The 60,948-nt window shown below is 26.5% G+C and overlaps 5 protein-coding genes across 6 annotated transcripts; 3 read left to right on the forward strand and 2 right to left on the reverse strand.

Moving 5' to 3' along the window:
* Positions 1-16,954: 16,954 nt before the first annotated feature.
* On the reverse strand, positions 16,955-24,557 carry LOC123265644 (THO complex subunit 6 homolog). Of its 2 annotated transcripts, none has more exons than XM_044729471.1 (5): positions 24,364-24,557; positions 23,322-23,546; positions 19,007-19,174; positions 17,404-17,566; positions 16,955-17,314 (listed from the first exon to the last, which is right to left on the reverse strand). In XM_044729471.1, the coding sequence occupies exons 1-5, from the start codon at positions 24,477-24,479 to the stop codon at positions 16,994-16,996; spliced, it is 993 nt and encodes a 330-aa protein (XP_044585406.1). In that variant the 5' UTR covers positions 24,480-24,557; the 3' UTR covers positions 16,955-16,993. The 2 variants fall into 2 exon arrangements, with proteins under 2 accessions (XP_044585406.1, XP_044585407.1); XM_044729472.1 differs by lacking the exon at positions 24,364-24,557 and adding an exon at positions 24,080-24,111.
* On the forward strand, positions 24,550-27,019 carry LOC123265650 (histone H3-like centromeric protein cnp1). Its single transcript, XM_044729479.1, has 4 exons — positions 24,550-24,871; positions 25,072-25,117; positions 25,376-25,539; positions 26,728-27,019. Exons 1-4 carry the CDS (start codon positions 24,843-24,845, stop codon positions 26,897-26,899), a joined length of 411 nt encoding a protein of 136 aa, XP_044585414.1. The 5' UTR covers positions 24,550-24,842; the 3' UTR covers positions 26,900-27,019.
* A 4,330-nt stretch (positions 27,020-31,349) lies between these two features.
* LOC123266144 (zinc finger protein 665-like) lies at positions 31,350-40,505 on the forward strand. The gene is made up of 9 exons (XM_044730173.1): positions 31,350-31,558; positions 31,690-31,810; positions 33,685-34,800; positions 36,021-36,060; positions 36,505-36,580; positions 37,005-37,110; positions 37,211-37,287; positions 37,595-37,715; positions 39,509-40,505. The coding sequence occupies exons 1-9, from the start codon at positions 31,505-31,507 to the stop codon at positions 40,237-40,239; spliced, it is 2,442 nt and encodes an 813-aa protein (XP_044586108.1). The 5' UTR covers positions 31,350-31,504; the 3' UTR covers positions 40,240-40,505.
* A 1,395-nt stretch (positions 40,506-41,900) lies between these two features.
* Positions 41,901-46,577, forward strand: LOC123265642 (gastrula zinc finger protein XlCGF8.2DB-like). The gene is made up of 3 exons (XM_044729468.1): positions 41,901-42,228; positions 42,895-43,039; positions 45,500-46,577. The coding sequence occupies exons 1-3, from the start codon at positions 42,166-42,168 to the stop codon at positions 46,405-46,407; spliced, it is 1,116 nt and encodes a 371-aa protein (XP_044585403.1). The 5' UTR covers positions 41,901-42,165; the 3' UTR covers positions 46,408-46,577.
* A 2,550-nt stretch (positions 46,578-49,127) lies between these two features.
* On the reverse strand, positions 49,128-50,468 carry LOC123266146 (putative ankyrin repeat protein RF_0381). Its single transcript, XM_044730174.1, has 2 exons — positions 49,484-50,468; positions 49,128-49,384 (listed from the first exon to the last, which is right to left on the reverse strand). The coding sequence occupies exons 1-2, from the start codon at positions 50,466-50,468 to the stop codon at positions 49,128-49,130; spliced, it is 1,242 nt and encodes a 413-aa protein (XP_044586109.1).
* Positions 50,469-60,948: the final 10,480 nt, after the last annotated feature.

Consider the following 60,948-nt stretch of genomic DNA (forward strand, 5'->3'; position numbering starts at 1 on the left):
GAACTATTGACATTTTTAACCATATAAGCTCACCCCGACTTTACACGAATCCCGGAAAAAATAGACCTGGAAAAAATTTTAAAGTCATGAAAAATTCATATTATTTCAGATTTATTAAATTATTTATATTATTATAATTTTCATTTTATAATAAATTTAATGAAATAATATGAATTTTTCATAATTTTTTAATTTTTTTCGGGTCTATTTTTTCGAGTCTATTTTTTCCGATTACCACTTTACACTCATCGAGACCTTTCATTTGAGTACCCACATCAATTTTTCATATATTTCATATATTTATATATATTATATTTATGTATATATGAAAAATATATTAAAAATGCATGTGGGTACTCAAATGGAAGCTCTTGATGAGTGTAATGTCAGGATGAGCTTATATCTTTAAAAAAGTCAACAGTTAAGAAAGTACAGTGCAGTTTAACAAAAGTCATTATTTAATAAAACAAAATTTTTTTATTTATAGTTCAAAAATCACAGCAGTCATATAGTCATTACAAGGTTTCTAGTTATGTTTGTAAGTCTTGTTGATAAATCTGGACGTAAAAAATTAATAATAATAAATTATTAACATTAATACGCTTAATTGAATAAAATTAATTACTTAAATTAACTTTTATACAGTAATTTTTAAGGATTCTGAAGCAAATAAATTATTATACAGAGAATTTATAAAAAAACATTTTTTAAATATTGATGCAATTTTTTTTAAATATTCAAAATTTTTTTGTCAAACTAAAAAAAATGTTTTATTAATTTTAATATCTTTAAATATTTATTTTGTAAGTTTTAAATAATTTTTTTTATTTAAAAAAGAGATTAAATCTATTAAAAAACATCCGCAAATTTTTTACAGTGTTACTATTTTTTTATTGGATTATCATTAATAATATTTATCTTTTCAGGAAGCTTGACATCTGGGAAGTAAAATGTTCCCAAGTGATTATGATGCGTACTGAGATTTATGAGAGCGATCCATCAGAATCCATAGAAGAGAAGATAGAGCTTATTATGTGAATTTATGTCAAACGATTTACAAATGACCAGGCACGCCTAGAATTCTATCGCCGGTGACATCTTTACCTGGACTGGGAATCCTGCAACAGAACAATGGAGGACATTTGTATCAAGTATTTGTGTTTTTAATGGTCAGATCTAATATATAGTGCCCTTAGCTTCATACTTACAGAAGTTTTATGTGTACGAGTTATGATCATGAGATGTGCAATTCGTGGAACACAGAATAGATACCGAGAAGTCGACGCACCCGCGGTCGTTCAAGTCGAGAGAGAGCTCGACGCTTGGAGAGGATGTGTACTCAACACGATGTAAAACCTACGATCCACACACATAAAACCTCTTCGTTAATTTCTACGGCAAAAATGAATAAATAAATAAAAACCGGACGATTAAAGCCCAGGTTTCCGAGGATTAACATACACCGTTTTATTTTAGATTTTATATTAATAAAAATTGTTGTGGTCAAGTATTTAGTAGTTGGACTGGATGAGTTGATAATTAAGATAATTTCAATGCGTCGAGGAAAGGAAATTAATAAGGATGATTGTTTACTGTCAATTATACACTGATAGTTTCAATGATTATTTTACTATGAGAAAATATTCATGAAAATTAGTTTTGTTTTATTAAAGTATTTAAAATTTATCCTTACATATTTATAAATATACTGGGATGTTTTTCCCGATAATTAGAACAAATAATAATTTAAAAAATATGGTTTAATAAAAAATCAAAATAAAAAAAGGCCATTTGACAGCCGAAATGGAAGTACATTTTATAGTAAAAATTGTTGAATCAAACCGGATTGTCGGTGAAAATTGATGCGGCTACGAAAAAAAAAAAAAAAATACTTTGAAAGAGCCAAATTCACGCAACATAAGTAAGTAAAAAAAATTAGAGGAATTTAATCAATTAAAAGTTAAAAAAATTTCAGTAATATTGAGAAAAAAAAACCATTCACTGATAGAAGGATTTGTTTATAGTTAAAAATATTTATTAATATTTAACAAATTATTTATTAAAAACCACTTTTTAGTCCTTAACAAATATTTCTTAGTATTTAAAAAGATTTATTAATATTTAATAAATTAATATCAGATTTATTAAATACAAACAAATCATTTTAAATACTAAGAAATATTTGTTTAATACTAAAAAGTGGTCTCTGATAAATGATTTGTTATAATTATTAACAAATATTTTTTAATACAAATAAATCCTTCTATCAGTGTTGCAACAGCAAGTTTCATAAAAAAATAGCAGAATTGAATTTAATTTTCATTTAATATGTACAACAGAATATGACAAAAAGCTTTCAGGTACATTTTACAGAAATTCAATAGAGTGTCACATTCAAATGTTATTCGACAGATAGACTGCAAAAAAGTGTATTTTTAGAATTTTGAAAATTTAAAAACGACCGATTAAGCTCATATTTGAACTTGAACTTTGTATTCATCAGTAAAATAAATATATTGAATTTTTTAAAGATCCGTTGCGAATTGTATTAGACACTACCGTCGTAAAAAGATGCGTTCTATCCCATAGCAAAATTTTCTGAAAATTGTGACACGAGGACCAATACAATAGTTAGATTTCTATGAAATCTACTAAAAATAGTAAACAATTATGATTTTTAAATCAGCAGATATTTTAGCAGTATTTTTTATTTTTATTAAAAATTAATTATAAAAAAAAATATTCTTAAAAAATTTGCACTTATAATTTTTTAGTCGTAGAATTTTTAACTTCCCACTAAGAAAATCTCAGATTTTCAAAAATCGGGAAGTTATTGGTTTTACCCCGTTTTACAAAAATCGAGTTTTCATCAGATCTCGACGTTCAAGGATCACAGGAAGCTTCCCTGACTATCCCCGTGAGGGTGTCACTATGTCTGTGTGTGTGTGTGTGTGTGTGTGTGTGTGTGTGTGTGTGTGTGTGTGTGTGTGTGTGTGTGTGTGTGTGTGTGTGTGTAAGTATGTAAACCTCTCGTAACTTTTGAATGGCTTGACCGATTCGATCGCGGTTGGCACCATTCGAAAAAGCTTATCCAAACTTAGATTTTGGATACAGTTTGGATCAATTCGGACCGATAGATTTCGAAAAATCTAAAAAAAACTTGTAAAAAAATTTTTTTCGAAAGTGGTTTTTTTTAGAATAACTTTCGAACGGCTTTATCGATCAACTCCAAAAACTAATCAGCTCTTAGCATCAAAAAACTACGTCGATTGCCGCTAATCTGGTCAAAATCGGTTGATTCGTTTGAGAGATATCGTGCAGGAAAGAAAACCCAAAAAAGTGTTTTTTCGGAATTACTCCGAAATTTCTAGTTTGACCAATTGAAACTTAAAAATTCTTTATGAGGCTTAAAAAACTGCGTAGAATGCCGCCAACCGCGTAAAAATCAACTCCAAAAACTAATCAGCTCTTAACCTTAAAAAAACCACGTCGATCGCCACCAGTCCGGTTAAAATCGGTTGATTCGTTCGAGAGATATCGTGAACGAAAGAAAACCGAAAAAAGTGTTTTTTTCGGAATAACTCAAAAATTTCTAGCGCGATTAATTCAAAATTTGAGATTCTTTATGAGGCTTGAAATACTGCGTCGAATGCTTCTAACCGCGTAAAAATCGGTTTATTCATTCAAAAGTTATTGCGGTTTGAAAATTCAAAAAATAGTGTCTTATCAAATCTCTATCAAACTTTTGAGCTCGAAGAGCTTTAAAGCATAGGAAAGCAATCTCTTTGAGCTCGGAGAGCTCAAAATAACCCATAAATTGTATTTTTGAGCTCGAAGAGCTCAAAAACGTCATTGGTGCAATTTTAAGCGCCTAAGTATGGAATTAGCGGGAAGTTGCAGGGATGGCCTTCAGGGTAAACCGTTTTCCTAATTTTTTTTCATAATATATATTTTTTTTTTAGTTATAAAACGTACAAAACTTTCTAGTTAATCTTAATTAATATGCTTGTCTCAAAGATTAACTTAAGGATGTCTTTGTATACATGTAAGTACTTAGCGCAACACACTACCGTATCTTCGGATATAAAAAACCACAAATCCTAAAAATTCTAATGAAAATATTAGGAAAAACTTATTAAATTTTTTTATATTATCATTTGTCCTTAATAAGTGTGCGAATTTCAATTTAATCTTACAAAGCATGATAAAAATAATTAGAAAAAAATTACAATGTTAATTCTTCATAAAAAAAGAAATTCAAAGTTTTTTTATAAAAGAAGAAATTTAAGTATTCTAAAATGTAAAGTACAATAATTGTAATTGCATTATTATGTAAAATATATCTCATTACTGCTGTTCGAAGATCGTGTAAATTTATCCGCCCTTGTGCCACCAGTAATAAGATACATTAATATTTTTTATAATTTTTATTCCTAGAAAAAGTAGCTTATTTTTTGGCCCACGCGTAAGGTGTATACAATTCATAATTTATGACTTTAGAATCAGAATTAATCACGTTGATCAAGACTATTGCATAACTGGGTTTTTTTATCTGATGTAATGGTACAAGTTATTGATTTAAAAAAGAAACTTAAAATTTAATAAAAGTGGTTTCATTATCAAGTGCATTGACTAGCTTTTAAAGATGTGGGTTCAAATCCCACGCAGATTATTTACTTAGATTTTTAATGTAACTTTATTGCCGTTGATATTCAATCGTAAAACTATTAATGGTCTGTAATATTTATCTTTAAATTAATAATTATAAATTCTAACTTTTATTATTATTATTTAATATTTTTTTATTTTTTAAAGTCTACCGGAAACCGCAAATTTAACGAAATAATTCTATATAAAAGTACTTGATAACTTTTACTATTCCAAAGGAGTTTTAAGATAATTGCAATTTACAAATAATCACAGTAATTTATTGAATCATCGTTATTTATATATATATATATTTAATAGAAATTAGCAGTCATTGTTTACTTAATAATCACCTTTTTATAAATTACATAATTCAAGGCTACTTTTATTCCATCCATAAAATCGGTATCATTTTCCGATATCCGATGCCGCATTGAAATATTACTACTTATTAGTTATTAATATTACAATAATAACTTATTTAAAAAAAAAAATATACAGTTACACAACCAATAATTAATAAGCTATGTATGCGTAATGTACAGCTTAAATCAGTGTAAGAACAGTAAATAACAAATGTACTTGAATTATAATTCATCCATTACATAATTATCCGGATTGGTGTGAGTACTTAAAGCTTTTACAGTTAAATATAAACAATTGCATGAATAAATATATATTTATACGTTCATAGGATGAGAAAATAAATATTTATATTTTACATTGCAGATATGGAAGCCGAGACCGGGTATTAAAATAATGAGGCCACTTTTCAATTATTTTAGCGGCAATCAACACATGAAATCCGTATTACACCGTTCCCGGTCAATTTTAGCGAGAAGTAATTATCGAGAATTATCTATATTATTACGAGAATAAGAAAAATTTTGTGGCCAGTATATTTATATGATAAAATAGGTTTTTATCGTTAAATTTAGTATCACGTTGGAAAAGTCTTAACTTGAATTTGTGCCTTTTCAAGGTTTTATAGCATTCTCATCAATAGTCAATATATAATGATAAGTATTTAGGTTGCATTTGAAAATTCTGTCTCTAGATACATAATTGAGAAATGACCTTGTATCTTGTGAACTATTAACATTTTTTAAGATATAAGCTCATCCCGATGTTAGACTCCTCAAGACCTTTCATTTGAGTACCCACATCAATTTTTCATATATTTATATATTTTAAGTATATGTATATATGAAAAATATATCAAAATACATATTGGTACTCAAATGAAAGCTCCTGATGAGTGTAACATCGGGATGAGCTTATATCTTTAAAAACGTCAATAGTTAAAAAAGTACAGTGCAATTTAACATAATTACACAGTAAAAATTTTGCGTCATTGCATCAAAAATTTTGTGTTAAAAATTTTTATGTTAAAAATTTAACACTTTTTATGTTAATTTAACATTTTTCTATATTAATTTAACACAATTAATGTTAAATTTACACATAAAAGTTAAATATTTAACACAAAAATTTTTAACACAAAATTTTTGACGCAATGACGTAAAATTTTTACTGTGTAGGAAATTACCTTGTATCTTGTGAACTATTGAGATTTTTAAAGATATAAGCTCATACCGACATTACACTCATCAAGACCTTTCATTTGAGTACCCACATCAATTTTTCATATATTTATATATTTTATATATATGTATATATGAAAAATATATCAAAATGCATGTGAGTACCCAAATGAAAGCTCTTGATGAGTGTAACATCGGGAAGAGCTTATATCTTTAAAAATGTCAATGGTTAAGAAAGTACAGTGCAATTTAATATAATTAAGAAATTACCTTGTATCTTGTGAACTATTGACATTTTTGAAGATACAAGCTCACCTTGACATTACACTCTTCAAGACCTTTCATTTGAGTACCCACATCAATTTTTCATATATTTATATATTTTAAGTATATGTATATATGAAAAATATATCAAAATACATATTGGTACTCAAATGAAAGCTCCTGATGAGTGTAACATCGGGATGAGCTTATATCTTTAAAAACGTCAATAGTTAAAAAAGTACAGTGCAATTTTTAATAATTAAAGTTATGGCGGTATAAAAAGTGTCAAAGTTTAATTTTTATACTCACTTTTTATTCAAGAGTCTGGACAAATTTTTATTAAAAATTAATATTTATTGAAAGTTAACAAATATTCATTAAATATAAATATTTAATAGCAGTTGCAATAAATTATCTTTAATAACCGATTTGTTAACTGTTAATAAATTTTTATTTTATTTAATAAATATTTATTAAAATAATTAATAAACATTTAATAAATCTTATTAACTATTAAAAAATCATGCTATTGTAAAAGAAGAAATACAGAATAAGAAGATGGATCGAATATTTAATTTAAGTAAGTAACGTTATCAAAACAATTCCATTAAATTCCCACGACACTTGACTTGAGCGCAATTAAATAAACTCACGAAACTGCTATACTATTTTTTTTTTTTTTTTTTTTTTAATTTTAACGCTGTTATTATAATTTTTTTTAGGTATTCTAATCGTCCTTCGTTGGAGCCGGTGACCCTGAGTAGAGGAGTTGCCGAGCAAGTGGCTGCCATCCGGCATGGTACCGCGTCGGCGGATGACGCATCGACGAAAAGAATACCAAATAAACGTGAGTGCGAACCGAAGAAACTAATATAACATTCTCCGTTATATACATTACATATACAGTACACAATATATGTAATACTGTGGTCGTGATGATGATAATAACAATAATGATGATGATGATGATGATGATGATGGTGGTGGATGGATAGTCTCAGTACACTGGCCACAAGTCAGCAGAAACAAAAAATATGAGGGTGTTATAGCGAGCACGAGCCAGCACTCTTGATTTCTTCTTTGTCTACTTGTCTTCCATCATCCTCTTAAACTCTCCACTCTTTTACTTAAAACTGATACTTATATATTTATATTTGTACGAAGTAGTTAAACTTACACCGCTGCAAGGTGTATTCAGAATCTCTCAGGTCTATATATAGTTCTCGAGTGTTTGAACTCCTGCTGTGGACCATTGCGGATAGTCCTGAATAGGCTTGGAAGATATCTCCAATTTAATCGTTCTTAAAGCTGCTAAGTCCGACCATCCACCTTTTTATAATTCTCAACATTAGCATTCCTTTCATCATTTTTTTTATCAGGATTTACAAGCTAAATCGCAAAAAGATCATCTAGATTTATTTAAGGGCGTTTCTGTAGGTGTATTTTTAAAAATTCACTTATAGTCTGCACTGAAAGAGAAAGATTAATTTATTTAAAAATTTGAATAATTTTATTTCTTAGCTGGAGAAATAAAAATTTTTTTCTTCAACTGTTTTGTTGAAAAAAAAAAAAAAAAAAAAACAGTGTTGGATCAAAATTAACAAGTTGTTTATAAATTTATTGGATGTTAATTGATTATGATATTTTATATAATTAATTATTAATAATAAAAAATTAATCGTTAATTTTTTAATTTTACAGATAATCTATATTATTAATAAATAGTACATTAAACCCCTAGGGAAGTGAAGTAATAAATGTCTCAGATTACATGTAATTGTTGGCCGAGGCGAAGCAGATATTTATTAAATTTTAATAATTTTTTAGATGAAAAAAAAAATTTACATGTAGAAATTTAAAAAAAAAATAAAAGTTTAATTTTTTTTAAATTGTTTTCGGGAAGAAATTTCTTTGAAAGAAAAAAATTAAAAAATTATTAAGTGACTGCTAACTTTAATGTCATATATTAGTAAGAGAATAAGAAAAAAGAAAATCGGTTTTGTTAGTGAAATTTAGAATAATTGCAAAAATCTTGATTTGAAATTGTGTCTTTTCAAGATTTCATATCATTCTCAGCAATAGTCAATTTATGATGATAAGTATTTAGGCTGCATTCGAAAATTTTCTATCTCTAGATACATAATTAAGAAATGACCTTGTATCTTGAGAACTATTCAGATTTTTAAAGATATAAGCTCATTCCGTTGTTACACTCATTAAGACCTTTTATTTGAGTACCCACATCAATGTTTTCATATATTTTATATATTTATATATATATATATATATATATATATATATATATATATATATATATATATATATATATATATATATATATATGTATATATGAAAAATATATCAAAAATGCAAGTGGGTATTTGAATGAAAGCTCTTGATGAGTGTAACATCGGGATGAGCTTATATATTTAAAAATGTCAATAGTTAAGAAAGTGCAGTACAATTTAATATAATTAAGAAATGACCTTATATCTTGTGAACTATTGACATTTTAAAAGATATAAGCTCATCTTGATATTACACCCATCGAGACCTTTCATTTGAGTATCCACATCAATTTTTCATATATTTCATATATTTATATATATTATATATATGTATGTATGGAAAATATATTAAAAATGCAAGTAGGTACTCAAATGAAAGCTCTTGATGAGGGTAACATCAGGATGAGCTTATATCTTTAAAAATGTCAATAGTTAAGAAAGTACAGTGCAATTTAATATAATTAAGAAATGACCTTGTATCTTGTAAACTATTGACATTTTTAAAGATATAAGCTCATCTTGACATTACGCCCATCGAGACCTTCCATTTGAGTATCCACATCAATTTTTCATATATTTCATATATTTATATATATGTGTATATGAAAAATATATTAAAATGCAAGTGGATACTCAAATGAAAGCTCTTGATGAGTGTAACATCAGGATGAGCTTATATCTTTAAAAATATCAATATTTAAAAAGTACAGTGCAATTTAATATAATTATGAAATGACCTTGTATCTTGTGAACTATTGAGATTTTTAAAGATATAAGCTCACCTAGACATTACACTCAAGAAGACCTTTCATTCGAGTACCCACATCAATTTTTCATATATTTATATATATATATATATATATATATATATATATATATATATATATATATATATATATATATATATGTATATGTATAATATGTATATATGAAAAATATATCAGAATGCATGTGGATACTCAAATGAAAGCTCTTGATGAGGGTAACATCAGGATGAGCTTATATCTTTAAAAATGTCAATAGTTAAGAAAGTACAGTGCAATTTAATATAATTAAGAAATGACCTTGTATCTTGTAAACTATTGACATTTTTAAAGATATAAGCTCATCCTGACATTACACTCATCGAGACCTTTCATTTGAGTACCCACATCAATTTTTCATATATTTCATATATTTATATATATTATATATATGTATATATGAAAAATAGATTAAAAATGCAAGTGGGTACTCAAATGAAAGCTCTTGATGAGTGTAATATCGAGATGAGTTTATATTTTTAAAAACGTCAATAGTTAAGAAAGTACAGTGTAATTTAACAAAAGTCATTATTTAATAAAGCCAAACTTTGTTTATTTATAGTTCACGACCCACCGCAGTCACATAGTGACTGCAAGGTTGCTAGTTTTCATTAATTATATAACATTTTAATAACGTTTATTGTAAAATACCAAATTTTATCACAGCTCATAATTGTCTTTTATATTTTTAAATATAAAAAACGTTAATTTATTTAGTGAATTTAATTATTATTATGTATTTCAGCGATAGGGTTACAAAAAAGGTCAAAAAAAAATTGCTCTTTTTGCTTTTTATTTTAAATAAATATTTGTTAACAGTTAACAAATATTCATTAACCATTAATAAATATTTATTAACAATTAATGAATTGTACTTAATCAATTACTTATTAACTGTTAATAAATATTTGTTAACTGTTAACAAATATTTATTTACATTTAATAAATCGTATTTAATAAATAATTTATCAACTGTTAATAAATATTTATTAAATCTAACTGTCGATTTTATTTTAACATTATTATTTATTATTTATTAATCCTTACTTTTGTTTAATAAAATATAAATCTTTTTATTTTATTCAATAATCATAATCTCAAAATTTTGATAGCTTCAGATAAAACGCGTAGGACGACTTCCGCCCACGGAGACTTTGAGAGTGAAATGAGAAAGGATTATATAGGTGTTTATTTTTAAACAAAATAAGGTTGCCATTATGTATGGAGAATGTGTAAGACACGAGAATCATTCCAAGGTTACTTGTCTCATGCTTTTAAATGTTTTCTCTCAACATTCGGTCCGGAGAAAGCATCGCCTTATTAGTACAGTACCTGGAAAAAAAAAATTTCGGCTCATCGGGTGATGAAAATTATATTTAAAAAGCCAAAAATTTATTATACTCACAAATTTTAATTGTTTGAAGACAATAGTCACATTTTCTTTGGCAGTTGGTGAAGAAAATGGTTGACGGTAGAGAAGTCAAGCCCCTGATCGTACTGATCGTGCAAACCGTACCGGGATAGCTCTTTTCTTCTTGGCGTAGGTGCTTATTAGTTTGCTGGCTGGTAATTGCACCTCGCTAGAGGTAAAAATGAAACCGTAACGGTAAAGTTACAAGCCGCAACTCGTATCATGGGTATATGAGTGCATAAGAATAAAATAGAGGGACGTAAATGCGAATCATTAAAGAGGATTTTATTTTTTATTTCATTGTGAGTATGAGTTATGTTTTAGTTTTTTAATATTAAACGTCCAAATTGATGCTGTTATTAAAGATGGTCAATGACTTTGAATTAATAGGTGTTGTAGATTGCGTGATTTATTGGATGCTAATATCTTTAATTTTTTAATTTTACGAATAATTTAAAATTTTTATAAAATTTTTTTTTTTACATTGAAAAAAAAATTTCTTCTGAAAAAAATAAAGATTTAATTTATTTAAAAATTTAAATAATTCTATTTTTCTAGCAAGTTTTTTTTCACAGTATTTTTATTTTTGGAAAAAAGTTTTTATATAAAAATTCGCGTTGTTTATTTAGAATTATTTTTCTTCCAAATTAAAAGTTTTTTTTTAAACAAGAAAGTTTCTATAAAAAAAAATTTTAAATAAAAATTAATAGTAAATTAGCAACCTTACAGTCACTATGTGACTGCCGTAACTTGTGAACTATAAATAAAATTTTGCTAATTAAATAATGATTTTTGTTAAATTGCAGTGTACTTTCTTAAATATTGACGTTTTTACAGATATAAACTCATCCCGATGTTACACTCATCAAGAGCTTTCATTTGAGTACCCACATGCATTTTTGATATATTTTTCATGTATAAGGTAAAAGCCCCAATAGATGATCATGTACCAGTATATGATCACTCCATGTATTTGTATACCTATATTTGTGAATATAAATATACAAATACATGGAGTGATCATATACTGGTACGTGATCATCTATTGGGGCTTTTACCTTACATATATATAAAATATATAAATATATGAAAAATTGATGTGGGTACTCAAATGAAAGGTCTCGATAAGTATAATATCAGAGTGAACTTGTATCTTTAAAAATGTCAATAGTTTACAAGATACAAAGCCATTTCTTAATTACATTAATTGCACTATATTTTTTTAAATATTGACGTTTTTAAAGATATAAGCTCATCGCGATGTTACACTCATCAAAAGCTTTCATTTGAGTACCCACATGCATTTTGATATATTTTTCATATATACATATATATAAAATATATAAATATATGAAAAATTGATGTGGGTACTCAAATGAAAGGTCTCGATGAATGTAATGTCGGGGTGAGCTTATATCTTTAAAAATGTCAATAGTTGACAAGATACAATGTCATTTCTCAATTATTGACATTTTTGTGATTCGGAATATATTTGAAGGACTAAAAAGTTGATTTTTGAAAGAAAATTAAATATATATACTAGCAATTTTGCAGTCACTATGTGACTGCCGTGACTTGTGAACTATAAATAAGTAAAATTTTGTTTTATTAAATAATTAATTTTGTTAAATTGCACTGTTTTTTCTTAAATATTTACGTTTTTGAAAATAAAAGTTCATCCCGATGTTAAACTCATCAAGAGCTTTCATTTGAGTACCCACATGGATTTTTGATATATTTTTCATATATACATATATATAATATATATGAATATACGAAAATTGATGTGGGTACTCAAACGAAAGGTCTTGATGAGTATAACATCGGAATGAGCTAATATCTTTAAAAATGCCAATATTTTACGAGATACAGGGTCATTTCTTAATTATGTATCTAGAGATAGAGCATTTTCGAATGCAGCATAAATACTTATCATCATAAATTGACTATTGGTGAGAATGATATGAAACCTTGAAAAGACACAAATTCGTCAAGACTTTTCCAATGATACCAAATTTAATCGTAAAAACCCATTTTATCATATAAATACACTGGCCACAAAATTTTGCTTATTTTCTTAATAATATAGATGATAACAATGTTAAAATAAAATTGACAGGTAATAATGACTCACCTGAACATTTTTGGTCACAAGAACGGATCATTGTGAGGCTGGAACCCGATACAATTGTCTCTGTCGGGTTGATCGGGTTTATTTAAACCGCTATTAACTTTATAAAAGCAATCCCTCGGATATGATACTTAAAGTTTAAGCTGAGCAATTTACTTGATTCGCTTCAAGAAATCTTGGGAATAAAAGTTTAAAGTATTTTCTAATAATTCAGTGAATTGCAAGTTTGACCTTGACTGCTGGACGGTTAAGAGGCAGTTCTTCCCCTTAGCTTCATATATATTTATATATATTGTTGTTACTCGGTCTACTCTACGGTTAAGAAAGAATGCCTTACTCCGAGCCTTTATACCTTGATGCCAGGAGAAGCAAGACGTTGAATTAGGGTGGCAATTTAGCGCTCCGGCGGCCTCTAAGGACGTCAAGTTTTTTTCAGGAAGACTATACCTACAACGAATAGGCTTCTTCAACGAGTTTTAACATCAACATCCATTCTCATTTGATGACGTAAGCATATACTAGTCGATATTTTATAGATTTATTTTTTTTTTCTTCATTTCTTCACGATGACACTTTTACTAATCTGGGTTTATGTTAATTTCATTTCTTCATAAATCTTTATAATCTATCAAGTTTAATATAATTATTCTAATTAATATCCTAAAAATAATTCATTATTTTTATTTTTTCTTTAAAAAAATTCCAGATAAAAATTTTGAAGCTTATGTTCAAGAAGAAAAAAATTATTTATAGGAATTTAATGGAAAAAATTAGATTTATTTTTTATTCATTTCTTCACTAATTTTTATAATTTATCAGGTATAATATAATTATCCTAATTAATATCCTGAAAATAATTAATTGTTTTTATTGCTTCTTTAAAAAATTTTAGATAAAAATTTTTAAGGTTATTTTAAAGAAGAAAAAAATTGTTTATCAAGTTCAATATACTATTCTAATTAATTAATATCCTGAAAATAATTAATTATGTTTATTTCTTCTTTAAAAAATTTTAGATAAAAATTTTTAAAATTAAATCAAAGAAGAAAAAATTATTTATCAAGTATAATATAATTATTCTAATTAATTAATATTCTAAAAATAATTTATTATTTTTATTTCTTCTTGAAAAAATTTCAGATAAAAATTTTAAAAGTTATATCAAAGAAAAAAATTATTTATCAAGTATAATATAATTATTCTAATTAATTTATATCCCAAAAATAATTAATTATTTTTATTTCTTCTTGAAAAAATTGTGAGGTTATTTAGAAGAAGAAAAAAATTATGTGGAGGAATTCAATGGAAAAAAATAGATTTATTTTTTATTTATTTCTTCACTAATTTTAATAATATATTTGATTTAATATAATTATTCTAATTAATTAATGTCCCAAAAATAATTAATTATTTTTATTTCTTCTTTAAAAAATTTTAGATAAAAATTTTGAAGGTTATGTTAAAGAAAAAAAAAATTTTTTTTACAGGAATTTCATGTAAAAAAATAGATTTATTTTTTATTCATTTCTTCACGATGACACTTTTCCTAATCGGAGTTTATGTTAATTTTATTTCTTCACAAATTTTTATAATCTATCAGGTATAATATAATTATTCTAATTAATATCTTAAAAGTAACTGATTATTTTCATTTCTTCTCTAAAAAATTTTAGATAAAAAATTTTAAGGTTACGTCAAAGAAGAAAAAAATTATTTATCAAGTATAATATAATTATTCTAATTAATTATAATATCTCAAAAATAATTAATTATTTTTATTTCTTCTTTAAAAAATTTTATTTAAAAATTTTGGAGGTTATGTCAAAGAAGAAAAAAATTATTTATAGGAATTTCATGGACAAAAAATGTAAGTTATTTTTAAATTATAAGAATCAAGTGTCGATAATTAAAAAATTACTATTTAAATATTTTAAATGTAATTTTTTTGTTTACAATTAAAAAGTTTCAGATTTTTAATATAAGGTTATGTCAAATTTACTCAAGAGTGCAAAACAATAAAATTATAAAAGAGCTCACGTAAGAACTGCTTTAAAATTATAAATTTAAATATTTTAAACGGCTGTAGACAATTATTTGTTGAAATATTGCACACCTCAAGCGTGAACGCTTGTAATGTGTTTTACGAGCGGTTCAAAATTTTTCACTGATTTACCGAGTTAAATCATCTCTAAACTCTTTACGGAGTACTACAATAGGATAAACGCTTACTATTATGAATATTGTTTATGAGCAATTATGTTTAAGGTTGTTTTAAGCCTAATTGCGGTTAGGCAAATTTTTAAAAGTTGTTTTGGTTGAATAACCTCAATTGAAGAAGAAATTTTGTAAGTAAGATAACTTTTAAAGAACATTTTCAATTTATCTAATTTTTTTTACAGTAAGTTGGTGTTTTGAAAAAGAAGAAATTAAAAAAAAAAATCATAATTTTAAATATTATAATTTAATAATAAATGAAAAAAGAAAGTTAAAAATGGAACGGTATATTGAGTGTTAGACATCTAAAAGGAGCAAAGAGCGACATCTAGGGTTGATTTTGCGTACTAAAATGAATTTATGATGAAATGTTAGGTAGTAATGGTATTTTTATTACAAATATTGTTACTAATTGTTTTTTTTCTTATAAAATTAAGTAATATTTTTTTTCTAATTATTAATTTCTTAAAAATTTAGTAAATTTTTCATTTATTTTTAATTTCTTAAAAAAATTAATAATTAAAATTTAAAAAAAAAATATTTTTTTGCCTAATACCAGAATCAGTAAATATTTTATAAATTACGATAAATAAATATAAAAAAAAAGCGATAAATATTTAAAAGTGGGATCAAACATTTTAATTTTCATTTTTTTCAACGAAATTTTTATTTGATTTTATTGATATATTTAAAAAAAAAAATTTATTTATTTAATTTGAATGCTAAGGCAAAAATACAAAAATAGAAGAGTATAAATATTTTCATGTAATTGGAGAAATGTAATTAGCTATTTACAATCAATAAAAATGAGATGAAATAAAAGTAAGCAAGAAATTATAAGATGAATGCCAGACTAAGTTTAGATTTAAAGCACTGCAAATCACTCCAATTTTAAAGATTTGAATCATCAAGTTCTCCTTAAGCTCAAGTTCATGGAAAAATTAGTAAGCTTTTGTCTTAAAAGTGCCAATGATAAGTGCATTGATGATGTCAGGTGGTGATTCTCTCCAGAGGCTTATCAATGAAATCAGGAATGAATGTTCTTAGTAGGAAGTTGAAAAATTGGGAATCTTAAATGTGATATTGTTCTAATATCTGGTGACTTTTCGACAAACAAGCTTCTGAGGAAATTAGGTTCACCAGATCTAAAAAGTTTGTACAAAAAACATACCAAGAAGTAGTACCGCTTCGATTTAACTGTGAGCCACTTTAAAAAGCGTCTATGAGGAGTAATATACTCATCACGCTTCAGATTGAAATGAACAATTAAAAATTAAATTAAATAAACAATTAAAAAAAAAAAAAAAGTTTATCATCACAATTTTAAGAAATTTTCAAAAAAATTTATAAATTTTTTAGAAAATTGTGATATTCAATTTTTTTTTTTTAATTGTTCGTTTTTTATGTATTTTTAAAAAAAATAAAATAGAAATTGAATCAAAAATTTTTTCCAAGTTTTGAAGGCAAAAAAGCTATCAAAATCTTCATTTTTTTCATTCACGATATTTTTTATCATAAATGCGCCGTAAAAACAAGCAGAAAAAAAAATTAAAAAATGTTAATTTTTCACCTAGATATGGCCAAAAATAAGGTGAACTTGTAAATAATTACCATATTTTTAAAATTACGATGAATAAATATAAAAAAAGCTCTTGATAATTAAAAATACAAAAGTAAAATTTTATTTACAATCAAGCGAACTTGAAAACTAATTCCCGATAATTAAAGTTAGTACAAATATCAATTTTGTTGCTAGAACCCGCAATACTAAGTACTTTGTGAGGTTTTTCCTGATAAACAATACTGTAAACAGTGTGGCTAGAAGTGGGAACTTCTGCAAAAATCTCTCCCTGGTAATTTAGATGGTAGACATGGGGCATCGTACCGCCTGCAATGACTCGTTCCTCGAAAATTTTAGCCTCATGAATTCCCTGATCCGGCAGGTCGAAAACAGTCGCTGGCTCCATGGTGCGAAGGTGCCAGAGTGAAAGGTTCGGACCGCCTCCGCAGAGCTGAAAAATAAAAGTGACTGTCAACGTATTGTTATACTCTGGGAGATTTTTATTATAATAAGTATTTTTTTTTTAATATTTTTTATTACCAGCCAGTCTTCGGTGAAGTCTACGGCGCCAATCCACTTTCCGAGCTTGGGTCTCGCGACCTTGTCGACTAAATGCGGCTTCAATATACTAGTATTCTCGTATGTTCGTAAATCCCAGAGACGTACTGATCCATCTTCACTTCCACTCGCCAATTGGTTGTTCCTGATCATTTAAATTCATCCTATTATCATTTAACTTCTACCTTTTATTCTAGTTTTTAAATTCAGCTTGAGATTTTTAGCTTTTATTGGCTAATTAAATCCTGGATAGTAAATAATTGATCTATTTTTATTCAAGCAATTAATTATTTATTTATAGAATAAAAAAATAAATAAATAGAATAAAAGCTCCAATTATTGACACTATAAGAGACAAAGTTATGATTTCATTTTTTTTAAGCAATAAAATATCAATATAATTGAATTTTGTTTGTGGTAATGTCTCAAGTAATGTTTTTACTAATCAATTTCTTTTTTTAAAATGATAATCACTGATATTTACTAATTAATTTTAAATAATTAAATAGATTATCCGGATACACCAATTATTGACAGGCTAAAGAATTGATTGATCTAATTATGGACATACCTTAGGCCCAATTATTGACACCTATACTGCGCATGCCTAGAATCATCTGCTTATTCTTATTTATCGAAACTTATTATTAAGTAATCAATTTTATTAAAGTTTATTAATAATAATTTCCATAAATGATTAATTACTATTAAAAATATAAAAATTAATTTAAAAATAATTTATTGAATCAGAAGAGTTCAAACTCTTACAGTAAATTTTTTAGATTAAAGTAAAAAAGGCGTCAAAGCGCTGTCGAATGGCTGTCAATATGAGATTTAACTTAAAAATTATCAACTAGTTATTGACACCCATTATTTAAATATTATAAAGCATAAAATTAATTTCGATTATTCAATTTTATAAATTTTTCATATATTGTTAATTGAAAAAAAAAAAGATCATATAATTAGATGAAGAAATTAATTTAAACTCGGCATTTAAAAAAATGCTTTTCTAACCAAAGTTGTTAAGAAAATAGGCGCTCGCAAGCTGGTTTGATGAACTGGTGCTTTTATTTTTTATTAATAATTAATAGTTAATATTTTGAACTGAGTAATTTTTTTTAATTTTTAATTAATTAGAATTTAATAAAAATTTATATGATAGTTATTCTTATTACAGATAATTAAATATATTTAAAAATAATTTAGGGTGTCAATATTTAGACCTCTGTCAATAATTGGGACGTTTACCTTAGTAAAAAATTTTGATTGTAAAAATTTTAAGTATTATTTATGAGTTGAAAAATTTTGGACCGTAAAAATAATTACCAATTTTTTATTTTATTTAAAACAAAATAATTAAAAAAATGAAAATAGAAAATTTTTCCAGAGAAAAAATTAACGAGTCAAAAAATAAAAAATGCTATGAATAAATAAATAATAATTTCGAATAAATTATTTCGAAATAAAAATGTTATCTATATATCTAAACTCATCAACCCGGATAAAATGTAAAATTCAAATGAAAGATATTAATTACATTAACAATTATAACTATTTGAATAAATAATAAAGATAAACTTACATGAGTGCAAGACAATGAATAAAATTCTCATGACCTTCTAAAGTCTTAACAATATTTCCATTGTCCAAATTAATAACATAAATTTTCTTGTCACCGCAGCCAGCGTACAAGTAGTGTTTATCATTTGAATAAACAATGTAATTAACATCTGACTTTTCTGAGCTGTCTCTGAAAGTAAAATCCATTAATTAATGATTTAATAATTATTATTAAGATTATCATCCGATTAGCAAACAATTTAAAGAGCAATACACAACCAGGATTTTAATTAAAATTTTATAATTTTTAATAATTTATAAATAAATTTTTTTTAATTCTATTTATAGTTTTTTCAAATTTTTTCATTTGAAAATTATTTAAAGAATTACATTTATAATTAAGGTAAAAGACCCAGTTATTGACACTTGCAATTTTATTTTAATTAAATAAAACAAATCAACTCTATAGATAAATTGATTATAATAAATTAATAAATATAATTTTTGAATTATAAATTTTAAGATAATTGGTCTTTCGAGAATATTTTATTTTTTTAATTAGAATAAAATTGCAAGGGTCAAACAACTAGGCTAGTGTCAATAACTGCGTCGTTTACCTTATTTACTTAAAAAAAAATTTTTGAATTTTTTTTAGTTTGTTTGCGTAGAATTGTTTTTTAATAAAAAAATGAATAATAAAATTCATAAAACCTGAAATATTTAATGATAAAGAATTTAAGATGCAATTAATGATAAGAATTTAAGAAGCAATGAAATATTTAATGATAAAGAATTTAAGATCAATTGATATATCGCGAGCCTAATGCCAAAAGGGCGTATAAAACAATTTTTTTTTTTCCATTCTTTTTAGAATCGCTCGAAACTAATTTTTCTACTAATTTTTCCGACCGTGATAATATAATTCTTTTTTTAACCCGTTCCTGCCTTTACGGTCATTTTTTCTGCTAGTATAAATCTAATTCAAGTGGATGGTAATATTCCATCTTCACTAACAATTTGGGACAGATCGTCCCTGGAGAGTTAGGTCGATGGGTAACCATCGAACTTGAATACTAGTTAGCTGGTGAATGCTAGTATCTGTTCGACTCAATTTTTAAGAATTTTTACGTACAGAAGTACTACAACTACCATCGTAATATAGAGTTTAAAGGGAGGGGGTAAAGTCAAGTAGTAACAGCTACTGAGAGTTCAGAGTATACTGAGAAGTAAGTGGAGAATGACCCGGTAGCTTAATGGTAAAAGCATTACCTGGGTGTTTACCTATACAATAAACTAAACTTCTACTCACACATAGACACACAAATTTCTGAATAAAAGAGTAAAAATTTTGTGTTACCAACTCTTGATTAGACCAATAATCACATATGGTTGTCCTATATGGTTTAACATCCCACCTATTGAAATGGAAAAGCTGAGAAAATTTGAAAGACAATGTCTGAGAGCTTGTCTGAACATGTGCAAGACACCTGACTCAAATTACACCAAATACTATAGTAACCTCACACTCTTAAACTTAGCTAAAATAGAGCGTATCGACAACCAATACAACCATATCATACGTCTATGCCGAAATCACTTGCTAGTGCCTCCTCCTCCACAATAAACAGCTTAATATCTGGTCCATTTTACCCACAACCAGCATATTTTCAAATAGCAATGAAGTCGGGATTCACTCCTCCCGAAATATTCACTTACTTGGACAGTCTGGGCTACATACAACACTCAAACAGTATACCCCTAATATACCACGTCAAAAGAGGTCCCAACACAAAAGCTATTACTTATGACCCAAAAGCATTATCATTCTTAGACCTGAAATACTGCACCTCAATACAACAAATACCTCAAAGATAAAACAAATAAACTTCATTCCCGCAAAGAGTATTGGTGGCTCACCTAATCACAAGTTCTTTTTCTTTAATTGTTTTGTTGTTCTCTTTTAATAGCTTCCTCTTTCTTTTTGTCTTCTTGTTCTATTCTATTATTATGTTATATTTTTTAATTTTAATTGTTGTTGATTTAATCTCTCTCATGTACTATTCTAATAACGTAAGCCTTTTTTATGAAAATCAAGTTTCTTTTTTAGGCTAACTAGTATAAATCATGTATTAACACTTTATGTATTTAACACAATAAGAATAAGAAAAATTATATATATTATTTACTTCACTATGTACAGCCCCTGAGGCTTATCAGGTATTAAGAAATATCATTTATGTTATCCTCTATGAGAGCCCGTATGGGCCAGGTAGTCAATTTATTTTAAGTAACAGGTCTTACGTTTATACCTGTGTATTATGTTTATATCTATGTATCAATGATTTAAATAAATAAACGCTTGAATAAAAAAAAAAAAAAAAAAAAAAAATGGTAAAAGCATCCTGACATGTAATCGGGGAGATCCAGGTTCGATTCCTGGCTTGGTTGATTTTTCATGGACTTTTTCAAAAAAGTTGCTCTTCATTCTCAGTGGCTTTCCATCGTTAATACTTAAAAATTGAGTCGAACAGATACTAGCATTCACCAGCTAACTAGTGTTCAAGTTCGATGGTTACCCATCGACCTAACTCTCCAGGGACGATCTGTCCCAAATTGTTAGTGAAGATGGAATATTACCATCCACTTGAATTAGATTTATACTAGCAGAAAAAATAACAGTAAAGGCAGGAAATAAAACTAAAAAGAAAATGAGGATTTTTCATAATTTCGAATAACAGTCTTTAAAATTGTCCGGAGAAAATTTGTAAAAAAAAATTTTGAAAAAGTCAACATTTTCGATAGTAGTAAATTTAAATTTTCATCATTTTGGACAGTCCAATGATTAAAGAAACATATGAATTAAAAATTTTTTCGCGTACTAAAATTTTATATTTTTTATAAATTTCCTTTTTATTCGTTGCATAAAATTGTAGTTAAAATCCATAATATGTACATATAGAATGAAAAACATCTTATTGTAAGTAAGAAATTATTAACTAATCGTTAAAAAATTTTTTGAGCTGAGTATAGCTGAATATAGAACTGATGAAAACTCTATTTTCAATAAACGGGTGAAACCAATAACTTCTCGCTTTTAGAAAATTTTGCACGACTCATGATGCGAAGCATCAGAGAGTGCTTTACGATCGAAAAATTTTTTTCGCCTCATTTTGGCGGCTATTTTTATTATTATAGCCTTGTTAGTTCACGGAATCAAGATATTTTGCATACTATTGTCGAGATAATTTAATGGAGATTAATTTCATACTTTTTAAAAATTGATTTACTGCAATAGAATTGGAAAAAAACACCAAAATAGGTCAAAAAATTTTCCTGTCCGTCATGTGTGAAACCCGAAAACACTGTAACTTGTAAAAAAATCCATTATTTGAGTTAAATTTTTTTTTTAAAAATTCTAATCAACGATTGTAGGTCACTGAATGCGAATGATTAATTAATTCAGTGTCGTTTAATTGCAATTAATAAAAAACGAAAACTACAAGACTGTATATCTATATATATCCATGTAAAATTAACATGGATGGTGATATATCTATATTTATAGATATTATGTACATTTTATTCCACCAGGGGCGCTTGTGCAGTACCTTCCTACTACAGCTGTTTTTTCGGCAATTAATTTTGAACGACTTAAGTTTTTTTTTTTTTTTTTATATTTCATAATTAAATGAACATTATGAGTCGTGCACTTTTGGATTTTCCAAACTTTTTTTTAATTTTCTTAACGGGAAGTTAAAAATTATACGTCCTTTTGGCTTTAGATCACTAAATTTTCAGTGTTCTAAAGCCAAAAGGGCGTATAATTTGAGACATACGCCCTTTTGGCTTTGGAAATTTTTTTTTTCATTTTTAGGCTTAGAACATGTTTACAAAACGATTGGCACCAAAAAAAAATTATACACCCTTTTGGTTTTGTAAAGCCAAAAGGGCGTATAACTTTTATCCGTCCTTTTGGCATTAAGCACGCGATATAATAACCCTCTGATGTTTTGTCTTTTTCACGTTCTTAATTTTTTTCTTAACTATTGTATGTAATTATTATAATTATTTAATATAAGTTACTGATTGATAAGCAAATTGTACTATCTATTAATAAATGGTCTTTTGCCGTCATTTCTTAGGGTTGTTAGCTACAAAATAAATATCGTTTATAATAAAAGTTAGTGTATCTAATTGTTCATACTATTTTGTAACTAACAATTATGTACAATAATGTAAAAATTTATAATTTATATATATGATGTAAAATTAAGTGACCTTGTTACTGGCCATTAGCCGTTAGGTCTTGTTCAAAGAAATAAATAAATAAAACCTACTTGTCAGAAGGAATCTGCACAGTCCAAGATACTTTTATCTTAGAAGCTTTACTGGAAGTAACAACATTCCAGTCCCAGCCAGAAATTTCTCCAGCTGTTCCGGTCACCAAAAAATCATCAGTACTGAGCATCGCCTGGACATGTTGACCTGGATACGCCGTGAATATATATGAAGGTCCTGGTAAGTCATTTTCGTCGCTTACTGGAGTCAATGATTTTGATAAACTGAAATTAAAAATTTTGGTGATTATTTAATCAAAAATATATCAATTGATAAACAAAAAAATTGTTTTTAAAAAAATATAAAATTGCAATTATCAAATATCTGACAAATTTTATGAAAATTAAGTTAGCCGACATTTAAAAATGTTTAGAATTTTTTTTATTGAAAAAATTATTACAAAAAAAATTCATTTGTAAAAAATTAAGAAAACTACACATGCATTTTTAAAAAATATTTTTTAGTTATAATTTAATTAATGAAAAAAAACAAAAAAAAATTAAAAATGTCGGCTAACTTTAGTATTATGCAAATTTTTGGATTTTTTATTCTGAAAAAAATTATAATGAAAATTAATTTAGCAGACATTTTATAATTTTAAGAATTTTTTTAACAAATAAATTATGTCAAAGAAAATGAGAAAAAAAATTGACATTTAGAAAATTAAAAAAATAAAAAATCTAATTTTTTAGAAATAATTTTTCGGAGCAAATTTATTTATTCAAAAAAATAAAAAAATTGTCAAGCGACTGCTAACTTTAATGTCATAAAATTATAAGAAAAATTCCACAAAATAAACAACTGTGAGTTTTATTTTTTAACAATATTTATTTGTTCTAATTTAATAAATTAATTAAATTTAAAAAAAATAGTCAGAAGTCATCAGAAGCTGATTAAAATGTCATTTTAAAACGCGCTTTATAGTTTTAAATAATTTTTGAGATTCTTCTTTCAAAATAAATTTTTATTAATTTATTTTCAACAAAAAATTATTCTAACCTAATAATAATTAATAATTAATAAAAAAATAGAAATACTTACTCAAATACTGATATGTCACCATAAATATTTCCAGCGACCAAGTGTTTTCTAGACGGCGAAAATGTCTGGCATAAAACAGTGTTATAAAACAATTTGTTGTTTAAATTTTCTGGCATATTTAACTTTTGTTTATTACTGACTTTTCAAGAAAAAAAAATAGCGTGTAACAATAACAAAATCATAACCACAAAAGCACAAAAGTAGATTACTTCGAAGTAATCGATCGTAGTGTCCGTAGAAATTTATCTTACCAATTGAGAAAATACTTTTAAAACTCGCCGCTAGGCAGCGCGCTGACTTTGAAAAATTTTTGGCGGTTGGCTTTTGTTGTTAGTGTTTATTTTTTTATTTTGGTTATGATTTCGCTTTATTTACAATTTATTTTTGTTTATAAACGACTGAAAATTTTTTTACCCGGATTCTGTTTTATATAATTTGATTATTTCTTATTGCAAGCAAGTTTTTTATCCGACTTTATTATGGTGCGTAGAAAATCCAGCCCTACAAGGTTTGTAGGTTATAAAATTATTATTATTTATTTTTCCGGTCATGGGTCTATTTTTTTGGAGCATGTCTTTTAAATTAAGTTGCAAATAATTAAAAAATATTTTTTAAGTTCATAAAAAGTGTAAAAAAATTATTATTATTATGTTTTTTTTATAAATGTACTTTTTAAAAAAATTGTAAATAAATAATTTTTTATTTTAGATCAAGACCAGCCTCGGGATCAAAAGGTGGACAAAAAACTGCCAGAGTAAGTGCAAAATATATAAAACAGATGTTTAAAAATTTTTTATATTATCTAAAAAAATTTTTATGTTAAATTAATGAAATTGACATTAATTATTTTTGGAGTTTTTTCTTACAAAAATTTTTTAAAGTAATGTAAAATTGATTAGTTTAATTATATTTATTTTTCTAAGCTAAGAATAAAAAAAAATAGCATCGGTTAAATAACTTTTTTATTTTTTTTTAATTTCATTTATTAATTAGTGTTTATTTCTTCTTACAGGGTAATGTTGCTGGAAGAAACAATCGAGCAAAACCTGGAGTAATAGCACTTCAAGAAATAAGATTTTTACGAAAGACAACGAAATTAATAATACCTAAACTCCCATTTTCAAGGCTTGTTCGTGAAATAATGCATGAACTTTTTCCAAGATCAGAAATTATGAGGTAGAATTTTAATTATTTTTAATACTTAAATAAACTATTTAATTAAATATTGATTATTATTATAACATTGAAATCAGTAGACACTTGACCATTTTTTAATTTTTTTTTTTTTAAATAAACTGTCTAAAAAATTATTTAAAAAAAATTGCATTTTTAATTTTTTAGAGCTTCTGAAAATGGAATTTTTTAAATCAATAATTTTTCTTGTTATACTTTATTTGTTAAAAAAATTGGTAATTATTTAAAAGTGGGGCCAACTCCATTTTGGGCCATAACTAAGTGAAAAATTAATATTTCCAAATTTTTTTTTATTCTGCTTATTTTTACGGCGCATTTTTGATAAAAAATGTCGTAAAAGAAAAAAATAAAGATTTCGATAGCTTTTTTGCCTTCAAAAGTTGGAAAAAATTTTGGCTCTCATGTTTTTGAATAAAATTTCTATTTTATCTTTTTTTTATATTATTGATACATTTTTTTTTGAAAAGTACACAAAAAAACGAACAATTAAAAAAAATTGAATATCATAATTTTCTAAAAAATTTATAAATTTGTTAAAATAGTGATAATAAACTTTTTTTTTTAATGTTTATTTTTATTATTTACTTTTAAAAAAAATTTATCAATAAAATCAAATAGAAATTTCGTTCAAAAAAATGAAAATTAAAATGGTTGACCCCACTTGTAAATATTTATTTATTAAATTTGTATGCCAAGGCTTAGCCGAATAACAATAATACAAAGTTTAGATATAATTGATTAATAACTAAATAGTGTAGTTAAATAATAACACAGAAACATTATAGTACAATGCAATACAACAAATTATATCAATAACATATAAATAAGTTCAAAATATTTACTAAAAAATTCTAAAAATTATCAGATATCTCAATTTAGTTTAGTTTAGTTTATTAATAATTATACCAAGGCTAATGCCAAATGGCAAAGAGAAAATATACATAAGAATTTTTACATTTTTGTGCAGTTTAAACTATATACATTAAAATATTTTACAAGAAAATATTTTAAAGATAAATAATATTGAATTGATATAAAATTATGAATGAATATAAAAAAAATTTTATTTATAAAGAATTAACTAACAACTTCACTATCATTTATTATTTATTCAATACCAAAATTTACTTTTATTACAAATTTTTTTAATTTAAAAATAATATCTTACAGAATGCAAGTATCAGCGCTTGAAGCGCTGCAAGAAGCTACAGAAATGTACCTGGTGCAATTTTTCGAAGACTCAATTCTCTTGGCATACCACAGCAAAAGAATAACATTAATGCAGCGTGATATGGTACTGATGCGAAGACTTCGAGGACGTGACGACGTTATCAATAGATAACTCAATAATAATCAACTGATATTCATCAAGAAGTTGATGCTGAATTTTGTATCAAATTTATAATTTATAATCAAAACTATACTTAAGAATTAATATATAATTTAGTAGATATTTTCTTTTTAAAAATTTTTCTTCTTTTTCAAAATTGTGAAACATATATTTACATACATACATGTTCGTCTAGATCACTAAAATCGTAATATAAAAAAAATTGATATTTAATTTTAGAAACTTAAATTGTTAATATTGAATAATTAATTTTTAAGTGTCGTTAGTTAATGAATAAAATGTACATTTTAATACTTAAAAATGTCACCGAGTATACTAATTATATAAAATTATTTATTCGCTTTCATAACCTTAATAAATATTTGTAAATTGGAGTGAATTAAAAAAAAAATTAATTATAAGTTAGGGTTTATGAAAAATATTTTTTTTTTTATAATTATATGATTTTATCACTAAATATCAGGAGATATCTATCAAAAAATGAATATTAACAATATGTTAAAAAAATTTAAGCGCAAATTTAAAGAAATTCATTAGGTAAGAATGTTATGTTTCAATAATATTTTTTTTTTAAAACAATCAAATAATAATACATGACATTGTTAATTTTTTTTAATTAATTTATTTTTTTTTTTTTTAGGACTGAAGAAGAAAAAGCAATAAGAAGGAAGAAACCGAAAAATTTGACTGTTGTTGAAGATATTCCTCAGCTGCCTGATGTGGCTTTGATTGACTCCAATAAAACAGCATCAAAAGGTATTGACCTTTATACTCTTCATTATCAATACTTTTCATTATTATCATTATTATTTATTGTTTTAAGGCCATGGAGTCGTAGCTCCTTGTAGCCCTCCAAAATACATTACAATGAATGTGAATTAACAAAAATTGAGTATTACAGACATTATTAATACAATATAATATTGAAGAAGTTTTTTTTTATAAAATTAATGATGAAAATTAATTTAGCAGATATTTAGTAATTTTAAGAATTTTTTTTAACAAATAAATTTTAACAAAAAAAATAAGAAAAAAAATTGACATGTAGAAATTCAAAAAAATTAAAAATGCAATTTTTCAAAAATTATTTTTTGGGACAAATTTATTTGTTCAAAAAATTAAAAAATAATCAAGTGACTGCGAACTTTAATTTCATAAATTAATGACACCGAATTTAAGACATATCTCACAATTTTTTAGATTTTGAATAATTAAATTACAGTGAAAAAAAATTTAGTAAAAAAATTCCACATGTAAAAATTTCAAAAAATTATTAGTGCGAATTTTTAAAAATATGTTTTGTATAATAATTAATTGGTTATAAAAATTCCACAAATTGTCAAATGTCTGCTAATTTCATTATCATTAAAATTATTCTATTGAAGCTTATCAAATCTTCAATATAAATTGTATTCTTCTAAAAATATTTATGTTTTTAATTTTAGGTGTCAAAAATGTGAAAGATTTTAATTTTATAAAGAGTAAAGTTTATAATTATGTAGTTAATCCATTTTATAAAAAAAAAAAAATTTGATGATCATCATAACTCAAATAATAATCATAATTATAAAATTAAGAATATGAATGGTGGTCATCAATTTTTACAAGAAAGTGAGATTAGAGAGAAGAAAAAGTATAATACTAGATATCAAGCATCAACAGTCAAAAAAAAGAATTTTGGGTTGATGAATTTAAAGCCAGAAGTTTTGCTTCACAGAATTGCAATGCCTGAACCTGAGCCTCCAGCAGCAGCAATTGAGTCTTTTGAGAAAATTTTTAATAGGACTAAGATTGAAAGTATTCGAGATTTGTTGATAGGTATTAATAAATTAATATAGAAAAAATTCATTTTTTCTGAATCCCGGAAAAATAGACCCGGATTTTTTTTTTTTTTTTTTTTTTTTTTTTTTTTTTACAAAAAATGGAGCGATCATTCTGGGGGCGCTTGGTTTTCAGGAAAATTGTGGGTGTGATATTTTATAAGAATTAAGTAATGAAATTTTATAAGAATTAAATAATGATATTTTATAATAATTAAGTAATGAAATAATATGAATTTTTTATAACTTTAAAATTTTTTCCGGTTTTATTTTTTCCGATTACCAGAAAAAATATTATTCTTGTCAAATGTAATTAATCTTAATTATTTTTTTTTAGATTTGGAGGAAAATAGAAGAAAACCTACGAAAATTCGCTGGGAAAATAACTATTACGTGTGCAATATTTGTTCCTGTAAATTTGGTTCTAGAAGTGAGGTCGAATCTCACACGCATAGGCATTTGTAATTTTTATTTCTCAAGCTCAACCCGTGTAAAAAAATCGTCTTAAAATTGTCTTAAAATTATCGTTCGATTTAAGATCTTAAACATGACACAAGCTAAGACTATTTTAAGACTCTTTTAAAACGCCAAAAAAAAATTCCGAGAGCAGATTTTTGAAAATTTTGTTCTCGAATTGGTTGTGAAAATTAATTTTTAGACATTTTTTAGACGATTTACGACTTTCTAACCGCAATATTTTTGAGTAAGATGTTTTTAAATTGAATTTAAAATTGTTAAAAAATTATCTGACAATTTTAAGACTTTTTTAAGACGTTCCGTTTTAATGTTCCGGGTCTCTGTCGCTGTTAGCTCATCTTAAAATAGTCTAAATTTTTTTTTAAGAATAATTTAAGATAATTTTAAGACAATTTAAAGACGCTCCATAATAATTTTCCGGAGCTGTCATTGTGATGTCATCTGAAATTAGCCTAAAAATTTTTTAAGATTTTTTTAAGACTATTTAAAAATTATTTTAAGACATAAATCTTAAAATAGTCTTAAAAAAATCAAAATAATTATTAAAAAATTTTTAGGCTATTTTAAGATGATATCACCGTGACAGCTCCAGAAAATTATTATGGAGCGTCTTTAAATTGTCTTAAAATTATCTTAAATTATTCTTAAAAAAATCTTAAAAAAAAATTTAGACTATTTTAAGATGGGCTAACAGCGACAGAGCCCCAGAACATTAAAACGGAACGTCTTAAAATTGTCAGATAATAATTTTTTAAATTCAATTTAAAAACATCTTACTCAAAAATATTGCGGTTAAAAAGTCGTAAAATCGTCTAAAATATATCTAAAAATTAATTTTCACAACAAATTCGAGAACCAAATTCTCAAAAATCTGCTCTCGGAATTTTTTTTTTTCGCGTCGAAAAGAGTCTTAAAATAGTCTTAGTTAGTGTCACGTTTAAGATTTTAAACGAACGACAATTTTAAGACAATTTTTTTTACATGGGAAGTTATAAGCGTAATTTTAATCGACGCATGAACACTTAGGGCCAATTCTTTAATCCGAGATAAAATTTTATTTGATACCAATATATATTATATGTTTATAGATATACTGGCAATAATAATTTTATTCTGGATAAAATTTTATCTCGGATTGAAAATCTGGCCCTTATTCAGAAAAAAAAGCTCTTGCTTGTGATGCTAGTCCATCAATTTTTTTTTTTTTTTTACAAAAATAGTTTACGAAAGAAAAATACTTTAAGTAAATTTATAAATTTTACTGACCTATCAGAGATTAATGATTGCTAGTTTTCATCTTTAATCAAATAATATTTAACGTGAAATGATTTTATGATATACTAAGAGAAACTTTTTTATTTTTTTGAATACTTGAAGTATGAACTTTTTTGTACATTTTTATTTTTATTTTTTTTTTTCTTATTAAGACTAATAGGTAAAGAAACTTATTCTTTGATTTTATTTTTTTCTTGTTATAAAATAATTTTCATCAAGTTATATTTTTTATATTTAAGATAAGAAAGTATATTGTTAAATTTTAAGAAAAAAGTTATAGGTAGTACTGAAATCAGCAGACATCTAACAGTTTTTTTTTTTATTTTTATAAAAAGTTTCTGATAAAAAAAAAATATTTTTTTTTTTAATGTACAGTTTTTTTTATAGAAATTTTTTTTTTTCTAGTTTTTTGGTGGAAATTTTTTAATAAAAATTTAACTATAAAAATCCAAAAAATTGATAGATGTCTTTTAATTTCAATATACAAAATTCTATAAATACTTAAAATATATATGAAAATTAATTTAGTATATATTTAATAATTTTAAGAATTTTTGTAACAAATAAATTATATCAAAAAAATTGATATTTAGGAATTTAAAAAAATTAAAAATGTAATTTTTTTAGAACAAATTTTTTTATTAAATAAAATTAAAAAATAATCAATTGACTGCTAACTTTAATGTCGTAAAATATATTTGTAGTTTGATTATTCATGAATTGTTTAAAATTTTATTTAATTCGAAAAAATTATTTTTTATTTACCAAAAATTGGAGAGTTCCTAATTTTTAATAATTTTTTAATCACTCCAATTAGACGTTTCGAATCAAATGTGGAGCGCCACATGATCGTAATAATATTTTATATCTCAAATGTGAGCAATAACAATATGTTTACATTATTTCAACTGTCAATCGTAATTTGTGAGTAGTTTTTAAAACCATCTGGGATACTTGGAATAAGATTATTAAATTTTTTCACTACATTATAAATGTACTTGGTGAATTAATATAAATAATAAATATGGAAGTTAATGATGGCCCTTACGAGGAAAGGATTTTCAAAGTTGAAAATGAGGTGAAGGTTATGTTTTGTAAAACCGATTTTTTTTTATAAATTATGTATAGATAATTTAAATATTATTTAAAAAAAAAAATTACCAAAAAAAAAAAAAAATAGAAATTTTATCATAATTTTCATATTTTTAGGAATTTCAAATTGATGAAAATGATTGTCAAGGATCTTATTTATGTCAATCTGTAGATTTTGTGAAGGAAGAGGAACTTGAAAATAATTCAATAACTGCTGAGGAAATTACTGTTGTACCTGGTATGGTTGAAATATTTTTATTAGAAAATAATAATTAATCACGATACTAAAATTGACAACAGGATGCTTTTTTAATTTTTATAAAAATTAAATTATGAAAAAATTCTACTTTTAAAAATTAAAAAACTCTAAAAATATTTTTTTTTATTATAAATTAAATTATTATAAAAAAATTCCCAAAAATTTTCAGATGTTTCTTGATTTCAGTATTATTAATTTATTAAATATTCAATAATTTTATTGCTTAATTTTTTAGTAATTGTTTACTTTTATGGTCGACTGATTTATTTGACATAAAAAATCCAAAAATTAAATGAAAATTAATTTAGCAGATATTTGATAATTTTTATAACTTTTGTTAACAAATAAATTACGGCAAAAAAAAATAAGAAAAAAAAATTGACATGTAGAAATTTAAAAAAATTAAAAATGCAATTTTTTAAAAATAATTTTTTAGAATTAATTTAATTGTTAAATAAAATTAAAAGTTGGTCAAGTGACAGCTAACTTTAATGTCATAAAAATTAATGATACTAAAATTAGCAGACATTTTACAATTTTTGATTTTTAAAAAATCAATAAAAAATATTTTTAAAATTGCACTTAGAATTTTTCAAATTTTCTACATCTCAATTTTTTTCAATAAAATAATTATAAAATTTTCCGATATCGGCTAATTTAATTTTCATAAAAATTAGCTCTTAAAAAAATTACCAATGTTTTTATTTTTTAATCATTCAAACTTTTTTTTCTTCATTAAAAAAATTGACATTTTTAAAATTAAACTAGATAAATAAATAATATATTTATTGTTTCAAGAATACATCCCATATTCATAAAATTGGTTAGAAAATATACACAGAAACAATTAATAATCATTTAAAAATATTCTGCTAAAATTAAAAAAAAAAAACAGTCAAATTATTAGTTAAAAATAAACAGTGAGATCATTAAAAATGTATAAAATTAATTAAGGTAAAAGCCCCAATAGATGATCACGTACCAGTATATGATCACTGCATTTATTTGTATATCTATATTCACAAATATAGGTATACAAATACATGGAGTGATCATATACTGGTACATGATCATATATTGGGGCTTTTACCTTACTAAGATTTACATAGACAGAAAGCTTAAAATTAAACTAAAAAAAAAAAACATGCGTTAGAAAATTTTTTTGTATCAAGTATTGTAAACCGTAAAATTACCAATCAATTATCAATTTTCTAAGGGCCAGTTTTTCAATCTGAGATAAAATTTTAATTTATTTTTTACTTCAATATAATGAGACCCAACAGCTGTAAAGCCAATAACAGGGTCACTGAAAAGTTTATACAGAGTATATCTTAGTATAACTTAGTACTAAAAGGCGTATTACAAGCGAGAATTATAATCAGTTATACTAAGTAAATAATTAATTAATTTTTATACAGTTTATCTGGAATATAATCAAAATAATTTACATTGTACCATAAAGTAATGAGTAATAGCAATTTTCTGAGATGTGAAAAAATGGATATATGATTATAGTTATCTTAGAGACGTTAAAAGAGTTTATTGCCAGTATATTTATATACCTGAAATATATAGATATATTTCATCATTGGATAAAATTTTATCCTGGATTAAAAAACTGGCCATTAGAAAATTGATGATTGATTAATTTCACGGTTTACAATACTTGACACAAAAAAATTTTCTAACACATGTTTTTATTTTAGTTTAATTTTAAGCTTTCTATGTGAATAACTTAGTAATTAATTTTATAAATTTTAAATGATCTCACTGTTTATTTTTAACTAATAATTTGACTGTGTAATTTCTAAAGAAAATATTTTTTACAAACACTAACATTTAATAATTTCCAGAATTTATCAAAGAAGAACCTGAAGATACTGACGATGAAAATGATAAAATTTCAATTTCTACTGAAGACCCCGACGCTGAAAAAACCGACACCACCTTACCAGAAAATACAATAGCAAAACGTACAAGATCCAAGCGAACTTCAAAATCTTCACCAAAAATCAGTAACACAAAAAAGAAGACTAAAAAATTAAATCCAAAAAGTATCAACTCAGAATCAAAAAAAGTTGCAAAAAGCACTTTGCAAACAGACACAGCTGAAGTTTACACATGTAAAATATGTTCAGCGAAATTCTATCGAAAAGGAAACTTCAATAAACACAAAGTAGTCCATACCGACGAAAAGCCTTTTGGATGCAAATTATGTCCCTTGAGATTCAATCAAAACAGTTCTTTGAAGCGACACATGCACACGCATTCTGAGGAGAAACCTTATGCTTGCAATATGTGTCCCTGGAAATTCCGACTGAACCATCAACTACAATCTCACTTGAGCACACACATGGAAGAAAAGCGCTATACATGCGATATCTGTTCCGGAAAATTCCGCCAGAAACATAGCTTGAGAAGACATCTTAGTATCCACTTCGATGAAAAACCTTTTTCTTGCGATGTTTGTTTCCGGAGCTTCCGAGAACGCGGTCAAATGAAGATTCACAAGCGAATCCACTCTGGAGAACAACCCTACGCTTGCGAAATTTGTCCTGCGAAGTTCCGCGTAAGAGGTTTGCTGAACAGACACAAACTAGCTCATGCTGAAGAAAAACCTTATTCTTGCAATTTTTGTCCTGCGACTTTTCACTTAAAGTCGAGATACAAAACCCACATGCTTATTCATACAGGAGAAAAACCCTACCAATGTGAGGTTTGTTCTGCGCAATTCAGACATAAGTGTTCGTTAAATAAACACACTTTGATTCACACTGGAGAAAAACCTTACACTTGCGAGGTTTGCTTGAAGCACTTTCGCGAAAAAGGAACTTTGGATAAACATATGGTTGTTCATATTGAAGGTAAACCTTTTGGCTGTGATTTCTGTTCTTTCAAATCCCGCCGGAAGAAAGGTTTGAACGCGCATATGAAAATTCATTTAGACGATTTTGCGTTGGAGAAATTTTGAGAAAAGTGTGGACGTATCACTGATAGAGGGATTTCTTAGCATTTAAGAAGATTTCTTTGTATTAAAGAAATTATTTCTTAAACATCATTTCTTAGTATTTAAGAAATATTTCTTAGTATTTAAGAAATATTTCTTAAATACTAAGAAACATTTTTTAAATACTAAGAAATATTTCTTAAATATTAAGAAATATTTCTTAAATACTAAGAAACATTTTTTAAATACTAAGAAATATTTTTTAAATACTACGAAATATTTCTTAAATACTAAGAAATATTTCTTAAATACTAAGAAATATTTTTTAAATACTAAAAAATGATGTTTAAGAAATGATTTCTTAGTACAAAGAAATATTTTTAAACACTAAGAAATCCTTCTATCAATGTAGACGGAAAGAACAAGATGACACTGGATATCATCCCAGATTATACTGAGTAAAAAAAATTTCAAATAGTAGCTAGTATAATCCAGATTACAATGAGTATAATCCAGATTACAATGAATATAATCCAGACATTACACAATATAATCTAGATTTTTTTAGCTACTTACTATCTAAAATTTTTTTTCATCAGATATCACAGATGTCACTGAGTATAATCTGGGATGATATCCAGTGTCATCTTGTTTTTTCCGTGTATGGAAGTGGAAATTTTTATAACTGGTAATTTTTTATTAAAAATATTTTTTGAAAATTAAAAAAAAAATGCAATTTTTTTTAAGATAATTAAATTAGCTGACTTAAAAACTTATATAATTTTTTTTTTTGTGAAAAAATTCTAAGCACAATTTTTAAGAAATACTTTTTAGTTATAATTTAATAAATGAAAAAAAAAATCAAAAACGTCGGCTAATTTTAGTATTATAATTTATTTCTTGGAAAACAATTTTTTAAAAATTGTCAGTCGCAGATTTCAATCATAAAGATTTATTTCTTTGTTAACATCGCGTTATTAATACCAAAAAAGTGTATAAAAAATTTTTTTTTTCTTTAATTAACTTGAAAATGTGTATAACATATAAATTTGTAGAAAAATAAAATAAATACATTTTTTGCCTAAATATCCTATTGGCTTTAAAAAAAAAGTTTTTTTAAGTTAAAAAAGCGTGGATAAAAAAATTGTATTTATATTTTCTAACTTCCTGTATTATTTACTATATTATTATTTTATTAATGCTTAATAAGTATTATAACATTAATTGTTAAGAAATTTACAGATTTTTATAAAAGTGTTTACTTTTTGTTAGAAAATAAACTGTAAGAAAGATGAAAATTAATTTAGCAGATAGTTGATGATTTTGAAGATTTTTGTAACAAATAAATTATGGAAGAAAAATTGACATGTAGAAAAAAATAAAAAATTGTCAAGTGACTGCTAATAACTTTAATGTCATGCAAGTGATTAATTATTAATTATTTTTCTTTTTACCTAATTTAAATAAAAAAAAAAATTTTGTCATCCATGCAATTAACTGACCTTAGCATGGTCAAAACTTTCACTTGAACCGCTGACTGATAAACTAGCAAATATGCCGCATTATAGGGCATAGAATATAATACATTTTGGTATACTGAGAATTGTAGATCATGTTTTTATAATGTTGACTGTGAGTGTTTACGAACTGTGAAAAATATTTCGAGACTAATGAAGAAAAACTAAATTACAAATTTACTTTCTTTTTTGCGAGTATAAATTATAAGATCAAGATTTGAAAAAATGAACATGGAAGTTTTGCCATTCGAAACAGTGGTTATAAAAGTTGAAAAGAATGATGAGGTATGGTTAGGTTTCATGACAATGTTAGCATTTACTTGATCATTTTTTAATTTTATTCAACAAGCAAATTTGTTCCAAAAAATATTTTTAAAAAATTACATTTTTAATTTTTATTAAAAAAATTATTACAAAAAAAATTTCATTTGTGAAAAACTTTAAAAACTATACTTAATTGCAATTTAAAAAAAATATTTTTTACTTTTAATTAAATTATTTAATAATTAAAAAAAAAATAAAATCAAAAACATTGACTAATTTTAATATTTTTTTTTTACTATAATTTAATTGTTATAAATATTTTAAAAATTAGAAATATCTGCTAATTTAATGTTTATTTAGGTCTTTTGAACCAAATTTCTTTAATTATTATTTAAAAATTAAAATACGTAATTGTGATTAATTTTTTTTCATGTCATATTTTTAGGAATGGCGAATAAATGAAGTTCTGGAAAATCCTTTAGATATTGGACAATTAGAAGATGAACCTGACGTAAATTCAGTGGCTTTAAAAGATACTATTGATGTACCTGGTATTATTTTTTAATTTTGATTGAAAAAAAAATTTATAAATATTTATAAGAAATTAGTGAAGTAAAGTTTTTTTTAATATGTAAATGTTTTGATTTTTAGATGTCGAAGTTATTGACAGTGTAAATTTTACGTTTGGAGGATCAGGATCAGTTTTAAATATTGAAAAAATTGACGAGGTAAGTTTGATTTTTTAAGTAATATTTTTAATCAGTAAACTAAAAATTTAAAACTAGAATGCCATATAATTTTTAAAAATATAAATTTTTTTTTTTAATTTATCAATACTACTAAAAGATAATTTTAAAACATTTTATTTAAAAATATACTATTTTTCCTTTTTATATTTTTTGGAGCTTAAAAAAAATCAAAATTAAACTGCTATATTCAACAATTTTTCAACATTTTATTTATATATTTTGAAACAGTCATTTACTGATTATTTTTCATTTCAATCTAATAATACTAAAAATTTAATATTTTTAGGAGTTAAACGCAAATCGAGATTTTCCGATAGATATTGACGAAATCAAGATCGAAAAAACTGAAGATCCAACAATTTATTCAAATATTACCGATGTATCAAAGAAAACAAAAATCAGAAAAAGTACGTATAATCTCCAACATAACAATAATAATAATAATAATAATAATAATAATAATAATAATGTGTTTTTCATATAACCTGCATTGAAAATGCGAGTTTCAATGCCTGTTGAGCCAACCGAAACTAGACAATTTCAGACCAATGTGACTGTGCCGGGCAGAAATCAATTATTTCTTCCCGGCGGACAGAAAATGACGATTTTCTGTCCGCGAGGTCAAGTTGCAGCTTTATTTTCAATCCTATCAATTGTTTGTTTATTTTATACTTTTATAATTGTCATTCTAACCGTTAACTGTATTGACATATTATAATTCTGTTATTAAGCATAAATAAGAATGATAGAAGAAAACTTGTCAATTTACGAATAATGTTTGATAAAAAATAAACTATTACTTTCTATTTTATTATAAGTTTTATAATAAAATGGTATTTTCGCTGTTCGCCTGAAACTATCTAGTTCTGGTTGGCTCCAGACAGTGATGCCAATATCCTGTTACGTGAATGTGGAACGCTTCACGTAATAATTACCGTAACTCCTATTCTTTCCCGCTTCACATCATTATTTATATGTATAAAAAATGCTTGCCGTAAGATGGACGGTGTGGCTTAATGTATATAGAATAAGCGAAAGGAAATTTAGTATAGACCGGGTAGCTCAAATGATAGAGTAACCGACATGTCCGGAAGGTTCTGGGTTCAAATCCCAGTCCGAGCTATCTGATAATTTTTTCTCGCACATTCTATAAACTCACATTAAGATGATCCTCTCCACAATCCTTTCCTACCAAAATCATGTTACGTGAATGTGGAACGCTTCACGTAATAATTACCGTAACTCCTATTCTTTCCCGCTTCACAGCATTATTTATATTTGTTAATCGTTTCGCTCGGGCAGGCAACTTCACTCTGGTCTGAAATCGTTTTGTTTCATCCCTAGTCACACAATATACTATTATTTAGCAAATTTGCTACATTAAAAATCATTAAGAAATATTACAGTCATTAATACATTTATTTTATACATATTAACAATGAATAGTTTACTTATCTATACATAGTTTAATATAATCTTTTAATTCTCTTTTAAAACTTATTAATGTCTTTTCATTTTTATCGTTTGGCGGCAATTTATTATAAGTACTAGTCATATCCTTTGTAAATAATAGTCTTTTCTGCTGTATGTGTTTTTGTACAATCAATATTTAATAATTGATGATTTCTTGTTTTAAGGTAAAAGCCCCAATAGATGATCATGTACCAGTATATGATCACTCCATGTATTTGTATACCTATATTTGTGAATATAGATATACAAATACATGGAGTGATCATATACTGGTACATGATCATATTTTGGAGCTTTTACCTTATATGTACATCGTTCACTTTTAAAATAATAGTAATAATAATAATAATTTTTTCAATTTTAAGTTTATTGGCTATACAGTCTAATAAAACAATTTTTATTTATTTGTAATATTTTTTAACTTGTATTTCCCTCCAGGCATACACAATTTAGCCACATTTCATATCTAGATGTGAATTAGATATTTAGATATGAAATTTAGTTAAAGTTAGATATGAAATGTGGCTAAATTGTATATGCCTGGAGGGAAATACAGGCTAAAAAATATCACGAATAAAAAAAAATTGTTGTATTAGACTGGATAGCCAATAAACTAAAAAATTGAAAAAGTATCAAAAAACAATCAACCTTTAGAAATAAATATTAAAAAAAAAAAATCATAATAATAATTACTGAGCAATATTTAATTAAACATAATATTTCTTAGATGTAGCAAAAGATCTCCAAGATATTCCCACTGAAGAAGCTCCAAAAAATGAATCCATGTGGAAAACCTTCAAGTGTGATAAATGCGCAATGGAATTTGTCAACGAAAGTTCTCTGGCGACTCACGCGAAGAAATACAAATTCAACTGCGACGTCTGTCCAAAGTGTTTCATATCAAGACAAGGATTATGGTACCACTTGAAATCGCACTACGGTCCCAAACCATTTAAATGCGAAGTATGTCCGGCTGACTTTGAATTAAAATCCGGGTTGATAGAGCACTCAAGGACTCATGCAGGAGACATGAGCTTCTCTTGTACCCTTTGTGCCTACAAAACTCGGTACAAAAGTTCCTTGAACAGACACGTTCGTGTTCATACCAAAGAGAAGCCCTTTGCATGTGACCTCTGTTCCGCGACTTTCCGGGAACAAGGTCACTTAAAGAGACACAGTCGGATTCATACTGGAGAGAAGCGCTACACCTGTGATGTCTGTTCCGCAAAGTTCAGGGAGAAGAGCACCTTGAGGCAGCACATTATTATTCACACCGGGGAAAAACCTTACACTTGTCCTGTTTGTGCGGCAAGCTTTAGGCAGCAGAATCATTTGGATAGACATATGGTCATGCACAATGGAGAAAAAAGTTATGCTTGTCAATTTTGTTCCTTGGAGTTCTATGGATTGAGTAGTTTTGCGAATCACGTACTCACTCACAATCTTGAAAAAGAATAATTTTTTTTTTGGATGTGATAAATTATTATCCAGATTTATTTAGAAATTTTTTTCTAAAAGTTAAAATTTTTTTTTATTATTATTAGAGTTAATAAGTGAATAAGACGGTGATTTTTATTTTTATGATGTTATTTATAAAATTAACACTGAAATAAATATAATAGCTTAGAATATTAGTACTGAGATAAAGAAACATTTGATGATTTTTATATTTTTTTTACTAGTAAATTATGACACTGAAATTAAATCAGCTGACATCTGAAAATTTTTATATTTTTTTTTATTGAAAAAAAAATTTTTTTTTTATTTGTTTTTTAGTTGCATTAACTATGACAATAAAGTTAGCCGACATTTAAAAAATTTTAGAATTGTTTTTATTGAAAAAATTATTACAAAAAAATTTTTTTTTTAATTTCATTTGTGAAAAACTGTAAGTGCAATTAAAAATAAATTTTTTTAGTTCTAATTTAATAAATTAAAATAAAAAAAAATAAAAAATGTCGGCTAATTTTATTATTATGCATTAATTAAGGTAAAAGACCCAGTTACTGACACTGGCCTAGTTTGACACTTGCAATTTTATTGTAATTAAAAAAAAAATAAAATGTTCTCAAAATTTATTATTTACAAATTGTATTTATTAATTTATTGGAGTTGCCTTTTTTTTTAATTAAAATAAAATTGCAAGTGTCAATAACTAGGCCAGTGTCAATAACTGGGTCTTTTAACTTACTAAAGTCATTTGCAATTACGGTACACAGAAAGAACAAGATGACGATATCATTCCAGATTATACTCAGTGATATCTGTAGTGAAAAAAAATTTCAGATAGAAGCTAAAAAAATCTAAATTATACTGCGTGATATCTGGATTAGACTCATTGTAATCTAGATTATACTAGCAACGATCTGGAATTTTTTTTAACTCAGTATAATCTGGGATGATATCCAGTGTCATCTTGTTCTTGCCGTGTAGAAATTTAAAAAAATAAAAAATGCAATTTTTCAAAAATTATTTTTTTGAACAAATTTATTTGTTAAAAAAAAAAACTAAAAAATTATCAAGTGACTGCTAACTTTAATGTCATAAATTAATGACACTGAATTTAAGAGACATCTCACAATTTTTTAGATTTTGAACAATTAAATTACAAAGAAAAAAAAATTTTACACGTAGAAAATTTGAAAAATTATACGTGTATTTTTTTTTTTAATATTTTTTTACTTGAAATTTAATTATTGAAAAAAAAACTTTTTTTTTTATATTGCTAATTTTAGTTTCATAAATTAGAAATTTGACAATTTTTTTGTTTTTTTAAAAATAAACTACGCCTAGAAAATTATTTTTAAAAAATTGCATTTATCATTTTTTAAAGCTTCTAAAGATCGAATTTTTTAAATAAATTTTTGATATTAAGCATCATTTATTTGTTAAAAAATTTCTAAAAATTATCAGATGTTTCTCAATTTCAGTATCATAAATTATGACAAAAAAAATTAAAAAATTGACATGTAGAATTTTAAAACAAACTATAAATACCATCTTCTAAAAATACATTTATAGAAAAAATTTATTTAATAAATAAAGTCCAGAATGGTGTCATATTCGCTGATTTAAGTGTTTTGTAAAATAATTCTTGTATATACACAATAAAACTTTTTATACAATAAAAACTGTGAGCTGCGTCAGATTAAAAATAAATCTTGGTTTGCAGAATTATTCTTTACCGACAGAGTTTTTTTACTCATCTCATAATTTTTTATTACTTGGTTATGTTAACATGTTTATTTATAATTTAGATATTGTAATGAAAAACACTCAGAGGCTAATATAAAAGTAAAATTGCTTTTAAATAAAAAAAATTAGTGTTAATTAAATTATTACTCCAGAGTATTAATCTAAATTATCAATAAAATTTTGTGAAAAATGAGTGCTGAAACTTTGCCGTTCGAAAACATTGTTGTTAAAGTTGAAAAATGCGAAGATGAGGTTAGAACTAATTAAAAAGTATTTTATTATTGTGATAGATTTGTTATAAAAATTAAAGAAATTGACAGCTGTCAATTGTCAGCTGACTTCAGTATTATAATTTATGAGTTGATAGATTCTAAAAATTACTCAAAAAAATAAATATATAATGAAACTAAAATCAGGTGATATCTGACAATTTTTTTAATTTTTATTACAAATCAATTATAAAAAATTTTTTTTTTAATTTTCATTTGTAATTTTTTTTAATTTTAAGATGTGGAATTTTTTCATTACAATTTTTTTTGATAATAATTTAGTTAAAAATTCCAAAAAATTGACTGTTGTTAATTTTAGAATCACAATATATATTGTAATTACGCACACTAAGTACATTCAAAAAATTTTTTTTCAAATTTTTAAATGATGATTTTGAAATTAAGAGACATCTGATAATTTTTAGAATTTTTTTAATAAAGAAATTATAGTAAAAAAAATTTATTTTTTTAAATAGTTTTGTGAACGTGGACTTGGCAGAATTTTTACAGTGAAACTGTTTTTCTTGGGATAATAATCGTTCGCAAGAAGTAAACTCCAATCGTGCGTCGAAGCTGACATACATGATTTTTAATTATAAATTTTTTTACCTACTTTCCTGTAATTGACTTTATATTTTACATTTTCTAGGATTTCAATCAACAATGCCCTGAAATTCAGGAAAGTTGTGATGAACATAAAGACCCTTTACACGATTTCCCTATAGACACTGAGGAAATAAAGGTTGAGATATCTGAAGATTCAGAACTTCCAGGAGACATTGCTGATGCATCCAGTAAGAATCATATTTTTAATCAAGGGGTTAATCCGTACTTAGAAGGCTGAAGGAAGAAATTCTTTAATAATTTCTTCTGAAGAAACTTTTTAATTAATTAATATGAAAACTAGCAACCTTGCAGTCACTATGTGACTGCCGTGACTTGTGAACTATAAATAAATAAAATTTTGCTTTATGAAATAATTACTTTTGTTAAATTGCACTGTACTTTTTTAACTATTGACATTTTTGAAGATATAAGCTCATTCCGATTTTACACTCATCAAGAGCTTTCATTTGAGTACCCACATGAATTTTTGATATATATATATATATATATATATATATATATTAGGGTGTGCCAAAATGTAACTTCCGTGGAGAACCTTTTAAAATTGGAATTTTGAGTTCCACTTTTAACAGCAGCTGTGTTTGGGCATTTCCTGAGATATTTCGGGTTGAGAGAATTCATTTGATTATTTATAGGATTTTTAACAGGAGATTTAATTGGGCACTTCCGGCCAAATTTTGAATTTTCACCGAAAATACCCAAACTAAGCTTCTGTTAAAAAATTCTATGAAAATCAAATACATTGTCTCACACCAAAATATATCAGGAAATGCCCAAACGCAGCCCCTGTTAAAAGCGGAACTAAAAATTCCAATTTTAAAAGGTTCTCCACGGGAGTTACATTTTGGCACACCCTAATATATATATATATTAGGGTGGCCCAAAAAAACCGACTATTTTTTTTTTTTTGAGTCTCGAGTGAAAAAATGTTAGTTTTTGATGTTTTAAGAGCCCTCTCCAAAAGACAGTTCAAAAAAAAATTTTTAAGAGGTCACTCCAAATTTTTTAAAATTTTTAAAATCGTCAAAAATCGAACTTTTTTTTTTTAATTTTTTTTTCTCGTTACGGTATAATTTTATAGACTAAAAAAAAATAAGTTTCTGAAAATTTGAGTTCAGAATTTAAATTTGGAAGGTTGCTCATAATTTTTTTCAATTTATTAGTGCATTAGTTTAGATTTTTTCGAGCGACCTTTTACAATTCGAATTAAAATTCCATGCATTTTTTTTTTTTTATTTAGTACCATAATCGATAAAAATACATCACGAGATGAACTAAAAATTAAGCACAATACAGAAAAAATAATTTTTTTTAATTTAATAATTTTATTTAATAAACTTCCAAGCGTGGATTCGAATCCCAAGCTGGTCTTAGAAACCAGCTTGGTTGAGATTTGACCTTGCCGCGTAGTTTAAGATTTTTACAAACCAAAAAGACCCCAACGTACCACTCCCAACAGTTAAAGTCGGCGATATGACTAATTAAAAAAAAAAAAAAAAAAATTATGAGCGACCTTTCAAAATTTAAATTTAGAATTGAAACTTTCAGAAACTTATTTTTTTTTGTCCATAAAATTATACCGTAACGAGAAAAAAAATTAAAAAAAAAAAAAACGTTCGATTTTTGACGATTTTTGAAATTTTAAAAAATTTGACCTCTTAAAAATTTTTTTTGAGCTGTCTTTTGAGAGGGCTCTTAAAAGATCAAAAACTAACATTTTTTCACTCGAGACAAAAAAAAAAAATAGTCAGTTTTTTTGGGCTACCCTAATATATATATATATATATATATATATATATATATATATATATATATATATATATATATATATATATATATATATCAAAAATTCATGTGAGTACTTAAATGAAAGGTCTCGATAAATGTAATGTCGGGGTGAGATTATATTTTAAAAAATATCATTAGTTGACAAGATAGCAAAGTCAGTTCTTAATAATTGACGCTTTTAAAGATATAAGCTCATCCCGATGTCACATTCATCAAGAGCTTTCATTTGAGTACCCAAGTGCATTTTTAATATATTTTTCATAGATACATATATATAATATATATAAATATATGAAAAATTGATGTGGGTACTCAAATGAAAGGTCTCGATGAATGTAATGTCAGGGTGAGCTTATATCTTTAAAAATGTCAATAGTTCACAAAATAGCAAAGTCAGTTCTTAATTATTGAGATTTTTTGAGATACAAGCTCATCGCGATGTTACACTCATCAAGAACTTTCATTTGAGTACCCACATGAATTTTTATATATTTTTCATATATAAAAATAATAATAATAATACATATATATATAATATATATAAATATATGAAAAATTGATGTGGGTATTCATGAGTGTAACATCGGGATGAACTTATATCTTTAAAAATGTCAATAGTTCACAAGATACAAGGTCATTTCTTAATTATGTATTTAGAGATAGAGAATTTTCGAATGCAGCCTGAATAATTATCATCATAAATTTACAAAATTTTTCTTATTCTCTTAATAATATAGATTGAATTTTAATTATAAAAACAAAAATTAAATTAATAAAATTCCAAGTGCGTATAACTTCTGAATGCTTTAAAAAAAATTATCAAACTAATCGTTTTTTAGGTCTGATAAAAATAGAAGCTGAAGAAGCTAAAGAATGTGCTATAAAAACAGAACCACTAAGTTCGCCAATTAACGCCATGGAAATGCTGGCTGATTTGAGAAAAGTGGCCGGAAAGAAGCACCTGGTGAAGAGAAAATGGAAGCGTCCCCGTAGCCAAAGAATAAAGAAGGATTGGTATCCGAAGAATTGGATTTGTGATGTTTGCTCTGCTAAATTTGCTTTCAAAAGTGGTCTTGCAAGACACGAGGTCTCGCACACGGACGATCGTCCTTTTGCTTGTACAATTTGTTCCTGGACATTTCGTTACCTGGATAACTTGAACAGACATCTACGAATTCACGCGACCGGGGAACAAAAAGGATATATTTGTGACGTCTGTTCCATCGAATGCAGCTCTGGGCGTGAATTAGCAACCCACAAAAGGAGTCACCTAAAACCGAAACCTTTCATGTGCAAGATTTGTAAGTCTAGATATCATACAGACATAGGTTTGAGACTACACATGCGGGTCCATACTCACAAATTTCCTTTTACTTGCGTAACTTGTTTGGCAACTTTTGACAAAAGGCTTCACTTAGTCAATCACATGAAGACTCATATCGGCGAAAAAATTTCTGGGAAGAAAACTTTCGATTGCCAAATTTGTTCCTGGACATGCAATCGGAAGTTTCAGATGACCAAACACATGGAAATGCATGCTGGAGAAAATCTTTTCACTTGTGATGTCTGTTCTGCTAAATTTCGCAATAAAACGTCGCTGACTACTCATATGGCATTTCATAAGAATGAAAAATCTAAGTTAGTCAATTCTAGAGGCTCAAAAGGTCGTCAGAAGAAAACTTCTTTGGATAAGAGTCTGTCAGAGAAGACAAATTTGAAGAGTCAAAAAACTGAAGTGAAAAAATAAATATAAGTTAGTTTTTAAGAATTTCAAATTATTAAATTTCTTCTTGAAAATAATTTTTCAAAAACAAATTAAATTAATTTTTAATTTAATAATTTAAATAGCAACCTTGCAATCACTATTTGACTGCCGTGACTTATAAACTATAAATAAATAAAATTTTGCTTTATTAAGTAATGACTTTTGTTAAATTGCACTGTATTTTCTTAAATATTGAAGTTTTTAAAGATATAAGCTCATCCCGATGTTACACTCATCAAGAGCTTTCATTTGAGTACACACATGCATTTTTATATATTTTTCATATATGGGTCATTCTATGTCAAATCGACCCCTTTCGATTTGGATGAATTTTGGTCAGTTTTCTTTTATCATAAAACGAAGTTCTGCCAAAGGAAAAAAATAAAAAATTTTTTTTCAAAAGATATGCAAATTCAAAATTTCGCGATTTTTCCAGTTTTTCAATTTTGTTTTTGCAATATCTCGAATGCTATTATAGATACAGGAATGGTTTTTCGTTTATTTAAAAGGGGACACTTGGGGCTATTGAAAAAAAAAATATTTTGCAAAAAATTTTGAAAAATGCCAAATTTGTCAAATTTTGAATTTTTGAAAATCGTCAAAAATGAGGACCGCCATTAAAATTTTGGCTTAATTTTTTTTGTATGATACCTTGTAATTATCTTAAAAGATCCTGAAATTTTTGGATAGGGTTTTTTTTTTTCAAAAATATGAATGTTTTAATTTCAAAAAAAAATTTTTGAATTTCAGAAAAAAATTTTTTTTTGTTTTTTGCAACTTCTATACAAGTTAAAGTTATGCAGATACATAATATTGTAATTTTGAGTATTTAGAAATCAAATGTACGACGTGAAAATATTGAATAATAAATTAATTTCAACTTTTTTTTCATTTTTTAGACATAATCTTGCATCCTTAAAATAAATCATCCTTAACGCATGATAGAATTTGTTAATTGTTCTTTTTTTACTTCATTTAAAGTTGTTGATGCCACTTGTTGTCTTATTAACATGGGAATAATTTGTAATTTGAGATTGAGAACTATGATTGTGCAGAAATTAGTAAGTAAATAAGTATTCGAAAGAACGAAAAAAATTGATTTTCTCATGAAATCATTTCTAATTTTTATAGAAAATTAATATCTGTTTGAGTTATTTGAGGTAAAAACTGTAATTGAAGTGAAGAAACGGACAAAATATATCATGCGTTAAGAAAATAAAAAATTATATCATGCGTTAAGCCTGACTTATAGATTATGTCTAAAAAATGAATAAAAGTTGAAATTAATTTATTATTTACGTCGTGCATTTGATTTCTAAATACTCAAAATTATAATATTATGTATCTGCATAACTTCAACTTGTATAGAAGATACAAAAAACCAAAAAAAATTTTTTCTGAAATTCAAAAATTTTTTTTTTAAATTCAAAAATTCATATTTTTGAAAAAAAAACCCCTATCCAAAAATTTCAGGATCTTTTAAGATAATTACAAGGTATCATACAAAAAAAATTGAGCCAAAATTTTAATGGCGGTCTTCATTTTTGACGATTTTCAAAAATTCAAAATTTGACAAATTTGGCATTTTTCAAAATTTTTTTCCAAAATATTTTTTTTTTAAATATCCCCAAGTGTCCCCTTTTAAACAAACGAAAGACTATTCCTGTATCTATAATAGCATTCGAGATATTGCAAAAACAAAATTGAAAAACTGGAAAAATCGCGAAATTTTGAATTTGCATATCTTTTGAAAAAAATTTTTTATTTATTTTCCTTTGACAGAACTTCGTTTTATGATAATAGATAACTTCTGACCAAAATTCATCCAAATCGAAAGGGGTCGATTCCAATTATTGGTCGATTTGACATGGAATGACCCATATACATATATATAATATTTATAAATATATGAAAAATTGATGTAGGTACTTAAATGAAAGGTCTCGATATATATTTGAATGAAAGGTACCATCTATATTTTTCATAACACATATATATAATATGTATATAAAATATATGAAAAATTGATGTGGGTTAAAAATTGTTTTGTTTTTCGCTTTTGTTAGTGGTAAAAAATAGTATAAATCAATATTTTAGCATGATAGTAGTCTTTTTGTGAGTATTTATGTGTAGAGTCTGTGGTTGAAATTTCAATTTGACTCAAAAAAAATTTATTAATTTTATCTAGAATTTTTTTATTAAGTTTTATGGAAGAGAATTAGCTCAATAATTATTAGTTTTGATGGCCTGAAATTTTTCCTACGCATCGCTGGATGTATTATAAAATTGAGTTTTTAAAACTTGACTTGAAATTTTACTAATTTTTCGACAAGCACACAGATTAAAAATTAATAAAATTCGCACTTACTTTCCATTTATCTAATTATTCTTCTTAACTTTCAATGTGCAAGTGCAATAGCATTTCAGTTATATTCTTCCAAAAATGTACATTAATTTTTTTGGGAAAAAATTTTTAACATGGTTAAATTTTATGTCAGGCTTAAAAATAAATATTGATAGTTGAATTTTTTGATCAGCAAATTTTTTTGAGCCAAAATTCTCGGAGTATAGGGACAAAAATAAGAATAAAAAATCAAATAACTTATGTTTAAATAAATAAAATATTCTATTACTTACACTTAAAAAATTAAATCTAGATTATGTTAATAAATTTGCAATATTATTTGCATACATTCATACAATTATTGACTCAAAAGTTTTAAATCTTCGTCATTCAAATAATTAAAAATATTTCTAATAACTAAATCTGGTAAATCCTTATAAAAAATATGGTACAACTCTGTTGCATTATTCAGCAGCTCTTTTCTCTTAACCGCTCTTCTCAATTTTTCAATCATAATGCTACCATACACCGGAAATTCATCTAATACTGCCTCTTTGTTAAAACAAAAGTCTGAATGTCTTAACCCTACAGCTAATTTATGTAAATTTTTAACTACTACATCGAAATAACTAAAATTAGTGTCACTTATTTTTTTGGTTTTCAATTCATTTATTTCCTTCTCGCACTTCTCACGGAACGATTTAAAATGCTCACTATAGAAAGCTTTTGAATTCTTATCGTTAACATATAAACCGGCTGCGGATAACTTGACGATATGATCCTTGATCACTTTTATTATTTCTAGAGTCTCATCATCTAGTTCATGATACATATCATCATCTAGTTTATGAAACATACTTAAATTATTCTTGTCAACCACATTAACGTTTGTCCCATAGTCCAGTAAATATTGTAAAATATTTTTACCGCCTAATGTAAAAACATGAATAGTTATGTTACTACCGTGCAAATCAGAAATGTCCAAAAAATTGTCATACTTTTTAACAAAAAGTTTAAAAATTTCGAGATTATCTTGCTCCACAGTTTCATTGAACTCCATAGTGTATTCCCCGTCCTTGATTATCTCGAACTTCGCTCCAAACTTCTCCAGAATTTTTAAAATCTTAAGAGTCTCGAACATGCTTATTACAGCCAATTGTAGAGAAGAGCGTAGTTCGTTGGATCCTTGATCAATGATGGCGTTGTGCTTCAATAGCAATTCAACCATAGGAACATTAATTAATAAAATTGCCAAGTTTAAAGGAGACCCGTTGCACAACCCGAATGTTAATGTGGCTTTGTAAGCTATCAAGTTTACGTCGGCTCCTGACTTGACTAAAAACTCGGTGATGTCATAAGTACCACTTTGAATGGCTCGGTGAAGTGGTGGCACAATTCCAATATGGCTTGGCATTATGTTAATGTCAGCTCCGGAAGATACTACTAGCTTCTTCACGACATCAAGATTCTTTTGCTTGATCGCCACGTGAAGCGCCGTTCCCAAAAAATTAGTGCTGATGTTCAACTCAACGTGATTTTTCAACAAAAAGTCAATGAGTTCGTTGCATGAGTTTAAAATTGCGAACTGAAGGACACTTATTTGTCTGTAACGATCCCAAGAAAATATTGAGTTAATATTAAAATCTCCGGATTTCAGTAAATTTTGGATCAATTTTACATCACAACTGTTCACTGCCATTTTTGTACTTGAGTAATATTGATTGATACACAATTGCACTTTACGAAAGATTGGTTTTGAATTTGAAGGTTTTTGCACTTCGAATTCTGTCGTAAGAATGATCTGAGTTCTTGAAGCAATTCATAAGGTAACCTTTTTCGGCTCCCTTCTTCGAAAAATTTATTAGGGTTTTACCCCTTCTTTCAGTCTACCAGCGCTTGTCATTGGTTCTTCTACTTTTGTAGGGTCACAGAGGAATTAGAGTGGGAAGTCCATAGTCTGAGAGATCTTTAGCCAGGTCATATTTAGCAAATTGTGTTTAGATCATTAAATGACCCTTGAAGACTAATTGATTTTTCTTTAATCTTAATAAGTTTCCAAAATCTCTTAATGAGATTTTAAGTGAAGACATTTATTCAGATCTATGAAGGAAACAATAATTCTTTGAATTTTTTATCAAAAATAATACAATAATACTCTATTGTGACATGATAATAACATTTTAATACCTAGGTATGAAAAAGAAGCCTGGAAATCTTACTAATAATGCCCAAAAAATTCCCATTATCTTCGGTGCTGTAATAAGTATTTTAATTAAGAGAATGTAGCCTACTGTAATATATGTGTGTCCAAAAATTTTTTTCTACATTAAGAAAGTTCGAGCGTAACTAATGAGTCAAAATAATGTTAAAATTTTTTTTAAATTTTAGTCTTCCCAATATTCGTCAAAATTCTTTATTTTAATTAAAAATAATTTAAACAATTTAATAATTGACGATTTTTACTTATTTAATAAAGTAAAGTAATAAAATGACTTTCGCACGGAAAAAAATAATCTGTGGAAATGACAGATATGGGAATGTTAAATTGACATGGTCAGATTTTGTTAGATTTACAAAGAAAAACTGTCAAATTTACAGAAATAATATGTGAAAATAACATAACCATACGATGTCAGACTTACAGATAAAAACTGTCAAATATACAGTAATAATATGTAAAAAGTTAATTAGGGGAACCTAGGGCACGACGGCACCCCTAACGGTTTTTGACAGTTTAAGACGGTTTCTGTAGCTTTTCACCATCAAATTCGTTTATTTTCCGTCGAAAAATAATCAAAATGAAGCAAAAAAAAGACCTCAAACAAAAAAAAAAAAAATTAAATTAAAACCAAAAAATTTTTAAAAATAGCTTACATCTTTAAAAATGTCAATAGTTCACAAGATACAAAGTCATTTCTTAATTATTGATATTTTTAAAGATGCACTGAGAAAAAAGAAATTTTTGTCCAGAAAAAAATCGTTTAAGATGAATTTTGGTTTTTTGACAAAAAATATCAATATCTATCATGATAATAATATGTTGGCATTAATTTCGATAGATTAATAAACGAATGTGTTAACTTGAATTAAGCAATAAATACTTCGATTAGTTCGATCAATTTTTGAAACAAGAAAATATATTCTTGAAAATTATCAAGAATATATATTCTTGTGACAAGAAAATTTTTTAAGAGTAGTACTTTTTTTGACAGTGTGTAAGCTCATCCCGATGTTACGCTCATCAAGAGCTTTCATTTGAGTACCCACATGCATTTTTGATATATTTTTCATAAATACACACGGCAAAAAGAAAACTCGAAAAATTACAGCATATAATGCAACGTAGCGCTTCGTGATAAAAACTGGAAAAATTACAGTTTCAAATGTAGTTATTACAGATTTTATAAGAATCATATTGTAGAGTGTAATATTTACATTGAAAGCTCTGAATATTAAATTAAAAAATTGAATTTAGAAAAATGTTATTTCTAGAGTCAGGCCTTTGGTATGGAAGGGGAAAACTTACACATGCATAAAAAAAACAGAAGAAATGAATCCGTGTGATCGGCTAGCCTCGGTAATGAACTATATTCAGTTTGTAGTTTGAAATCATCAAGATAGTATTATTAAAAAAAAATTTATTCTTTTGTCTTTTACGGTCCCATTGCAGTAAAGCTTATAATTTTTTTATAGAATGTTTTTAAAGTTTCTATTTCTTGTCAAACGTTTAATGAATTTTTTAAAAGGCTTCAAGTATTTTTTAAACATATATAATTGTAAAAAAAAATTTTTTTTCCCACATTCACTTGAGTCAAAAAAATAAATTCTTGAGTTGAAGAATTATTCTTGGTCTAAGGAAATTTTCTTGTTTCAATAATTTATTCTCTTGAATAAAGAAAATCATTTTCTTCAAAATGGTATTCTTGGTTCAAAATTATGGCTCTTGAGTCAATTTAATTTTTTTTATCAGGGAACCTATTTGAAATTGAAAATTCACTGTACGTTTTACAACCTCAAAGCAGTAATGCTAAGAAAAAACAGATTGCTTTTTTTCATTAGTTTAAAATTGTTTGTATAAAATTCCACCATACTCTGTGAATCGAAAATCCTACATTTATCTTACTGCAATGAAGCCGTAAATTTCATGAATGCGTTTCCCTCACTGCTTCAATGCAGTAACGTTAACAATTGGTACATGAATCATTTTTCCTTTATAAAGTTGAATGATTTCATGAATAAAGTCTTTTCTACTATTTAGTACTATATTAGTATTATACTATATATTAGTATTATACTATATATTAGTACTATTTCCGATGAGGTCACAGTGTAAAACAAAGATTATTTTATTTAAATTAAATCGAAAATCATCTCTATGATTTACTCTCTCAATCAAGTAACACAAAAAAATAAGAGAATATTTCACGCAGAAGCTTCAAATTGCTCAAATAATGATTCCTTCCACTATCAAATTTTTACTGTATCACTGCAGTACAGCAAAAATTTGGAATTAAGAAAATTTTGTTGTTAAATTTATTTCTTTAGTTATGAAAGGCGATTTAATCAGTTTGCTACGATTTAAATATCAAAGATTTCCAGTAAGTATTGATAAGAAACAAATATTTTAATTAAAAATTAAATACTGCATAGTTGCAGTAAAGATGAAAAAAAATGTTAATAGAAATCTGAACATATAACTTTCTTATGTAATGTGAATTGCTAGTAAATTAAGCCGTCATTACCAAAATAATGTAGTCCTAACCAAATGTCGTTAGAAACCGATTTTTTTGACCATAAAAGAAACACTGCATAACTGCAGTAGAGCAATAATTTACAGTTAATAAAACTTTTGCCACCAAAAATATTTTTCTTTCTTATTAAAAGCGATTTTACTGATTGCCACTGACGTGAGTAATTAAAAATTTATCATGGAATTTATAGAAAATAATTTTATCTGCAATTAAATTGTTACTGCACCACTGCAGTAGAGCAAAATTTTAGTAGTGAGGACATTTTGCTGTCAAATTTTTTTCTTTCCTTATGAAAAGCGATGTAATCAGTTTGCTACGATTTAAATATCAAAGATTTCTAGTAAGTATTGATAGGAAAAAAATATTTTAATTAAAAATTGAATACTGCATAGTTGCAGTAAAGATGAAAAATAAATGTTAATAGAAATCTGAACATATAACTTTCTTATCTAATGTGAATTGTTGGTAAATTAAGCCGTCATTACCAAAGTAATGTAGTTCTAACCAAATGTCGATAGAAACCGATTTTTTTCACCATAAAAGAGACACTGCATAACTGTAGTAGAGCACCATTTTACAGTTAATAAAACTTTTGCCACCGAAATAGTATATTACACATCTAGGGCAGTAAAATAAGAAATGTCTCAGATCACATGTAATTGTTGTCCGAGGCGAAGCCGAGGTCAATAAACATGTGATCTGAGGCTTTCTTATTTACTGCCCGTGGTGTGTATACTATTTTTCTCCTCGACGGAGGCGGAAAGCGTCATTTTCGTTTAGCGCAGCGGGAGAAAAATTGGCGCTTTCCGCCCGGAGGTGAGAAAATATTTTTTTTGCCCTCTGGGCGGAAAGTGGCAACTTTGGTCTCACTGCGCTAAACAAAGTTGCCGCTTTCCTCCTTCCTCGGACACATAGTATATTACACACCTAGGGAAGTAAAGTAAGAAATGTCTCAGATCACATGTAATTGTTGGCCGAGGCGAAGCCGAGGTCAACAAACATGTGATCTGAGGCTTTCTTATTTACTTCCCGTGGAGTGTATACTATTTTTTTGTCCAACGAAGTCGGAAAGAGGCAACTTAGTTTAGCGCAGCGGGACGAAAGTTGGCACTTTCCGCCCGGAGGGCAAAAAAAAATATTATGCATCCCTTGGGAAGTAAAAAAGAAAACCTCAGATCACGTGTTTGTTGACCTCGGCTTCACCTCGGCCAACCATTACATGTGATCTGAGGCTTTTCTTATTTTCCTTCCCAAGGGGTGTAATATACTATTTCTTCCCTCCGGGCGGAAAGCGTCAATTTTCCGCCCGCTGCGCTAAATGAAAAAGCCGCTGGCCATATTAAAGCAAATTTTTTAAGGGAGTTGGGAAAGAACGGATAGGGGAAAGGGGGGGACCTACTCAGTGGGAATTTTTCCGTAATTGAAAAAATAATCAGACAGCCCAGACTGGGAATCGAACCCAGATCTCTCGGTTACGCGCCAAGGGCTCTACCAGTTAAGCTATCCGAGACAAGTACTGACTACTTTATTCAGTCAGGAAATAAGAAAGCCTCAGATCACATGTTTGTCGACCTCGGCTTAGGGATGAACGATTCAAAATCGATTCTTACTAGAATCGATCTTTTCCTGTTGTCGATTCGATTATTTAGATCGATTCTTGTAACAGGGAAAATCGAACTTCTCTGGGTCATTATCGACCCCATAATTGACGCACGGTAGGTAAGGGCTTTCCCTTACCTTTCGATTTTTGACAAGAGTTTCGACTTGTCACCGAGCGTGCGAATCAAAAGTCCCCACTACTATCCCCGAAAAATGAAGCGGGGCGTAACAATAGGAAAGTACGAGAGCCGGGAGTTCGAGGGTTATAAAAGAGCCAGCAAGAAAAACATCGAGGCTTTTTTCCCTTCTAGAAGCCAGTGGCATTTTGCCTTTGTGAATCAGTGACCTTGTTGAGATCAGTTTAAGTCAATAGAGTGCAAATTTGGACGTCAAGAATAAAGAGCAACTGCAGAGGAAGTTATCGGAGCATTTTTGGAATTGGACAACCCTGACCGCACCCTGGTTCGAGACGACAAGACGCCAAGCAGCTGAGCCCGCCAAGTTGGACCGGAGTATTAGTCGTCGTTGGATAAAACAATAATTGAGTCTCCAGGTATTTTCGATTATTTTAGGCCAGATTAGATTATTAATTTAATTAAGAGGCTGAAATAATTAAAATTAATTTCTCGAGCAGCCATTTTTATATTAGCGAGTTCGTACCTTAGTTATTTATTGTCAAGGTCAATTAGTTAGTTTTGTCGTTTAACTTTTATATTGAAAATTAAATTTAATTGATTAATTATTAATTTATTGGGAGAAAATTTATTAGTAATTTATTATAGGCCTGTTGGCTATAATAAATTAATTTTTGCCCTCCGGGCGGAAAATGACAACTTTCGTCCCGCTGCGCTAAACTAAGTTGCCGCTTTCCGCCTTCGTCGGACAAAAAAATAGTATACACTCCACGGGAAGTAAATAAGAAAGCCTCAGATCACATGTTTGTTGACCTCGGCTTCGCCTCGGCCAACAATTACATGTGATCTGAGACATTTCTTACTTTACTTCCCTAGGTGTGTAATATACTATTAGTTAAGAATTTTCAAGACAAAATTTGAATAAGAAATGAAAATGCGTAATTAAGTTAGTGAAGGTCATTCTATAATGTTCTATGGTTGTAAATCTTGTTGAGACGCTTTAGAATTACAGTAGTTGAATTTAAGAAATTGTGGTAAATTAAATTTAGGCCGGTGGGCTAAATTTAATTAATTTAGTTAATTTAGCGAATGTATTTATTGAGAAATTTAGTGAATTTAGAAAATGATTACTGAACTTGTTAAGAAAATTATGTAGTGAACTTTGTTAAAGATTATTTAGTGGAGATCAAGAAATGAAATAAATCAGTGGGTTTAGTAGAATAAATTGATTGATAACTTTAGTAGAAAATTTGGTTAAGGAGGTCCTTTCGCCGCCAATGTAAAATAAAAAATATTAGATTATGAGTAAATTTAATTTTTTTCTAATAGTTGGACACTGTTATGCATTAATGTGTTAAGTGCTATGGGAATCCTATGTACTTAACACACTATTGCATAACACAGTCCAGTTAAGGTCCTTATTTATCTTATAGTGAGGTTTAAATTATACTTTACCGGACAAATTTTTGAAAAAATAAAATTTTTAAATGTTAGTATTTGTTCAGAGTCTTACGAGAAAATCAGACGTTTGCAGTATTTCTCGAATTATACTATCAGTCATGGATTAGATGAAGTAAAAAAAAACTAAAAATCAGATTTTCGAAATATTCAGGTTTCTTTTTTTGCAATAAAATATATCAGTTACCGAGATATTTATTGAGAAATTAATATTTAAAAATCACAAAAAATTTTCAAGTTACCTACAATAAAATGGAGTCAAAAGATTTGGCAACGTTGCGTAGCGCGCGAGCTTCAGACCATTCAATAAATTCAAACTAAACTTTAACGTGCTTATGTTTTTCATGCATACTTATTAGTTAATTTATTGTTAACAAATTTTCATAATTCATAATTGAAAAATAAAACAATAATTAAAAAATACTAGCATTCCTGCCATGAGACATTAGAATGTTATGGTTTTGTGACTAAACATTTTTAATTAATTTATTTATTTACACTGACTGCAAAAAGTTAAACACGGTTAAGGTTATATTGTGCAAATAAAAATGTAAACAACCGAAATAAAGCGTTGCCAAATCACGGACAGGTTACTAACAGCTGATTTACAACAGTCAAATTAATTTTTGTATTTAACTATTTTTTTTTTTAATTTTCAAAATTTCAACGATTAATGACTCATATACTATTTATTTTTTAATTTTAGGAATTTTTATGGGTTTTGTATTTTAATTTATTGAAAATTTACTACTACAGTTGTTATGACTCAACTGGAGCGAAAGGACTTCCTTAAGTAAGTTGAAAATGAATTTAGTTAAGAAGATGTATTAATGAATTTAAATCGAAGGTCGGAATTTCGTGTTAAGTAATTGTTAGGCGTAATTTTGGTAATTTTGGAGAGTGCGTAGTTTTGAGATTCAGTTTTATTGGTAATTAAGATGTATGAATAAATTGAGAATTTTGAGAAATTAAGTTAACGTCCGGTGGATGATTTTATATAGAAATTAGTAAGATAATATGGTATTCCGTTAGGTAGACGAGGTTGTTTTATGTGAATTTAGTTCTGGTAGTTGAAATAAACTTTTGTTAATTATTGTCAGGTTGGCGTAGCTAATAATGAGTTCATTTAGTATAGATGCGTAATGGTCTATGATTAAATAAAGAGTTTAGATGCGTAATGGTCTATGATTAAAAAGAGTTAGATGCGTAATGGTCTATGATTGAATAAAGAGTTTAGATGCGTAATGGTCTATGATTAATAAATAATAGTTTAAAAAAACTAAAAACACGCTTTTTATAGAAAACCAAACTAAAAAATAGAAAATAAATTTTAATAAATTTAAATTAAGAATAGTGTTAAAAATTTCAATAAATATAAATTAATAATAGTGTAAATAAAAAAATGTATTTTATTTTAAAAAAAGCGTGGGGTGCTTTTTAAGATATCAAAATGATAATCACTCTACTCATATCTGTCAATAAAATATTTATAACTATTGACACCATGCACCCCACGCTTTTTTTAAAATAAAATACATTTTTTTATTTACACTATTATTAATTTATATTTATTGAAATTTTTAACACTATTCTTAATTTAAATTTATTAAAATTTATTTTTTATTTTTTAGTTTGGTTTTCTATAAAAAGCGTGTTTTTAGTTTTTTTAAACTATTATTTATTTTTTACTTTTTAGTTTTGTTTATTTATAAAAGCGTGATTTTTTAGTTTTTTTAAACTATTATTTGTTGATTATCAAAAATATTCAGGCGCGCAAATTACCCACGGAGAGTTACATACTGACAAACTGACATACAAGTGAAGCTAATATAAAGCGTGTAAAAAACCTACGGAGGAAAACACCTGGTTTCGAAATATAACTTCGGGATGGTCATCAGAGGATTCCGGGTTGATGTACGGGTTTATCTGTGCCATTCCCGATGAAAACCTACGGAGGAAAACACCTGGTTTCGAGATATAACTTCGGGATGGTCATCAGAGGATGACTAGGAAGGTCATCACCTGGGTTCTAGGTTGATAATAATCAAAATTTAAATAATATCATTATGGTAGTCTCTTTATGCGAAGGAGAGTTACATACTGACAAACTGACATACAAGTGAAGCTAATAAAAAGCGTGTAAAAAGAGTTAGATGATATTTAGTTTGTAAGATTTTGGCGAGTGCCTGCGTAGGTGAGAGGTTCTCACAATTTAGTAATTATTAGGTTAATTTTAAGAGTAATATTGTTAAGAAAATTTGTTAATTTTAATTGTTTATACTGAATAAATAATTTAATTGTTATTGTTAATAATTGTTCTCAGTATTGATTTACAGCCTTCTCCCAGACTTCTCACGACCCGATCTTTCCCTTCTCATGCTACCCCGGTTTCTGGGACACCGTGTATAAAATCCCAGTGGCGCCCTTTTCAAAAGAGGAAAGGGGTGACCAATTGGACCGGGCTAAACACCCGCGTTTACATTCTTCAGAGCAAGTTGAATCGACAGATCGATTCTTCAGAGTCGGAATCGATCGTCTAAAAATAAAATGGCGACGATAACCGGGAATTTTCAAAGAAAGTATTTTTTAAGTAGTTTAAAAATTTGATTCTAAAATTGAGACATAATTTTTTTTAAATATTATAACAAATAAATTGTACATACGTTTGATTTTCAAGTAGGTTTGAAAATCTAGATTTTCTACTCGATATGCAGGTTGATCATCTATTTGGAAATAAAATACATATCGTCGACTACCAGAATTATCTGTAAATATATAAGCAATTGTCATTGTCATTTCTTTAATGAAAATTACTTATGTTTCTGAAATCGGCAGACAAGTGACAAATTTTAGAATTTTAGTTGCAGTCAGTAAATATTTATAATAAAATTGAACATGCGGGAATTATAAAAAACTATAGATGAAATTTTTTTTTAATTAAATGATAAAAATTCATTCACCGAAAAAAAATCAAAAAATTGTCAGTTGTCTAATGATTTCTCATTCATAATTATTTTTACCAAGTAAATATAAATATGTACTTACAACAAGCCAAGATAATACTAATTTCGTTATTAAGCATAGCAGCAGCCATTGTCGCTGATAAAAATGATAAAACAATAAACAATAGAGATAGTTAATGTTTATATTAGTACGAAAAAGCAACAATAAGTAATGGTTGCGCGCTTCTTTTATTTTATACGTTTTTACATTTACTCTTACTGCTTCTTATTAGCCTCAGCGATAACATCAAATGCCTATTCTAGTACACTCATTTTCATTAATGCTGGACTCCCATAAGTATAGATAGATAGATAGATAGATAAAAAATTTATTTGGCTCTGGAACCTAAGCTCCCTCAAAGCCATCAATATTTAAATTACATTGGTTTACATAGGTTACAAGATTACTTAACTAATTAAAGGTTTACAATTAGATTTAATTTCATGTTATAAAATCCAAATAGATTATTTAATACAAACAAATAACTTAATTTAAAGTCATAATAATTCTACAAGAAAAAATATTTAAATAAGATCCAAAATAAAGATTGCAATTGTTAATTGTCATGTTCAAAAAAGTGATTGAAGCAAGCATTTTTAAATTCAACCAAATTATCTACAGCCACAGTTTCAGCTGGCAGTGCATTCCAGATACGTATGCCATGAATTAAGAATGAATTATCATACATGACACAATTAGCCTGCGGTATACGAAGATAGTCTTGTCGGACATCACCTCTACGCAGTGCTACAGGCAAAAAGTCTAGTTTTGAGCCCAATAGCTGCCGATAATTTAGTCGAATTTCCTTATAAAACAGACAAGCAATGAAATAGTCTCTTCTCGCTGCAAGCTTTAGCCAACCTAACTTTTTGAAATATGGAGTAACATGTTCATATTTTGGTACTTTCTAGATAAATCTAACACATGAATTCAATTTACGCTGCATCTTTAATAATAATTTGTTTGACATATTCGTATACGCCGCACAACAATAATCAAAGAGAGGAATTATTAAAGTAGATACTAGCTTAATACGTAAACTTTCACTAAATATTTCATTGTTTATTTTTAGTTGTGCTAGAATACTCATAGCGCGATTGCACAAATTTGTTACTTGATTCTCCCATGAGAGAGTACTATCTATAGTCACCCCAAGGTATTTTACAGTGCTACTATAAGGAATAGCACACCCCTCCACAAAGATTGTGTTGGCTAGTCTGCACTCATAACTACT

This window comes from Cotesia glomerata, linkage group LG5 (assembly GCF_020080835.1).
Source record: "Cotesia glomerata isolate CgM1 linkage group LG5, MPM_Cglom_v2.3, whole genome shotgun sequence".
NCBI classification, from domain to species: domain Eukaryota; kingdom Metazoa; phylum Arthropoda; class Insecta; order Hymenoptera; family Braconidae; genus Cotesia; species Cotesia glomerata.

Excerpts from the sequence above, each read along its gene's own strand:
- LOC123265644 (XM_044729471.1), bottom strand. The coding sequence starts at position 24,479 with ATGCCAGAAAATTTAAACAACAAATTGTTTTATAACACTGTTTTATGC. Across the intron at positions 17,567-19,006 it reads ATTCATTGTCTTGCACTCAT|GAACAACCAATTGGCGAGTG; the intron begins GTAAGTTTATCT and ends TTAAATGATCAG. Across the intron at positions 17,315-17,403 it reads ACTTCACCGAAGACTGGCTG|CTCTGCGGAGGCGGTCCGAA; the intron begins GTAATAAAAAAT and ends TTTATTTTTCAG.
- LOC123265650 (XM_044729479.1), top strand. The coding sequence starts at position 24,843 with ATGGTGCGTAGAAAATCCAGCCCTACAAG. Across the intron at positions 25,118-25,375 it reads GTGGACAAAAAACTGCCAGA|GGTAATGTTGCTGGAAGAAA; the intron begins GTAAGTGCAAAA and ends TTCTTCTTACAG. Across the intron at positions 25,540-26,727 it reads CCAAGATCAGAAATTATGAG|AATGCAAGTATCAGCGCTTG; the intron begins GTAGAATTTTAA and ends AATATCTTACAG.
- LOC123266144 (XM_044730173.1), top strand. The coding sequence starts at position 31,505 with ATGGAAGTTAATGATGGCCCTTACGAGGAAAGGATTTTCAAAGTTGAA. Across the intron at positions 34,801-36,020 it reads TTTTGCGTTGGAGAAATTTT|ATTTTTATAAAAGTGTTTAC; the intron begins GAGAAAAGTGTG and ends AGAAATTTACAG. Across the intron at positions 36,581-37,004 it reads AAGTTGAAAAGAATGATGAG|GAATGGCGAATAAATGAAGT; the intron begins GTATGGTTAGGT and ends TCATATTTTTAG.
- LOC123265642 (XM_044729468.1), top strand. The coding sequence starts at position 42,166 with ATGAGTGCTGAAACTTTGCCGTTCGAAAACATTGTTGTTAAAGTTGAA. Across the intron at positions 42,229-42,894 it reads TTGAAAAATGCGAAGATGAG|GATTTCAATCAACAATGCCC; the intron begins GTTAGAACTAAT and ends TACATTTTCTAG. Across the intron at positions 43,040-45,499 it reads AGACATTGCTGATGCATCCA|GTCTGATAAAAATAGAAGCT; the intron begins GTAAGAATCATA and ends ATCGTTTTTTAG.
- LOC123266146 (XM_044730174.1), bottom strand. The coding sequence starts at position 50,468 with ATGGCAGTGAACAGTTGTGATGTAAAATTGATCCAAAATTTACTGAAA. Across the intron at positions 49,385-49,483 it reads GAATTCAAAAGCTTTCTATA|TAGTTAAAAATTTACATAAA; the intron begins GTGAGCATTTTA and ends ATTTCGATGTAG.